At 42.3% G+C, this 60,948-nt stretch overlaps 1 protein-coding gene across 1 annotated transcript; it reads left to right on the plus strand.

Annotated features, from left to right (window-relative positions):
• The first annotated feature begins 28,497 nt into the window (after positions 1 to 28,497).
• LOC121555926 (integrin alpha-4-like) lies at positions 28,498 to 60,723 on the plus strand. Its single transcript, XM_045213637.1, has 28 exons — positions 28,498 to 28,809; positions 28,955 to 29,070; positions 30,376 to 30,479; positions 30,553 to 30,682; positions 30,888 to 30,955; positions 31,071 to 31,197; positions 32,048 to 32,133; positions 32,678 to 32,740; positions 33,211 to 33,348; positions 33,590 to 33,698; positions 33,849 to 33,943; positions 34,481 to 34,571; positions 35,023 to 35,068; positions 35,285 to 35,439; positions 35,528 to 35,688; positions 36,771 to 36,923; positions 37,675 to 37,751; positions 39,795 to 39,945; positions 40,223 to 40,321; positions 41,391 to 41,467; positions 45,509 to 45,598; positions 45,711 to 45,792; positions 45,976 to 46,083; positions 57,619 to 57,951; positions 58,198 to 58,323; positions 58,415 to 58,510; positions 59,665 to 59,784; positions 60,148 to 60,723. The coding sequence occupies exons 1-22, from the start codon at positions 28,634 to 28,636 to the stop codon at positions 45,721 to 45,723; spliced, it is 2,325 nt and encodes a 774-aa protein (XP_045069572.1). The 5' UTR covers positions 28,498 to 28,633; the 3' UTR covers positions 45,724 to 45,792; positions 45,976 to 46,083; positions 57,619 to 57,951; positions 58,198 to 58,323; positions 58,415 to 58,510; positions 59,665 to 59,784; positions 60,148 to 60,723.
• Positions 60,724 to 60,948: the final 225 nt, after the last annotated feature.

Below are 60,948 nucleotides of genomic sequence, written 5' to 3' on the forward strand. Positions count from 1 at the left end.
AGAAATTAAAATTGAAGGAAAATAAAAAGTGATTGCTATCTTAGAAAGAAAACAATGAGAGAATTGGCTTAGAGAGGATTTGTTGAAAACTAGACCTAAACATCCCTCTTCAAATCAGACTGGATAATCACGCATACAGTGAAGAATTATGTGAGTTTCCAGTGGATTACCGCAATTTGATGTTATTTAATTTGTGTTGAGGAAATATCTGAAATGTTTGGTTTTAATCTGTTTGCCAAAGAGCCGCCGGAAAACAAGTGGCGAGACAGCATTTGCAGCAGCACCGAACCTGTTTACCAGACATATTTATTAGTTCACATCATAGAAAAATGTTTTGTAAGGAAAATAAAGCAGATGTTTCTTATTGGACAAGTTGACATTACATTTACATTTTAGTCATTTAGCAGACGCTCTTATCCAGAGCGACTTACAGGAGCAATTAGGGTTAGGTGCCTTGCTCAAGGGCACATTTACGTCATTTAGCAGACGCTCTTATCCAGAGCGACTACAAATTGGTGCATTCACCCTATAGCCAGTGGGATAACCACTTTACAATTATACTATTATAAAAAAAAAATTGTGGGGGGGTGGGGGTAGAAGGATTACTTTATCCTATCCCAGGTGTTCCTTAAAGAGGTGGGGTTTCAAATGTCTCCGGAAGGTGGTGAGTGACTCCGCTGTCCTGGCGTCGTGAGGGAGCTTGTTCCACCATTGGGGTGCCAGAGCAGCGAACAGCTTTGACTGGGCTGAGCGGGAACTATGCTTCCGCAGAGGAAGGGGAGCCAGCAGGCCAGAGGTGGATGAACGCAATGCCCTCGCCTGGGTGTAGGGACTGATCAGAGCCTGAAGGTACGGAGGTGCCGTTCCCCTCACTGCTCCATAGGCAAGCACCATGGTCTTGTAACGGATGCGAGCTTCAACTGGAAGCCAGTGGAGTGTGCGGAGGAGGGGGGTGACGTGAGAGAACTTGGGAAGGTTGAACACCAGACGGGCTGCGGCATTCTGGATGAGTTGTAGGGGTTTAATGGCACAGGCAGGGAGCCCAGCCAACAGCGAGTTGCAGTAATCCAGACGGGAGATGACAAGTGCCTGGATTAGGACCTGTGCCGCTTCCTGTGTAAGGCAGGGTCGTACTCTCCGAATGTTGTAGAGCATGAACCTGCAGGATCGGGTCACCGCCTTGATGTTAGCGGAGAACGACAGGGTGTTGTCCAGGGTCACGCCAAGGCTCTTCGCACTCTGGGAGGAGGACACAACGGAGTTGTCAACCGTGATGGCGAGATCATGGAACGGGCAGTCCTTCCCCGGGAGGAAGAGCAGCTCCGTCTGGCCAGGGTTCAGCTTGAGGTGGTGATCCGTCATCCATACTGATATGTCGGCCAGACATGCAGAGATGCGATTCGCCACCTGGTTATCAGAAGGGGGAAAGGAGAAGATTAGTTGTGTATCGTCAGCGTAGCAATGATAGGAGAGGCCATGTGAGGATATGACAGAGCCAAGTGACTTGGTGTATAGGGAGAAAAGGAGAGGGCCTAGAACTGAGCCCTGGGGGACACCAGTGGTGAGAGCACGTGGTGCGGAGACAGCTTCTCGCCACGCCACTTGGTAGGAGCAACCTGTCAGGTAGGACGCAATCCAGGAGTGAGCCGCGCCAGAGATGCCCAGCTCGGAGAGGGTGGAGAGGAGGATCTGATGGTTCACTGTATCAAAGGCAGCAGACAGGTCTAGAAGGACAAGAGCAGAGGAGAGAGAGTTAGCTTTAGCAGTGCGGAGAGCCTCCGTGACACAGAGAAGAGCAGTCTCAGTTGAATGACCAGTCCTGAAACCTGACTGGTTTGGATCAAGAAGGTCATTCTGAGAGAGATAGCAAGAGAGTTGGCTAAAGACGGCACGCTCAATAGTTTTGGAAAGAAAAGAAAGAAGGGATACTGGTCTGTAGTTGTTGACATCATTGGGATCGAGTGTTGGTTTTTTGAGAAGGGGTGCAACTCTCGCTCTCTTGAAGACGGAAGGGACATGGCCAGCGGTCAAGGATGAGTTGATCAGCGAGGTGAGGTAGGGAGAAGGTCACCGGAGATGGTCTGGAGAAGAGAGGAGGGGATGTGGTCAAGCGGGCAGGTTGTTGTGCGGCCTGCAGTCACTAGTCGCAATATTTTATCTGGAGAGAGAGGGGAGAAAGAAGTCAAATTATAGGGTAGGGCAGTGTGAGCAGGACCAGCAGTGTCATTAGACTTAACAAACGAGGATCGGATGTCGTCAACCTTCTTTTCAAAGTGGTTGACAAAGTCATCCACAGAGAGGGAGGAGGGGGGATTCAGCAGTGAGGAGAATGTGGCAAAGAGCTTCCTAGGGTTAGAGGCAGATGCTTGGAATTTAGAGTGGTAGAAAGTGGCCTTAGCAGCAGAAACAGATGAAGAAAATGTAGAGAGGAGGGAGTGAAAAGATGCCAGGTCGGCAGGGAGTTTAGTTTTCTTCCATTTCTGCTCGGCTGCCCGGAGCTCTGTTCTGTGAGCTCGCAATGAGTCATCAAGCCACAGAGCTGGAGGGGAGGACCGAGCCGGCCGGGAGGATAGGGGACACAGGGAGTCAAAGGATGCAGAAAGGGAGGAGAGGAGGGTTGAGGAGGCAGAATCAGGAGATTGGAGGGAGAAGGGTTGAGCAGAGGGAAGAGATGATAGGATGGAAGAGGAGAGAGTAGTGGGAGAGAGAGAGCGAAGGTTGCGGCGGCGCGTTACCATCTGTGTAGGGGCAGAGTGAGTAGTGTTGGAGGAGAGCGAGAGAGAAAAGGATACAAAGTAGTGGTCGGAGACATGGAGGGGAGTTGCAGTGAGATTAGTAGAAGAGCAACATCTAGTAAAGATGAAGTCAAGCGTATTGCCTGCCTTGTGAGTGGGGGGGGATGGTGAGAGGGTGAGGTCAAAAGAGGAGAGGAGTGGAAAGAAGGAGGCAGAGAGAAATGAGTCAAATGTAGACGTGGGGAGGTTGAAATCCCCCAAAACTGTGAAGGGTGAGCCATCCTCAGGAAAGGAACTTATCAAGGCGTCAAGCTCATTGATGAACTCTCCAAGGGAACCTGGAGGGCGATAGATGACAAGGATATTAAGCTTAAATGGGCTAGTGACTGTGACAGCGTGGAATTCAAATGAGGAGATAGACAGATAGGTTAGGGGAAAAATTGAGAATGACCACTTGGGAGAGATGAGGATTCCTGTGCCACCACCCCTCTGACCAGATGCTCTCGGGGTATGCGAGAACACATGGTCAGACGAGGAGAGAGCAGTAAGAGTAGCAGTGTTTTCAGTGGTAATCCATGTTTCCGTCAGCGCCAGGAAGTCGAGGGACTGGAGGGTAGCATAGGCTGGGATGAAGTCAGCCTTGTTGGCGGCAGAACGGCAGTTCCAGAGGCTGCCTGAGACCTGGAACTCCAGGTGTGTGGTGCGTGCAGGGACCACCAGGTTAGAGAGGCAGCAGCCACGCGGTGTGAGGCGTTTGTGTAGCCTGTGCGGAGAGGAGAGAACAGGGATAGGCAGAGGCATAGTTGACAGGCTGCAGCAGATGGCTACAATAATGCAGAGGAGATCGGAATGAAATGAACTAAACATCAGGGAAAGGAGAGAGCAGGCCTCCCTCACCAAAAAAAAAGAAATATATATATAACTCTCCCAACTTCCACCTCAGAAACTATAATTGTTTCACTGAACCACCCGAGTAAAACTCTCCCAACTTCCACTTTAGAAATTAGAATTGTTGTAAACTACAGCAGACTGTTATCAGTAGCTGTAATTAAGTACAGCAGCTACCAACCACCTAACGTTAATGCCTCGGATGAGGTTAGAAAAACAGCTGAATGGTAGCAGCTAGCTGGCTCAATCACAGGTACTCTTAAGCATGAAATAACATTGGAAACAATTAACCACAGTTGCAAAAAGTTACCAGTAGCTACCCGCTAGCTAGCTAGCTAGCTTTGTTGGTCCAAGTAGTGGGTAAGCTAGCCTCGTGCTTCGCCGGGGTCCGCCGAATACAGTCCTTACCTACAATAATTACCTACAATAACCTTCAATAACTACCTGAGTAAGCTACCTATAATACCAAACTACAATACCTACCTACAATCTAAATACATGGTTTAAGCTTAACTCAACACCATATAAGAAGCCAAGCTTACCTTTCATAACGCAGCAATGATTAAACGTTGGGTAGCTAGCACAAATATATTGTATTTAGCTACCACAGTACAGCCAGCTGGTAGTGTTGGCTGGCTAGCAATGGCTACTGTGTTGACTTTGTTTGAAAAACGGCGTCGCTGCGAACGAATGTAGCTGGCTAAAAGGATATTGTTTTTAGTTGCAACCGTTGCTAATAGCAACTCGCCAGCTAATCCAGGAGGTGAGTTAGCTAGCTAGCTTCGTGCTACACCCGGCACCGCCGAATACAAAAGTAACCTACAATAACTACACAACAGCTACCCACAACAGCCCACGATGCCTACCTATACTACTTAATAATATACAGCCCACGATGCCTACCTATAGTACCTAACTACAATCTAAATACATAGTTTAAGCCTTACTCGACAAAGCCCAAGCTATGTATAAAGCCAAACTGGCAGACTGCAGTCAGTAGCCGAAATTAAGTACAGCAGCTACCAACCACCTAACGTTAATGATAATGAGGTTAGAAAAACAGCTGAAGGTGGCAGCTAGCTGGCTCAATTACAGGTACTCTTAAGCGTGAAATAACATTGGAAACAGCTAACCACAGTTGCTAAAAGTTACCGGTAGCTACCCGCTAGCTAGCTAGCTTTGTTGGTCCAAGTAGTGGGTAAGCTAGCCTCGTGCTTCGCCGGGGTCCGCCGAATACAGTCCTTACCTACAATAATTACCTACAATAACCTACAATAACTACCTGAGTAAACTACTACCTATAATACCTAACTACAATACCTACCTACAATCTAAATACATGGTTTAAGCTTTACTCAACACCATATAAGAAGCCAAGCTTACCTCCTGCTAGAACTTGATCCTTAGTAAGAAGTTGGCACTCTACGACATAGTACCTCCCCCAATTTCAGCCTGTTTGCCTCTGTTTAGTCTAGTGAATACAACCCTGGCTGCGTTCAGTACGTTTTTACGTTCTGGAACGTTCAACTGAACGGAAACAGTGCTAAACTGAACGACCAGTTGAAAAATGGGGAGGGGTTGGGTTGTGGGTTGGGGAACCCTGTCAGCATGGCCACTGCCCTTTTAAATACTGTAGGTAAATCATTACTTTAAGCCACACCTACCATACGGGAGAAAACGTATCTGTCTGTTCAAGAACGTGTAGTTCAGTACAAAGCGTTCCGCAATGTAGCAAATGTCCGAGCCAACTAAATGCACCCCCGTCCCTGGGATTTCACGTGGTAACCCCCACGCTCGCTGTGAAAGGTGGATTCACTTGACAGTCACAGTGGTCTCCTTGCTACAACCTACAGAGCCTCATCAACCACACCTCTACACAACTAGGTTTGGTTGCACCAGCACGTCGTTGTTTGACTCTGCACTTGGTTTATTTCTTCGCTCACGCTCCTCTCCTGCCTGCCTGCCTGGTTCACCTACAGAGCCTCATCAACCACACCTCTCAACAACTAGGTGTGGTTGCACCAGCACGTCGTTGTTTGACTCTGCACTTAGTTTATTTTTTCGCTCTCACTCCTTTCCTGCCTGCCTGGTTGAGAGAGTGAACACAAATTTCCATGGAAAACAAGGTATGTGTTAATTAAAGCAGTTAATAAAAGCAGTTTAGTGGTCCTCTAAAACTAGCTAGAATGATACAATCTATAGCTAGCAAACAGAACTACTAATGTTAGCATTAGTAGCCTAGCTAGATAGCTATCTAGGTTGATGCAATCATGCAGCCAGCAGCTAATGTTAATAAGTTAGACTCACTGAATAAATGTGTTTGGCACAAGATAAAGATGATGAAACGATCTGCTGCTGCTATTCTAGGCCAAGGGATACTGAAGTTCACTGCTGGTGATTATTCACAAATGTTTGTGGTGCAACTTTCACTGTCTTAAAAGTAAAAACCTACAAATTTCACCACAGAGCAGTCTACACATACAATATGAACACATCTGTCCAACCATGGAGACTAATTCAGAAAGAGAGAATTTATGGATTCTAGCACTATCATAAATTTCACAAATACAGAGACAGGCAGCCATCATGGCGTCAATCTTTTTAGACTAGCTAGTGCATAGTGACACCTACTGATATTAACTGGCAATGCAGGTTTGGTTAGAATGGAGTACAATAGAATGAGTGACTGTTAATAAAATCTACTTCATGAAAAGGGGGATGTTATTTTAAAATAAAATGTTGAAAGAAGTTGATTTACTGATTTGAATATATGGATTTTACAGGCAATCAGTTTCTACAGTGAGCGCCAGGGAACCAACCTCTGGTGGGTCAGATGGAGACCAGGATAACAACACAAGGTTAGTGGTTTTATTTAAAAATAACTTGTTACAAAGTTTACTGTGTGTAGTGTTAAATTCAACCCTGCCTTGTTAGAAAGTATACTGTGTATAGTGGTACATGTAACACTGCCTTACATAAAGGTTACAGAATGAATAATTGCAAGAGAGCACTGTTATCAGATGAACAAATAATAGGTTTTATGACATAAAATTAAGACTTTTCTACATTGAAACCTGTCTCAATTTTGTATTTTTCAAAGTCCACAGCTTAACATTGTGTGAGTATAGAGTGAAATTAACTTAACACTTTATTTGGATAGTTCATCTGTAGATGCTCTACAGACTCGGTAACATTTCAACTAACTATCTACCAACCCTAGCCCTAACCTTAACCCTTACCCTAACGCTTATTCTAAACCTAACCCTAACGGTAATCTTAGCAAGCAGTTGCTTATCAACAGTTGGTTTGTTGATAGTAAGACCATCTGTAGAGCATCTACAGATGGACTATCCGGACTATCCAAATAAAGTGTGACCAGAATGAATATTTAAAGACATTGTAACCATTCTTTGCACAACCATTCTTAGCCATGCTATAGTAGTTCACTAAGTTTATTAGGTACACACATATAGTACTGGGTTGGAACCCCCTTTGCGTCCAGAACAACCTGAATTCTTCAGGGCATGGAAACATTGCTCAATTGGTATCAAGGGACCTAACGTTTGCCAGGAAAACATTCCCCACACCAGTACACCACTGCCACCAGCCTGTACCGTTGACACCAGGCAGGATGGGGCCATGGACTCATGCTGCTTATGCCAAATCCTGACTCTGCTATCAGCATGACGCAGCAGGAACCGGGACTGGTTGGACCAGGCAATGGTTTTTCACTCATCAAGTGTCCAGTGTTGGTGATCGCTTGCCCACTGGAGCCGCTTCTTCTTGTTTTTAGCTGATATGACGAAGATCGATGAGTGGTGCGTTCTAAGATGCTGTTCTGCACAGCACTGTTGTACTGCGCCGTTATTTGCCTGTTTGTGGCCCGCCTGTTAGCTTGCACGATACTTGCCATTCTCCTTCGACCACTCATCAACAAACTGTTTTCGCTCACAGGACTGCCGCTGACTGTATGTTTTTTGTTTGTCGCACCATTCTCTGTAAACCCTAGACATTGTCGTGCATGAAAAGCCCAGGATGCTGGCCTGACACCGACGATCATAACACGCTCAGTCACTTAGGTTACTCATTTTGCCCATTCTCACGCTCAATTGAACAGTATCTGAATGCCTCGATGCCTGTCTGCCTGCTTTATATAGCAAGCCACGGCCACGTGACTCACTGTCTGTAGGAGCGAACTATTTTCGTGAACGGGGTTGTGTACCTAATAAACTAGTCACTGAGTGTATGTTGTCCATTGAAGTTGTTGTCTCTGGCTCTTTTTATCAAATTCTGAATGAATAATAACAATGTTTGTGGTAGTTTGAAAGGGTTTGATCCACCTTAGGCCAGGAGTGTTTCCAATTCACATGACCCAACAAGAAAAACCCCAGCCCTATAGTCATAGCACAGATGAAAAGGTAAGCTTTCTATTATAATAATAATATTTTGTTATAGCCTACGAATAAGAACCAGAGATTTACCTGACCAGGTCATGAGATCAGGAAAAACTCCAGGCCCCAGAGTTTAATTTTTGCCCACTACGTTTTTCCCCAAATCAAATTGTATTTATCACATACTTACTTACGGGCCCTTCCCAACAATACAGAGAGAACGAAAATAGAGAAATAATAAAACAGTAAAACTCGTAATAATAAATACACAATGAGTAACAATAACTTGGCTATATACCAGTACTGAGTCGATGTGCTTCTGTTTGGGATATGCCCCTGTGGTCACTGTGGGGATGATGTCGTCGATGCACTTATTTATGAAGCCGGTGACTGATGTGGTAAACTCCACAATGCAATCAGATGAATCCCAGATAATATTCCAGTCTGCGTTAGTGAAACAGTCCTGTAGCTTAGCATCCGCTTCATTGGACCACTTCCGTATTGAGCGCGTCACTGGTACTTCCTGTTTTAGTTTTTGCTGGTAAGCAGGAATCAGCAGGATAGAGTTATGGACAGATTTGTGAAATGGAGGGCGAGGGAGAGCATTTCTCTGTGTGGAGTAAAGGTGATCTAGAGTTTTTTCACCTCTAGTTGCACAGGTGACATGCTGGTAAAAATGAGGTAAGACGGATGCAGACAGAAATAAAATAGAGAAATAATAGAAAAGTAAAACATATAATAAATACACAATGAGTAATGATAACTTGGCTATATACACAGGGTGTGTGTTTATGTGTGTGGAATAAAGGTGATCTAGAGTTTTTTTCTCCTCTAGTTGCACAGGTGACATGCTGGTAGAAATGAGGTAAAACAGATTTTCAGTTTTCCTGCATTAAAATCACCGGCCACTAGGAGCAGTGCTTCTGGATGAGCATTGAGTGTTGTTTTAGTGCCAGCATTGGTTTGTGGTGGTAAATAGACAGCTACGAAAATAGTATGGCCTTGGTAAATAGTATGGTCTAAAGCAGGGGTGTCAAACTCATTTTAGCTCAGGGGCCACATGGAGGAAAATCTATTCCCAAGTGGGCCGGACCGGTAAAATCATGGTATATATAACTTAAAAACAACAACTTCAGATTGTTTTCTTTGTTTTAATACGATCAACATAAAACATAAAGCTGGAGCCTGAGGACAGTGTGTCCAAAATAGTACAAGCACAATATCACTATTAATCATAAAACACCTCAAGTTTATTTGAAAATTCTAAAGAAAAAGAACACACAAACACACAATGCTTCAGTGATTCACAGAAGTATATCACAGATCTCACAAAGATATGTGGTTCCAAACATGCACAACAGTTTTGCAGCGAGGGCTGTCAAGTTGGGGTAACCTGGCAAGAGATTCTGATAATGTGTCCAAGCCAGCTGCGGCAAATTTGCCCTTCAAATCCGGGTCACACTGCAAGTCTATTATTTCAAGTTGGATGCTGACGGGCAGATCAGAGGAATTCACGGTGAATGGCGAGCAAAAAACGTTGAAGTCTTTCTCCAGTTCACCAAGAATCTGAAAGCGTTGCTAAAACTCCCGTAACAGTCCCGTTATTTTATCTTTGAACCGCTTCATGTCTGCCACATGTTGGGTCGCGCACACATTTTTCAGACAGGAGAAGTGAGCTGCATCACCACCGTCTCCCACAATGACAGCTTCAACTTGAAAGAACGTATGCTGTCATAATAATGCGTGACAACTTTGTTGCGCCCTTGCAGCTGTTTGTTCAAGTTATTCAGGTGCTCTGTAACATCCACCATAAATGCAAGGTCCTGCATCCATTCTACGGAATAAAATTCTAACACTGGTTTGCCCTTTTCTTCCATGAACTGTTCAATTTCTTCTCGTAAATCAAAGAAACGCCTCAGCACAGCACCTCGGCTTAACCATCTTACCTCAGTGTGGTATGGCAGGCCATAGATGTAATCTTTCTCTCTGAGAAGGCTGTCAAACTGACAGTGATTCAGGCTTCTGGATCGGATGAAATTAACAGTTTGGATGACCACCTTCATGACGTTATCCATCTTTAATGACTTGCAACACAATGCCTCCTGGTGCAAAATACAGTGAAAAGTCCAAAAATCACGTCCGCCATTTGCAGATTGCACTCTCTCTCTGAACTTTGTCACAACGCCTGCTTTTTTCCCGATCATCATCTGTAGCCAGGCTGACAGCACGGGACCAGTCCACTCCGACCCTGTCCAGCGCACCAACGAGTGCGGTGAAAATATCAGCTGCTGTCGTTGTATCTGTCATCGGCACCAACTCCACAAACTCCTCGGTGACGGTCAATGTGTCATCAACTCCGCGGATGAAAATGGCCAGTTGTGCAACATCTGTAATGTCCGTGCTTTCATCAATTGCAACCGAAAATGCAATAAATGACTTTACTTTTTGCTTCAACTGGCTGTCCAAATCCACTGAAAGATCGGAAATCCTGTCTGCAACTGTGTTTCTTGTCAGGCTGATATTTGCAAAAGCCTGGCGCTTTTCAGGGCACACAATCTCCGCTACCTTCATCATGCATGTATTTACAAATTCACCCTCACTAAATGGCTTTGAAGCCACTGCGATTTCATTAGCAATGAGGTAGCTAGCTTTCACTGCAGCGTCACTGATGTCTTGGCTGTGAGTAAACAGACTGCTGTTTCTTCAGACCCGCCAACAGTTCATTCACCTTCTCTCTTCTCCGCTGTCCTTGAAAGTTGTCATATTTGTCAGCATGAAGACTCACATAGTGGCGACGAAGGTTATATTCTTTCAGCACTGCAACACGCTGTGAACACACCAAACATACAGCTTTCCCATTCAATTCCGTGAATAAATAGGAGGATGACCATTTTTCTTGGAACACTCTGCACTCTGCGTCCACTTTTCTCTATTTTGACAGAGACATATTGGGGCAATGAGGGTGCCAAAGCACATTATGTTAAAAGTAGAAGCCGTAATAAATATTGCGGCCAAAACAAAGTAGCTCATCCGGACTGGCTGCACTTGCTTGACCTACTTGCTCTGCCCCGGTATAAACAGTTTGCTTGATTAACACAATTGATATTGCGCCATCCAGTGGACGCAATTGGAACAACAGTTTATTTTATTGAAAAAGTGCAGCTCATTTTTATACTTTACAAAATCATTTCGCGGGCCGGATTAAACCCGTTTGCGTTTGACACCCCTGGTCTAAAGCTTATCTTGAGGTATTGTAACTTCCTTAATATTACAGATCACGCACCAGCTGTTGTTAACAAAGAGACACACACCCCCCCTCTTGAGCTTAATCGACGCTGCCATTCTGTCCTGCCAATACATAGAAAAACCAGCAAAGCTACTTTAGTAGGATTGTGCATCTTTCCCTTTGAAGACGATTAGATCTAGATACATGAGCTCCAATACTGTGACGAGGTGTGACTGAAGGAGTCAGGCGCAGGAGGTAAAATATTGAAGTCCAGAGTTTAATCCGTTTACATAAATCCAACACCCCAAGCGTCAAACGAAACTATTACAAGGGAAAACATCCACCTTGGCATAAACACAGTGAATAGTAGCTCAACCAAGCTACACACTCTCACAACAAACAATCACTCACATACTAATTAGGGGAATGAGCACCAGGTGTGTGTGTGATTGACAAGACAAGACATGACAAGTGGAGTGATGAGAATGGGATCGGCAGTAGCTAGTACTCCGGTGACGACGAACGCCGAAGCCTGCCCGAACCAGGACGGGGTGGCAGCCTCGGCGGAAGTCGTGACAGATACGATACAGGAACGGTACGTTTTAGTTTGAAGCTAATCGGTTTGATTAGATGAACAAATGGATTTGGTTCGATGTGATTCGATAAACACATTCATTTTCCATTGAAAATGTTAATCTGCTGCTGATGGAGCTCATAAACTGGGCCTCCGAGCTGGTCCCACTAATTAATTTGTCCTTTTTGCAGATTAAAAGTGTTAAAGCTGGTAATGTATCAATATTTATCTTAGAAAATTAGCTATGACATAGCCAATGAATACAGTGAGGGAAAAAAGTATTTGATCCCCTGCTGATTTTGTACGTTTGCCCACTGACAAAGACATGATCAGTCTATAATTTTAATGGTAGGTTTATTTGAACAGTGAGAGACAGAATAACAACAAAAACGCATGTCAAAAACTCCAAGTCATTAAGGTTTCGAGGCTGACGTTTGGCATCTCGAACCTTCAGCTCCCTCCACAGATTTTCTATGGGATTAAGGTCTGGAGACTGGCTAGGCCACTCCAGGACCTTAATGTGCTTCTTCTTGAGCCACTCCTTTGTTGCCTTGGCCGTGTGTTTTGGGTCATTGTCATGCTGGAATACCCACCCACAACCCATTTTCAATGCCCTGGCTGAGGGAGGGAGGTTCTCACCCAAGATTTAACAATACATGGCCCCGTCCATCGGCCCTTTGATGCAGTGAAGTTGTCCTGTCCCCTTAGCAGAAAAACACCCCCAAAGCATAATGTTTCCACCTCCATGTTTGACGGTGGGGATGGTGTTCTTGGGGTCATAGGCAGCATTCTTCATCCTCCAAACACGGCGAGTTGAGTTGATGGCAAAGAGCTCGATTTTGGTCTCATCTGACCACAATACTTTCACCCAGTTCTCCTCTGAATCATTCAGATGTTCATTGGCAAACTTCAGACGGCCCTGTATATGTGCTTTCTTGAGCAGGTGGACCTTGCGGGCGCTGCAGGATTTCAGTCCTTCACGGCGTAGTGTGTTACCAATTGTTTTCTTGGTGACTATGGTCCCAGCTGCTTTGAGATCATTGACAAGATCCTAGTTCTGGGCTGATTCATCACCATTCTCATGATCATTGCCACTCCACGAGGTGAGATCTTGCATGGAGTCCCAGGCCGAGGGAGATTGACAGTTCTTTTGTGTTTCTTCCATTTGCGAATAATCGCACCAACTGTTGTCACCTTCTCACCAAGCTGCTTGGCGATGGTCTTGTAGCCCATTCCAGCCTTGTGTAGGTCTACAATCTTGTCCCTGACATCCTTGGAGAGCTCTTTGGTCTTAGCCATGGTGGAGAGTTTGGAATCTGATTGATGGATTGCTTCTGTGGACAGGTGTCTTTTATACAGGTAACAAACTAAGATTAGGAGCACTCCCTTTAAGAGTGTACTCCTAATCTCGTTACCTGTATAAAAGACACCTGGGAGCCAGAAATCTTTCTGATTGAGAGGGGGTCAAATACTTATTTCCCTCATTAAAATGCAAATCAATTTATAACATTTTTGACATGCGTTTTTCTGGATTTTTTTGTTCTTATTCTGTCTCCCACTGTTCAAATAAACTACCATTGAAATTATATACTGATCATGTCTTTGTCAGTGGGCAAACGTACAAAATCAGCAGGGGATCAAATACTTTTTTCCCTCACTGTTTATTGGTGAACCCCATTTTCTTGGTGACATGTAATGCAGTAATTACTTAAAACGATGCAAAACGTTTAGATTTGCAATTATAGTAGTAAGTAAATAATTGTGCCTTGTTTTCCTGGATGTTTTAAGCTGATGTTATACTGTATGTTTTGCTGTATTATATACCGGAAGTGGTTTCTACCCTTTTGTGGTGTTCAAAATAGCCACTAATACTGTGTCATGAAGAAAGTATGAAATACTTTGATAACAACACAACTGTAAAAACGTTGACAGGGAAATACAATCATCATCCTATTAGAATATGATATTGAATCATGGGATCTTACTTGGTCAAATATTGAATTTGGACTAACTCAGGTGGAGTTGCATACAGCTCCAACAAATACTGTAGATCCTACTGTGCTACTGAGCTGTGAAACCAAACAGCCAAGGGCTATCCCCAGAGGAGGGTAATCAGGAGAAATGGGACATGGTCTCCAGAGAAAGATGCAATGGACAATGAAGATTCCAAATGGTTTATTTATGCTGCAATTACAGCCTGTCACATAATATCTCAATCACACTTTGTCTTTCTCAACTTTTACCCCCAAAGCATCCATGTCATAAAGAAGGTTTGCTGTAGTTTTGTCACGGAAATGTAGGCTTACTGTATCACTATACCTGCATAGAGGGTGGGATAGGATTTTGTATCTAATTTAATATAAGTATTTATTCTGTATAATATCTGGTAAATATGACCAATAGGAGTTTTGGATTATATTATATGGATGGATCATTCTGAACGTCATATCCTCCTTGCATCTGCAAAAAACCCAGACTTACTTATGATTCAGTACTACAGAAATTGGTTTAATTATTTATTTACTAGCTAACTAAATGTTAACACAGGATAACATACACACTTAATACAAGAACAACATGTCCCTAGCTGACTGATGACAACATGACCGCTTATTACAAAAGATGGAGAGGTAGAGAGCGGTAGAGAGAGAGAGAGAGGCACAACACTTTGATACATTTGGAAACTACCCTCACAGTAATCATATATTTTGCACACGAACTGCCGCCCGTTTGGAGTAAGAAATCATTCATGTATTTACGTGATATGCCTTGGTTCTTTGTTTATTTCTGTCAGAACCAAGCCTTCTTGGAAAGGGGTTTGGTTGGGCCTTTCCGTGGCATGCTTGTAAGGCTCTGATTGTCCACAAGCGGTCACAATGTACAGTACCAATCAAAAGTTTGGACACACCTACTCATTCAAGGTTTTTTCTTTATTTTGACTAATTTTAGTGAAGACATCAAAATGAAATAACACATATGGAATCATGTAGTAACCAAAAAAGTGTTAAACAAATCAAAATATATTTTATATATGAGATTCTTCAAATAGCCACCCTTTGCCTTGACGACAGCTTTGCACACTCTTGGCATTCTCTCAACCAGCTTCACCTGGAATGCTTTTCCAACAGTCTTGAAGGAGTTCCCACATATGCTAAGCACTTCTTGGCTGTTTTTCCTTCACTCTGCCATCCGACTCATCCCAATCCATCTCAATTGGGTTGATGTCGAGGGATTGTGGAGGCCAGGTCATCTGATGCAGCACTCCATCACTCTCCTTCTTGGTCAAATAGCCCTTACACAGCCTGGAGGTGTGTTGGGTCATTGTCCTGTTGAAAAACCAATGATAGTCCCACTAAGCCCAAACCAGATGTGATGGCGTATCGCTGCAGAATGCTGTGGTAGCCATGCTGGTTAAGTGTGCCTTGCATTCTAAATAAATCACAGACAGTGTCACCAGCAAAGCACCCTCACACCATAACACCTCCTCTTCCATGCTCTACGATGGGAACTACACATGCGGAGATCATCCGTTCACCCACACCGCGTCTCACAAAGATACGGCGGTTGGAACCAAAAATGTCCAATTTGTACTCCAGACCAAAGGACACATTTCCACCGGTCTAGTGTCCATTGCTCGTGTTTCTTGGCCCAAGCAGGTCTCTTCTTATTGGTGTCCTTTAGTAGTGGTTTCTTTGCAGCAATTCGACCATGAAGGCCTGATTCACACAGTCCCCTCTGAACAGTTGATGTTGAGATGTGTCTGTTACTTGAACTCTGTGAAGCATTTAATTGGGCTGCAATTTCTGCGGCTGGTAACTCTAATGAACTTATCCTCTGCAGCAGAGGTAACTCTGGGTCTTCCATTCCTGTGGCGGTCCTCATGAGAGCTAGTTTCATCTTAGCGCTTGATAGGTTTTGCGACTGCACTTGAAGAAACTTTGCCTCCTGAGCCCATTGGGGAGTTGCAGCGATGAGACAAGATAGAAATTGGGGAGAAAAAATGGGTAAAATAATGAATAAATAAATCATAAGAAACAAGGTTTTGAAGAAACTTGAAATTTTCCGTATTGACTGATCTTCATGTCTTAAAGTAATGATGGACTGTCGTTTCTCTTTGCTTATTTGAGCTGTTCTTGCCATAATATGGACTTGATATTTTACCAAATAGGGCTGTCTTCTGTAAACCCCCCCTACCTTGTCACAACACAACTGATTGGCTCAAACGCATTAAGAAGGAAAGAAATTCCACAAATTAACTTTTAACAAGGCACACCTGTTAATTGAAATGCATTCCAGGTGACTACCTCATGAAGCTGGTTGAGAGAATGCCAAGAGTGTGCAAAGCTGTCATCAAGGCAAAGGGTGGCTGCTTTGAAGAATCTAAAATATATATTTTTAATACACTTTTTTGGTTACTACATGATTCCATATGTGTTATTTCATAGTTTTGATGTCTTCACTATTATTCTACCATGTAGAAAATAGTAAAAATAAAGAAAAACCCTTGAATGAGTAGGTGTGTCCAAACTTTTGACTGGTACTGGATATATTCTACACATACTGTATTTAACCTCTTTTTTGGGGTAGGCACAAAACTACCTTCATACTTCCATTCAATTTTTGGAGAAAACCATCGTGTTCTTGAGAATCTCCCCTTTCCACAGTGGGGTCTTATTAGTTTGTAGCCCAAACGGTTCGGACGCTACCAAACAGAAGTTGGCACGTCGACGGTACCACCTTCAGTAAAACGGAGAACAACATCGTGTTTGTGAGAGTCTCCCCTTTCCATAGAGCAGGCATAATAGTTTGTAGATTGAACCGTGCGGATGCTGCACACGTTTTCGTGAGAAGACCGATTTTCAGGATGTCTCATAGTCTGACAAACACCGCTCTAGCTCTGCCACCTTTCACCGCAGACACTGGCGGATGCAGTGGATTGAAACGCATCCAATGCAAAATATCCCAGATATCTCTACCATTAACTGGGAAATTTTCATGGGCATTTTTTTGTTATGTAACTTAGATTAGGTGTGTTAATCGACTAACTCTAGGGGGATAAAACACAGTCCACTGTACAAAATAAGAAATTCTCAAGTGAGGGACATCTCAAGGAGATTAACATTCATAAGCTTGTTCAGTACATGAGGGCAAATTTAGTCAAAGTTTTTTTTATACCTAGGAGAGGCGTTGATAGGTTTTTGTTCCAGCCCTTCTCTAACACCGAATTCAACTAATTGTGGTTTAAATTGAAGACTTGAACACAGTGCAATCCCCTGGAACTGAAATCACATCTACAGTGGGGAAAAAAAGTATTTAGTCAGCCACCAATTGTGCAAGTTCTCCCACTTAAAAAGATGAGAGAGGCCTGTCATTTTCATCATAGGTACACGTCAACTATGACAGACAAATTGAGAAAAAAAAATCCAGAAAATCACATTGTAGGATTGGTAATGAATTTATTTGCAAATTATGGTGGAAAATAAGTATTTGGTCACCTACAAACAATTAAGATTTCTGGCTCTCACAGACCTGTAACTTCTTCTTTAAGAGGCTCCTCTGTCCTCCACTCGTTACCTGTATTAATGGCACCTGTTTGAACTTGTTATCAGTATAAAAGACACCTGTCCACAACCTCAAACAGTCACACTCCAAACTCCACTATGGCCAAGACCAAAGAGCTGTCAAAGGACACCAGAAACAAAATTGTAGACCTGCACCAGGCTGGGAAGACTGAATCTGCAATAGGTAAGCAGCTTGGTTTGAAGAAATCAACAGTGGGAGCAATTATTAGGAAATGGAAGACATACAAGACCACTGATAATCTCCCTCGATCTGGGGCTCCACGCAAGATCTCACCCCGTGGGGTCAAAATGATCACAAGTGAACGGTGAGCAAAAATCCCAGAACCACACGGGGGGACCTAGTGAATGACCTGCAGAGAGCTGGGACCAAAGTAACAAAGCCTACCATCAGTAACACACTACGCCGCCAGGGACTCAAATCCTGCAGTGCAGACGTGTCCCCCTGCTTAAGCCAGTACATGTCCAGGCCTGTCTGAAGTTTGCTATAGTGCATTTGGATGATCCAGAAGAGGATTGGGAGAATGTCATATGGTCAGATGAAACCAAAATATAACTTTTTGGTAAAAACTCAACTCGTCGTGTTTGGAGGACAAAGAATGCTGAGTTGCATCCAAAGAACACCATACTAACTGTGAAGCATGGGGGTGGAAACATCATGCTTTGGGGCTATTTTTCTGCAAAGGGACCAGGACGACTGATCCGTGTAAAGGAAAGAATGAATGGGGCCATGTATCGTGAGATTTTGAGTGAAAACCTCCTTCCATCAGCAAGGGCATTGAAGATGAAACGTGGCTGGGTCTTTCAGCATGACAATGATCCCAAACACACCGCCCGGGCAACGAAGGAGTGGCTTCGTAAGAAGCATTTCAAGGTCCTGGAGTGGCCTAGCCAGTCTCCAGATCTCAACCCCATAGAAAATCTTTGGAGGGAGTTGAAAGTCTGTGTTGCCCAGCGCCAGCCCCAAAACATCACTGCTCTAGAGGAGATCTGCATGGAGGTATGGGCCAAGATACCAGCAACAGTGTGTGAAAACCTTGTGAAGACTTACAGAAAACGTTTGACCTGTGTCATTGCCAACAAAGGGTATATAACAAAGTATTGAGAAACTTTTGTTATTGACCAAATACTTATTTTCCACTATAATTTGCAAATAAATTCATTAAAAATCCTACAATGTGATTTTCTGGATTCTTTTTTCTCATTTTGTCTGTCATAGTTGACGTGTACCTATGATGAAAATTACAGGCCTCTCTCATCTTTGTAAGTGGGAGAACTTGCACAATTGGTGGCTGACTAAATACTTTTTTTCCCCACTGTATATTTTAGAATGAGCTTCATAAGTTACAATGTCCTGGCAAATCTTCATGATAAACAATAACATAGGTTAATCTATTTCTGTATAACATTGTGATGTTGCACACACTCCTGAGTAATATCCTGGGATATGAGGATTATCCTGGTGGCTGGGAGGTTCTTTACATCTGCAAGGTGTCAGGGTGGGATGTCCTTCAACCGGGAACAAGCAGAGAAATTAACCTCACAACTCAAATTGCATTGCTGGTTCAAGTTGCTGAAGCCACAACTACCTTTATTAATGTGCAATTATGTTGTTAATAACAGTTTTGCATACTTTTAGACTTGGTCAAGTTGTGTACAATAATCAAATCAATAGTGTGGTTAGTATTATTGTTGCATTTTTTTATTAACCCATCCACCATACATACAATATATACATACATTAGATTTTACTCTGGTATACATTATATTATATGTAGTGTTTTCTATAATACCATTACTGATCATGAGCTCTTTAATCCCACCCCTCAGCTACTCTCAGCTCATCCCACCTATCACCCTTGACCACCCTGTGCCACATTTTTCAACTGTTCTGTGATGTTTTACATGAATTTTGTACCTTTCTAATCGCATAGTATCCAGAGATTGTGAGCTAAAGATGAAAACCTTTCCTACAAGAATTATTATATTGTTGATTGATTGACTATGGCTTTCCAAATCACCCAACACTGCTATTTGTAGGGTTAATTTTATATGAATGTTATGATTTTTTTTGCCATTCCTGAACCTGTGACCAGAAACAAGCTACATATGGGCAATACCAGAAAAATGATCTAATGATTCTGTCTCTTCGCAGGCAAAATCTGCAGAGCTGAGATTGATGTATGCCCCATGTATATAGCATTCTGTTGGTGGCAGAATTAAGTGTTGTTTTTTTGTATCAGTTCATATACCATGTGCCGTGGAATTAGTACATCTACGATTGGTTAGTTTAGTTGTTCATCTCTAAACAGGCGATAAGCAGGATGAGATCGCCTCCTAGCTAGCTATCGCATCTGATGTGTTATCTAGCTGGCTAGCTAGCTTAGCAACAGGCTGATAAACACCAGTTAGTTACTCAACATTTGAATTCACAATTCATATGAAAGTCATTTGTCATTTTAACATAATTTGGTGAATAAATTAACTTTATGCTTACATTTCGTGAAGTTATTCGTTATTCTTCTGGAAAATGTTATCCCAAGCGGGGACTTCTGTCTGCCATTAATTCAGAAATTGTTAGTTTTCACTGCGCTGCAAGGTGTGATAGCCTCCCCGGTGAAGGATACATGGGATTGTAACATGCCAATTTTGACAACCTGCCTAGAAATTCTGCCTCAAAAGGCAGTATCCTTATTATCGTCAGCTGATGTGTCGTTAAACCACCAATACGAGCTAAATTCACCCGCACAGCTGATCTCAATTGTAACCATTATTGGTCACCTCATTACTGCTCCCTAAAAGATGCTTGCAACCAAAGTATTTCAAGATATGATAGTCATTTTTTAACAGACGAAAGGCGATTTATCTAATTGACAAGTATTCCGTACAATATAAATAAAGTATTTCCTTGTTTACCACGGCAAACCTACTATGGCAATTTACCCGACACTTTGTATGAATGGAAACTAATGTTGGTGTAGCCCAGTGCTTCTCAATTATTTTCTGTTACGCCTCCCTAGGAAGAAGTAAACATTTCGCGCCCCCCAACTCTCCGCCGCGACTGTAAATAGTATAATTTGTCTATAAAATTGTTATAAGTACACCTCTGCATAACATTGTATCCTTATTAACATTAAAGAAAACAAAAAAAGAAAAAAGAAAGTAATATAGATCAACTTACAACAAAGATTAACTTTATTAACATTGTTTTTAGTCTGTAACAGAAAATACTTAAAGTTCATCAATTTGCCTGAAATAAAATAAAAAATTCAAACCTTATTTAAACTGTAAACATTTTTTGACCATTTGATACTGTATAATAAAGTATAATAAATAAATAATAATACATTCAAATTGATCAGCCACATTAACTCAGGAGCACAATATATGAAACACTTTGACCTATAAAACAAAAATGAATAATACAATTTGTGCAGATTTTTTTATAAAAATGAGGAAGTCAGGATTAATGGCTACAATGAGCACGTTTTGCAGTGCACAGCTTTTCGAAGCGGGGTTTGAAGCATGATACTGCAACTCTCAGCTCCTGCTCAATGTTTAGCTGGGACTTGTACTTGGTCTTCAGTGCAGCAACAGCAGAGAAGCCAGTCTCACAAAGATAAGATGTTGCAAAAGGAAGAAGAATGCCCTTGGCCCTCTGCCCTAAGAGTGGATACTGCCTCTCTACACCCAGAATTCACTCAGTGTCTTTGATGTGAACCTCAGTCTCAATGTGGAGTCAGACGTCATATCAATGAACTGGTCCTCCTCTGCAGAGCTGAAACCAGTTGGAGCTGGTGCATTGAAAGGATCTCTGACCCAGTCATATTGGGAACTGTTTTCAGGGAAGTACTTTTTAAAGAATCCCATCAGTGATGAAATATGCTCCTTAATATATGGAATCACTGAGGTGGCATCATAGTCAGTAGTGTCAACAAATTCATGCAGGTTCTTGAATGAATCAGTATTTCCTTCATCAAGTCGCCTGTCCCACATTGCAAGTGTTCGAGTGAAAGAGCTGATCTTGTCTGCGACCTGAGGTGTTTATCTTTCCCTTGAAGCTGTAGATTTAGTTCATTTAGCTTTCCAAATATGTCACTCAGGGAGGCCAGTTTTGCCAGGAAGTTCTCATCACTAAATTTTTCTGCGAGGTCATACTTGTGCTCCTGCTCCGAAAACATTCTTATCTGCTCTCTGAGCTCAAAAACTTGGGACAAGACTTTTCCTTGTGACAGCCACCTTGCTTCACTGTGAAACAGCACAGCTTGATGTTCAGCTCCCATCTCCTCACAGATAGCAGAGAAGACTCTTGTTTTTAGTGGTCTGGTGATTGGGGTGTAATGTCTTTAAGTGACGCCTTAATTTATTTGGCTTCATGCTGTCCGCTGCCAACATTTTTAGACACAGTAAACATACCTGTCTTTCCTCGTCTCCCACCGTAGTTGCAGTGAAGCCAAGCGCTACATACGCTTCGTCATATTTCCTTGTCTTAGCTTTCGGGAGACTTACGTTTGTCTCATCTCTGTCTCTCTCCGCCTTTCATCCCTGTTAAATATTTTTCCATGGTGTCTCTTAAGGGTTTGTTATCTGCACTTCATATCTCCTGCTCTGTGCTGTGTGCTCTTGTTCGGTGCAAAAAAATCCTACTCCCTGCGGCAAAAAAAGCGCCCCCCTGGCATCGCTCTGAGCCCCCCCAGGGGGGCGCGCCCCACTATTTGAGAAGGACTGGTGTAGCCTAATGACTGTTATTTTATTTGTTTCCGATTTATTTGTTTCTTATTTATTTGTTTCCTATTTATTTCCTAAGATCGGAATAAAATAATAAACCTGGACTGTCCATATTTGAAATGTGTAACTACATCAAGTCAATTGGGGTTTTGAGTTATTCGTGCCAGAATCGAACCCACACCAACAAGATAGGCATATGTGCGGGCTGAAGGCAGCAGCACTAACCGCTAGACCACCCCAGGCCACGAATATATATATATATATTTTTTTACCTATCTTGTGTTATTAAGCTATTTAAAATGACAGTTGTTGATGTGTACGGCTGCATTTCAGGCCTAGCGTTTGAGCAAGCGAGAGAGAATATCATTTTGATAGCAAGCCCTGATCCCAATGACTCGACTGCCCCCTCATGGCGAGAAAGAGAACTGCTCATTTTCAGCCATTCACAAGGCTCATTTGAATTACCTGATGCATAAGGAAAATTCTCCACGACAAAAGTGTGATCAAGTTAAGATCTGACATACAGTGGGGAGAACAAGTATTTGATACACTGCCGATTTTGCAGGTTTTCCTACTTACAAAGCATGTAGAGGTCTGTAATTTTTTATCATAGGTACACATGAACTGTGAGAGATGGAATCTAAAACAAAAATCCAGAAAATCACATTGTATGATTTTTAAGTAATTCATTTGCATTTTATCGCATGACATAAGTATTTGATACATCAGAAAAGCAGAACTTAATATTTTGTACAGAAACCTTTGTTTGCAATTACAGAGATCATACGTTTCCTGTAGGTCTTGACCAGGTTTGCACACACTGCAGCAGGGATTTTGGCCCACTCCTCCATACAGACCTTCTCCAGATCCTTCAGATTTCGGGGCTGTCGCTGGGCAATACGGACTTTCAGCTCCCTCCAAAGAGTTTCTATTGGGTTCAGGTCTGGAGACTGGCTAGGCCACTCCAGGACCTTGAGATGCTTCTTACGGAGCCACTCTTTAGTTGCCCTGGCTGTGTGTTTCGGGTCGTTGTCATGCTGGAAGACCCAGCCACGACCCATCATCAATGCTCTTACTGAGGGAAGGAGGTTGTTGGCCAAGATCTCGCGATACATGGCCCCATCCATCCTCCCCTCAATACGGTGCAGTCGTCCTGTCCCCTTTGCAGAAAAGCATCCCCAAAGAATGATGTTTACACCTCCATGCTTCACGGTTGGGATGGTGTTCTTGGGGTTGTACTCATCCTTCTTCTTCCTCCAAACACGGCGAGTGGAGTTTAGACCAAAAAGCTCTATTTTTGTCTCATCAGACCACATGACCTTCTCCCATTCCTCCTCTGGATCATCCAGATGGTCATTGGCAAACTTCAGATGGGCCTGGACATGCGCTGGCTTGAGCAGGGGGACCTTGCGTGCGCTGCAGGATTTTAATCCATGACGGCGTAGTGTGTTACTAATGGTTTTCTTTGAGACTGTGGTCCCAGCTCTCTTCAGGTCATTGACCAGGTCCTGCCGTGTAGTTCTGGGCTGATCCCTCACCTTCCTCATGATCATTGGTGCCCCACGAGGTGAGATCTTGCATGGAGCCCCAGACGGAGGGTGATTGACCGTCATCTTGAACTTCTTCCATTTTCTAATAATTGCACCAACAGTTGTTGCCTTCTCACCAAGCTGCTTGCCTATTGTCCTGTAGCCCATCCCACCCTTGTGCAGGTCTACAATTTTATCCCTGATGTCCTTACACAGCTCTCTGGTCTTGCCATTGTGGAGAGGCTGGAGTATGTTTGAGTGTGTGGACAGGTCTTTTATACAGGTAACGAGTTCAAACAGGTGCAGTTAATACAGGTAATGAGTGGAGAACAGGAGGGCTTCTTAAAGAAAAACTAACAGGTCTGTGAGAGCCGGAATTCTTACTGGTTGGTAGATGATCAAATACTTATGTCATGCAATAAAATGCAAATGAATTACTTAAAAGTCATACAATGTGATTTTCTGGATTTTTGTTTTAGATTCCGTCTCTCACAGTTGAAGTGTACCTATGATACAAATTACAGACCTCTACATGCTTTGTAAGTAGGAAAACCTGCAAAATCGGCAGTGTATCAAATACTTGTTCTCCCCACTGTATGTATTGTGGACAATACAGTGGCTTGCGAAAGTATTCACCCCCTTTGGCATTTTACCTATTTTGTTGCCTTACAACCTGGAATTAAAATGGATTTTGGGGGGGGTTGTTCATTTCATTTACACAACACTTTGAAGATGCAAAATATTTTTTTGTGTGAAACAAACAAGAAATAAGACAAAAAAACAGAACTTGAGTGTGCATAACTATTCACCCCCCCCCCAAAGTCAATACTTTGTAGAGCCACCTTTTGCAGCAATTACATCTAAACGTTTCTTGGGGTATGTCTCTATAAGCTTGGCACATCTAGCCACTGGTATTTTTGCCCATTCTTCAAGGCAAAACTGCTCCAGCTCCTTCAAGTTGGATGGATTCCGCTGGTATACAGCAATCTTTAAGTCATACCACAGATTCTCAATTGGATTGAGGTCTGGGCTTTGACTAGGCCATTACAAGACATTTAAATGTTTCCCCTTAAACCACTCGAGTGTTGCTTTAGCAGTATGCTTAGGGTCATTGTCCTGCTGGAAGGTGAACTTCCGTCCCAGTCGCAAATCTCTGGAAGACTGAAACAGGTTTCCCTCAAGAATTTTCCTGCATTTAGCGCCATCCATCATTCCTTCAATTCTGACCAGTTTCCCAGTCCCTGACGATGAAAAACATCCCCATAGCATGATGCTGCCACCACCATGCTTCACTGTGGGGACGGTGTTCTCCGGGTGATGAGAGGTGTTGGGTTTGCGCCAGAAATAGCGTTTTCCTTGATGGCCAAAAAAATCTATTTTACTCTCATCTGAACAGAGTACCTTCTTCCATATGTTTGGGGAGTCTCCCACGTGGCTTCTGGTGAACACCAAATGTGTTTGCTTATTTTTTTCTTTAAGCAATGGCTTTTTTCTGGCCACTCTTCCGTAAAGCCCAGCTCTGTGTAGTGTACGGCTTAAAGTGGTCCTATGGACAGATACTCCAATCTCCGCTGTGGAGCTTTGCAGCACCTTCAAGGTTATCGTTGGTCTCTTTGTTGCCTATCTGATGAATGCCCTCCTTGCCTGGTCCGTGAGTTTTGGTGGGCGGCCCTCTCTTGGCAGGTTTGTTGTGGTGCCATATTCTTTCAATTTTTTAATAATGGATTTAATGGTGCTCCGTGGGATGTTCAAATTTCTGATTTTTGTTTAAAACCCAACCCTGATCTGTACTTCTCCACAACTTTGTCCCTGACCTGTTTGGAGAGCTCCTTGGTCTTCATGGTGCCGCTTGCTTGGTGGTGCCCCTTGCTTGGTGGTGTTGCAGTGTCTGGGGCCTTTCAGAACAGGTGTGTATATATATACTGAGATCATGTTGAGTTGAGTTTGAGTTTATTTTTACAGGGACAGTGCACATTAATCAACGTTTCAGTAAAAGTGCCGGTTTTAGCCAGCCGGCTAATTTTCAACCGCAGTCCCTGGGCAGGTTATTAAAAACAATTACAATATAGACAATAACAACATAGAACAAGACATAGCATACAGACATAGCAACATAGGACAAGCAAGACGTAGCATACAGACAGAGCAACATAGAACAAAAAGCAGCAAGACAAAATTCATAAAAGCAACAAAGTGTTTCCACACCTCACAAGTTACAGACAACAGACATGGAAAGCGGCAACACACAGCTAGGGACCATGTTCACAAATCTGATTGACCTTTAGCCATGTCTTCAAGCATTTTGTGAAAGTGTGATATGTGGTGCAGTTGTGTGTGTCTGATGGCAGTGTATTCCAGACATGGGAAGCTCTCACAGAAAAAGCAGATTTACTAAAGGTGCTTTTCCTTAGGGGAACTACACAGTCACCTCTCATGGCAGACCTTGTGGATCTGCTGCCATATGTTTGGGTTTTCTGTTTAACAAAAATACTGAGTGGAGGGGGGAGCCAAGCCATTTAGGATCTTGAATACAAGACATGCATCGGTGTATTGCACAAGATTTTCCCAACTCAGGAGCTCATGCTTTCTAAGGATGTGACAGTGATGATGGCTATTGGGCTTCCTATCAAGCACTTTGAGAGCCTGTTTGTAGACAGACTGAATAGGTCTTACTGTTGTACAGCAAGCTTGAGCCCAACTAGTCAAGCAGTATGTTAAGTGGGGGAGTATCATAGATTTGAAGTACAGTTTTGCTACCTCTGTAGTCAAACAATTTCGTATAAATCGGAAATTAGCTAGGTTGAATTTGGTTATTTGAATTACCTTTTTCACATGCTTTTTAAAAGAGAGGTTGGAATCAAGTATGATGCCAAGGTACTTAAAATCAGATACCCCCTGGAGCTTCTCCCCTGACACATAGACTTCTGGCTCAGTAGCATCTGTTGCCCTCTTTGTGAAGAACATGCAAACAGTTTTTTTCACATTGAGATGCAAACACGAGTCACTGAGCCACTTTGTAACCTGGACCATTACAGTAGTGAGTTCTTGTGCAGCTTGTTGTTTGCTCTTTGCATGCACATATATCACTGTATCATCTGCATACATTTGAACTTCAGACCCAGTACAGACAGAAGGCAGATCATTAATGTACAGGCTGAACAGGAGGGGCCCCAGTATTGACCCTTGGGGCACACCCACATCATAGCTAAGAGTGGGTGACAGCTCATTGCTCACTCTGACACACTGAGTTCTGCCTTCAAGGTATAATTTCATCCATCTCAAGGCATCGGGGGAAAAGTTGAACTTGGACAATTTTGTGATGAGAATCTCATGGTTAACAGTATCAAAAGCCTTCCTTAGGTCCAGAAACACAGCCCCAACAACGCCCCCTTTGTCCATCTTGGACTTCACATTTTCCAGAAAAAAGCAGTTGGCCATTTCTGTGGAGTGTTTCGCTCTGAAGCCAAACTGCATGGAATGTAATGTGAAGGGGCTGTTGTTGAGGTGGGCAATCAGTTGTTCTGCTACACACTTTTCAACAACCTTTGACACCACAGGTAGTATACTAATGGGCCTGTAGTTACTCACGTCAGCAGGGTCGCCTGATTTAAAGATGGCCGTTATTATGGCCGACTTCCATACCCTTGGAAACACCCCGAGACCAATAGATGTGTTGGTGACCTTAGTAATGGGGCCAATGAGTGACTCTTTGTAGTTTTTAAGAAAGGTAGAGTCACTTTCTGTGACACTTAGATTGCACACAGGTGGACTTTATTTAACTAATTATGTGACTTCTGAGGGTAATTGGTTGCACCAGATCTTATTTAGGGTCTTCATAGCAAAGGAGGTGAATACATATGCACGCACCACTTTTCCGTTATTTGTTTTTTTCACTCCACCAATTTTGACTATTTTGTGTATGTCCGTTACATGAAATCCAAATAAAAATCATTTAAATTACAGGTTGTAATGCAACAAAATTGGAAAAACGCCAATGGGGATGAATACTTTTGCAAGGCACTGTATCTTTGTTTTTGCCTTTGACCTTTTATAAATAAGGATTTATGTGAGAATAGGCCTGTCCAGACTCCTGATCCTGATGTCATCAAAATTAAATGAATAGCAATTAAATAGGATGCTGGTGTGACAAGTACTGAGTATACGAAGAGGCAGGACGCAGACGCAGGAATTAACAAGGTCAAGGTTTACTTAACAATGAGCAAGATAAATAACAAAGATAGAGTAAACGACACGAAGCTAAACAATCACACACAACATCATCCAAAACAGTCCTCGGCTAAATAGGGGTGGTGATGAGATGAGGAAGTGATTAGGGTGCGGTGGGTTTCGGTGGGTTTCCATTCCGGTGTAGCCGAGGTGGTGCGCTCAGACCGGTGGCTCAGTAGACCGGCGAATCAGAGCAACTGGAGGAGAAATGACAGCTGGTTTCTCAAACATTCAATTGTTTTAGTCACTTTCATAAAATTAATTTTATTAGAGGGAGGTAGAAAGGGAGAAATGACAGAGACATTACAATTCCCAGATTTTAAATGTACCTTCTCATTTCCAAACAAACTCATAAACTCAAACAAAACATACTCATTTCAGTGATAGTATAATTTTGCCTTGTTTCAGGCTAAGCCACAACATGAATTAACATTTTTTACAATTGTTTTGTTTGAAATAAAAAGCAGTGCGTTAATGGAGACTTATAAATCATAGAAGCGCATAGACAGGCTATCATTTTAATGCTCCAGTGCGTCAAGTTAGGGAAATGAGGGTTGCCTCTGTGTTGTAGTGACTCCACCTTACTTTCTGTCAAACACTCTGCCTACTACATTTTGTCAGGACATCCTCCTCATACTGCACTATTACCATGTATCCGAAGATGGAGCAGCAAGCGAGAAAAGCCCCCATGGATGTTTGAGCAAGCTAACATTCAGTTCATCTTTGATCTTTGGAACTCCGCTACACTTATTAAAAATGACTACACACGGGCTAGGTTTATACAGCATAGGGCTATACATGTTGTTTTGCTTTCTCTTACGTCATGCCGATTTGTACAATTTAGACATACCGCACGCTATTCCACTCAGGGGTCCGAATGGATCATTTTTTGGATATTCTGTGTTGCTCCACAAGCATCAGCAACAGACATGGTGCGTGTTGACATTTTAATGCGATTAAAATGTAAATGATTGAGTGTGCAACAGAATGGAATGTTTATTTTAGTTTGGTGAACTTGTTTTTAATCTTCCCATTATGTTCTCCACATTTATGACTGTCAAATTCTGTCTGTTATAGGGTAATAGTTGGTGCACCAGTTGCAAATTCAAAGTTCAACCAGGCTGTCAGGAATCCTGGAGTAATCTACAAGTGCAAAATTACAGACAAGAAGGACTGTGAACAGATTCAACTCGGTTAGTATATTAATCAATGATTAACTGTCGCCATACTTAATCCCATGTTATTGTAGATTTACCGCACCAACAATCTTTAGATACTTTAAGTATAGCTTTTTCATCATTCATCTCACATTTTTGGGACAGCCTGATTGGGATTCAAACCCGGGGACCTTCTTCTGTCAGTCAACCTCTTTATGCGGTCGTTATTGTAGGTGTTGTATTAAGATCTCCACAATATCAATAGTGCTTCAGTGTCCCCCCAGTGTCCTTTTACACCAGGGGTGGGAAACTCATTTAGCCCTGCAGCCTGATTGGGATTCAAACCCGGGGACCTTCTTCTGTCAGTCAACCTCTTTATGCGGTCGTTATTGTAGGTGTTGTATTAAGATCTCCACAATATCAATAGTGCTTCAGTGTCCCCCCAGTGTCCTTTTACACCAGGGGTGTGAAACTCATTTAGCCCTGCATTTCCTCTGTCAAAATTTGCAAAAAATAGTCCTCTATCCATTGTTTTTTTATATTTTCAATGCTCCCTGATTGTCTTGCTTTCGTTTCGGTGATTGTTAGCAAGCTGGACAGAGTGAAGAAACTATATAAATGTAGGTCCATTTAAATTTCTACCCTATTTTTTTATTTGGTTTTAGTCAAATTTGATTTCAATGTAGATTGAGGAAAATAGATTCAGCAAAAATATTGTAGCGACCGTGACCCCACACCTAGCGACCTCATCAAGATGTTCAGACCTCTTGGCGTAAGGTTAAGGTGGTGGCTTGACAGTTGCTGGACCCAGGTTTGAGTCCCAGTCAGGGCTAAGATTGGTGTCAGAAGTGGGATGGCGCCCGTGATGCCATTGGAGAGTTATGTACACGTGAGCATGAGGACATGCTCTCTGGAAGGAAGGGGGTAATGTAGTGACCTTAACCCAACACCTAGTGACCTTGTCAATAGGTTTGGACCTCTTAGCGTAAAGGTTAAGGTGATGATCACAGTTAAGTCTTAGATATAGCCCAACATATTGTAATAAACTACATTTGTAAACTAAATAGCATTTGTTTGTGTTTGTTTTGCTTTTTTCATGCTTTGAGATTCTTTCTGTAATGAAAAGGCTAAGCAAATTAAATGCATTATTATTTATTAGTAACACCCAGACTGCACTAGAAGCAGTCTTCAGATACTTAAATACCCAGGGTTTCCCCTCTAACTACCTCATCTACAGTTGCCAGGAGCTAGTTTGGTGCTGGGTTGATTTCCTGATAAACTCATGCTTGTCCTGGGTTGATGACAAATGTGTTGCTGTTGTTGTTTAATTTCTCCATGTAGGTGTGATGAGTGACATGCCCTGTGGCAGACACTGCTCTGCTGAGGTTGATAACCAGTGGCTTGGTGTGAGCCTCTCCAGGCGGCAGCGGGATGGACTTGTGTTGGTATGTGTAGTGTGGAATGAAATTTAAACCAACATTATTTGTTTATTTGAATGTATTTCATTTCACATTTCAGGCCTGTGGACATCGTTGGAAAAATGTCTTCTTCACCAAAAAAGACCATTCAAATAAGTTGCCACATGGTGTATGCTACAAATTGGAGGCGGACTTGATTCAATCAAGTCCTTTAATTCCATGCTACAGAGGTATGGAAATATTGCATCACTCAACATGACTGTCCAGGAATATTGTCTTGCTGTATGAATGAATGAATGAATGGATGAATGAATTAAAGAACATGTAGGTTTGGTTGATGAGCTGATATACCATCTCTAGTGTTTTTTATCCCCCACTATGAATAGTTTGTATCAACCATTGTTGTCCTTCCACATTTGTTTTGTTTTTTAATAGATCACCAAAAACAGTTTGGCAATGACTACGCATCATGTCAAGCAGGGATTTCAAATGTCCTTATCGGGGTATGCTTGAAATATTTCTGCTCTCAGAGAATTCTAACTTATTGCAAATTCTCATTGTAATATTGCACATTAAATTGAGATTAGTTATATTGGTGTGTACTGTTATGCTTAACAGGACCTCATAGTAATGGGAGCCCCTGGAACCTTGTATTGGACTGGGTCTGTTTTTGCCCACAACATATCCAGCCAGGTCACTGCTGCCTACTTGGATGATAACGTCGTCCTCTATGGAAGTTATTTGGGTAAGTTAATTAGGGAAGTGAACTGACATTACCTTTACACTAGTTATATTCATATCTTGTCTTTCTATCATCTCAAAGTGACTGACATTCAATACATGTACAGTAGGGTGACCATACTGTCCTTTCCCTCTCTCTCTCTCTCTCTCAGTTGTTGTTGAGAAAAAATCATTTGAATGATCAGACACTGAACTATAACAAATCACCCTCATAAATTGAAGAACTCAGAAATCACACATGGCCCTGTTTGAAAACTCTTATAAGGCATTTTACACTTCTCTATTCCTTGAATTAATCACTGATCTGACAACATGTGGTGTATCACATATAGTATGTTCAGGGTGTTAAAAGGTTGATTCAAAACGAGACTAAAACAGGTTCTCCTAAAAGAGGCTTCTGGAGGTCAGTGTGCATGGGAGAGATCATGATACCCAGGTCTTGAACATTCCACAGCTTCCTTCTTGAAAACCAAAACTTAAAAAAGAAACCAGCACAGTGAAACCATGTACATTGAACTTTCACCTGTAGTATGCACATGTCAAATAATATCAATACCATTTCAAATAGAAGGGAAGGCATATTATGCGATGCAAGTTCCAAATACTATGACTCCAGTTTGTATTGTATGCATCTATCTCTCTCTCTCTCTCTCTCTCTCTCTCTCTCTCTCTCTCTCTCTCTCTCTCTCTCTCTCTCTCTCTCTCTCTCTCTCTCTCTCTCCTAGTCCTAACCCTAAACTCCCCTGCACTTTTCTATCACACGATTATCACACTTATCTCCTGACAGGTTAGATGAATCCATTGTGTATGTATGTAAGCAGTGAAACTGATGCAGTGTCTCTCTCTTGATTTAGGTTACTCAGTCAGCGCTGGCCACTTCCTGCACCCAGACTCCACTGAGGTAGTGGGAGGAGCCCCCCAGTATGGGCAGACTGGTAGAGTAAGAGTTAACACTGCATCCCTTTCCAACCCACTGTCATCTACAGGAAAACAGAGATACACTCAGGTCCTGTTCAAATATTGTTTAAATGCATTCTTCCTTCCTCCCTTCCTTGAAGTAATCACTGACCAGAGATTACTGTATCGGTGTGAGCAAATGTTCTATTTTATTCCTTCTTTAAATTTGTCATGTCAGATCAGTGATTAATTCAAGGAATAGAGAAGTGTAAAATGCCTTATAAGAGTTTTCAAACAGGGCCATGTGTGATTTCTGAGTTCTTCAATTTATGAGGGTGTTTTGTTATAGTTCAGTGTCTGATCATTCAAATGCTTTTTTCTCAATAACTTTTCCGCAGGACATCCTCACAAATCATAAATGGGCCTTTTGGCCAAACATTATTGAACCCTGATCTTGAGGGCCACATAACCATTGCTATAAGAATGGACAAAAAACCAATCCCTTTCTTACACATGAGTTTATGCCTCAGCATCAGACAGTGCAGTCTCCAAATGTAAGTGTCCGACCCACTCTGTATCTTCCCCAGGCCTACATCTTTAGCATGGAGTCCAGCACACTGAGCATCATCTCTGAGGTCAAAGGTCAAAAGGTGAGGAAGGGTCATTACCATGTTATGTCTACATAGGGAGATTAGGTTTTGTCATGTTATGGCTACGCTGGATAATGTTTTGTCTATATTTTGGTGATGTTATGTCTTCGTTGAAATGGTACTTCTCAAAGCGTATGATAATTTTCTGAAAGGGAATATGTGCCGTCAATAACAACGCTGACATTATCCAATGGATGCTCTCTGATGTGCAGATCGTATTGAACTACCATTGGGTTACCTTATCCAATCATAAGGCTTTAAATACTTCATATCTCCCATCATTTAAAGGTCTTTGGGTTTGTTACACAAGGGTGCGGTTTCCCAGACACAGATTAGGTCTAGTGCTGGACTAAAAAGCACTGTCAATGGAGTCTTCATTGAGAATGCTTTTTAGTCCAATACAGGCTTCATCTCTTTCTGGGAAACCGACCCAAGTTGTGTTTTTTTTCTCTTTTGCATCCTGTTCACAGCTGGGTTCCTATTTTGGGGCCACTGTGTGTGCAGTGGACCTGAACGCTGATGGCCTGTCTGACCTGCTGGTGGGAGCTCCAATGTTCAGCACCGTGAGGGAGGAGGGCCGTGTGCACATCTACATGAACCAGGGACAGGTGAGCAAATAGTCGTCCCCCAGACAAGTTACTGTATGGTGGAGGGCTGGTCGATCTAGAGGCCTAATTTACATATTTGTACTTTGTTACAGCAGTAGGGTTTCAAAATTCTGGTAACTTTCCCAGGTTTTCCAGATATCCTGGTTGGAGGATTGTGGATTTCCTCCAATTTCCAATTGGTCTCTAGACACAATGCTGTTGAACTTCTATTTAATAAAAGCTATTTTTTCCCCTTCCTCAGGCTAACATGAAGGAGATGGAATTTACATTAGCAGGGAGAGATTCATATGCATCCCGGTTTGGGGAAAGTATCACAAGTCTTGGAGATATCGACGATGATGGCTATCCAGGTAAATGTATATTTGCCATTTGGGTCCAAAATTGATTAACAGCTGCAGAGTGAAACACAAAAGTCCCTTTCTTAAGCTAGTTTGGCCAGTGACAGAATCTCAAAATGTGAGAATAGATTGAAATGAATAGACTGCCTAACTGCTTTGCAGATGTTGCAGTTGGGGCACCACAAGAGGATGACCTACATGGTGCTATTTATATCTACAATGGGAGGAAGACGGGACTTGAACAATACTTTTCTCAAGTATGTCCCCAGCCAGTGTTTGTGTTTGTGCATGGGAATGAGTGTGTGTGCGTTTGTGCATGTGTCTGTCCCCACACTCTTAGAAAAAACTGTGCTATCTGGAACCTAAAACGGTTCTTCGGCTGTCCTCACAGGAGAACCCTTTGAAGAAACCTTTAGGTTCCAGGTAGAACCCTTTTGGGTTCAATGTAAAACCCTTTTCACAGAGGGTTCTACATGGAACCCAAAATACTTCTACCTAAAACCAAAAAGGGTTCTCCTATGGAGACAGCCGAAGAACCCTTTTGGAACCCTTTTTTCTAAGAGTGAGTTTAACTGCTGGAAATATTAGTTCTGACTGAATTCCCTAAAACAGTTTTTTACTCAGCTTGTGTGTTACAGTACTACTGTAAAGCTTGTTGGTTTGTTCAATCACACATCCAGTATGAGTACATCACTATCGGTGACGAGACAATGTATAATGGAAGAAACAATGATAATGGTGCTTCGATCTTTCCAACTCACAAGAAATGTTATTAATTCTCTCCATTTAAACAGAGGATTGCTGGGTCTGCTTTGGGTAGTGCCTTCAAGATGTTTGGCCAGTCTGTTTCTGGGGGCATTGATGTTGATGAAAACGGTTACCCAGGTAAGACACTCCCATCCCCCAACAACCCTTTCCTTCCTTCCTTCCTTCCTTCCTTCCTTCCTTCCTTCCTTCCTTCCTTCCTTCCTTCCTTCCTTCCTTCCTTCCTTCCTTCCTTCCTTCCTTCCTTCCTTCCTTCCTTCCTTCCTTCCTTCCTTCCTTCCTTCCTTCCTTCCTCTATCTATCTCTCTTTCTCTCTCTTTCTCTCTCTTTCTCTCTCTTTCTCTCTCTTTCTCTCTCTTTCTCTCTCTATCTCTCTCTACCTATCATTCAATCTATTTCTCAGTTAACCTATTCATTCATATTGATATAGCCTACATTTTCCTTCTGTCAAACAAACCACATTACTTTTTAATTCATATTTAATATTCATATACTGTTAAAGATTACAGTGTAACCTTGTAAGACAAACTGGTAGTAAGGTAACATTTCCTCTCCCAATATCTGTCCACAGATGTGGCCGTGGGAGCCTTTCTGTCCGACTCTGCCGTTGTTCTGAGGTACAGTAAGAGCGCACCTGCATTCACGACAGAAGACACAGCTTAACAATCTGGACTTGAGAGTCTGAAGAATATAATATTTTTTTGAGATTCCCCTTCATTTTGTGTGTGTGTATGTGTGTGTGTATGTTTTGTGGGTGTATGTATTGTCTGTGTGTGCGTGTGTGTGTGCGTGTGTGTGTTTGTGTTACGCGTGTTTCCGTCTCTGGGTGGTAGGACGCGGGCGGTTGTTGTGGTGGAGGCGACGGTACTTCTTCCTCGTAGTGTGAACCGCACCTATGCCCTGTGTACAGAGAACAGCCAGCCTGCCGTTTGCCTCAACACCACTGTGTGCTTCCAGTTGCACGCACGAAATGTCTCTGGGCTCATCGGTGAGACACCACACCCCACTCCACCCTAACACACCACACCACACCACATCACACATATGATTATCCCATAACTGTGTCCCACATGCAGAAATGCTATACAACCTGACGGCTGACGTCAAGCACAAAGAGGGGCTCCAGTCCAGATTCTTCTTCACCACCAACGGCACAGCGTTATCAAATGCCACAGCAGGCAGGATCAAGACCAGGCATGGCCATATGACCTGTGTTACCCACCTGGCCTTTCTGAGGGTGAGTGGACTGGGGGCTGGAGGTGACAAGGGCAGGGAATGGGGGGACAGAGTTTGATGGAGAGGTGTAGTAGTGTGATCTCTGCCCCAGAGAGGTTCTGCTTCAGTAGATGTGTTTGTGTCAAATCAATCAAATATTTCTGATATTGCTATTAATATCAAGAATGTGGATTTTTTTTAAAAGTAGGCCTACATCTGCTAGTCAGAATGTGTGTGCATGTGTGTGTGTGGTGTGTCCGTAGAAGTGGAGGTGATGTTGACAACATGTGGTGTATCACATATAGTATGTTCAGGGTGTTAAAAGGTTGATTCAAAACGAGACTAAAACAGGTTCTCCTAAAAGAGGCTTCTGGAGGTCAGTGTGCATGGGAGAGATCATGATACCCAGGTCTTGAACATACCACAGCTTCCTTCTTGAAAACCAAAACTTGAAAAAGGAACCAGCACAGTGAAACCATGTACATTGAACTTTCACCTGTAGTATGCACATGTCAAATAATATCAATACCATTTCAAATAGAAGGGAAGGCATATTATTCGATGCAAGTTCCAAATACTATGACTCCAGTTTTGTATTGTATGCATCCGTGCATGTCACATTATTACAATGTTAAATTGACTCCCGAGTGGCGCAGTGGTCTAAGGCACTGCATCGCAGTGCTAGCTGTGCCACTAGAGGTCTTGGTTCGAGTCCAGGCTCTGTCGCAGCCGGCCGCGACCGGGAGACCCATGGGCGGCGCACAATTGGTCCAAGGTAGGGGAGGGTTTGGCCGGCAGGGATGTGGGTTCGTTTCCCACAGGGGGCCAGTATAAAAAAAAAAACATGTATGCATTCACTAACTGTAAGTCGCTCTGGATAAGAGCGTCTGCTAAATGACAAAAAAAAAAAAAAAATGTTTCAAGTTTGTGTTTTTTAGGTATCTGTGCTGTTTTACATGACAAAAATGTTGCTCATAGTATGCCAAAGAGAAGAAACAGCTTACCCATTACTTAATTGCAATCCACCTGAAAACAGTGGTGAATATAGCTACAGTACAGTAGCTTTGACTAAGTCTTGTTCCTTCCCCTTCCTCCCCTTTCCAGAGAGATGTTCGGGACATCTTCACCCCCATCCACTTTGAGCTACGGTATGAGCTGGGGGAGCACAATGTGGTGAGGGGCAACTCCAGGAGCTTTCCCCCTCTCAGGCCTGTGCTCAAGAGGGGAGGGGAGTACAGCAACTTACTGACCAACAAGGTAGGTTAAGGTGGAGTTCAAAGACTAGGGGCCCTGTTCAAATACTTTGAAATAAACCATTCCTTTATTCTATGTTTCCTTAAGATAATCAAAGATCATACGTGATTGGACAGGGGAAAGCAGGATTGTCACCCAATTAACCCATTGTCAAAGATTGTGGTGCATTGAGTGGTTTTCTCCATTGGTTTGAATGGGAGATTGGTCTTCCTGGGAAAATGTTGTCCTGGTTACAACAGTAGCTAAGGAGAGCAGGACTTGACAATGGGTCAATTCAGATATGGACTGTACTTGAAGGATGGGATTTATTTTCAAAATATTCAAACAGGGCCAACCAGTGGTGTGCTATATTATTGTACTGTGTAGTATGTAGTTAATGCATGATTCATCGTTTAGTATCCTGGTTGTTCCAAGTTGGGCATGATATGGCACTGGTATGTGTATAGTATATGTGTCATTTTGTGCGAGGGTGGGTGGGTTTTCAGCCTTCTCTACTGGAAATTTCACACAAGATTAACAAATTCCATTGGCAATTCTAACATGTTCCATGGTATGTGAAATTAGTTTCAAATACATTTTAAATGTATATAGGAACAAAAAATGCACTCCTCACAAAAATGGTGTGATTATTTTATTTTCACCACATTTCTAACATGTACATTTCCGGCACTATTTAGTAGTGATTCTTGCATTGTGCTTTGCACCTGAAGAGGAAGTAGTAAATTAACTCACTAAAGGTAACAGCGTCCCACAGACTGTATTCACCAGGTACTGTGCCTGGGCCAACTGTTCCACCAATCTGCAAGTGTCTGCACAGCTGCTGCTACCGAGGTGAGCTCCTCCTCCCTCAGATCATCTATCTTAATCTTTACTCTTGAATTTACTTGTTTCATTTCACTCTGTGAATTTAATCTGGCGAGCACGGTTAGGAATCATTTCATGCTGTGAATACAGGGAAAATAGGGGCTATCTATTGATAATGAGTGCATGAAAATGGTAGTAGGTTATATATTATATTATGTACAGTGAGGGGGAAAAAGTATTTGATCCCCTGCTGATTTTGTACGTTTACCCACTGACAAAGAAATTATCAGTCTATAATTTTAATGGTAGGTTTATTTGAACAGTGAGAGACAGAATAACAACAAAAAAATCCAGAAAAACGCATGTCAAAATTTTATAAATTGATTTGCATTTTAATGAGGGAAATAAGTATTTGACCCCTCTCAATCAGAAAGATTTCTGGCTCCCAGGTGTCTTTTATACAGGTAACGAGCTGAGATTAGGAGCACACTCTTAAAGGGAGTGCTCCTAATCTCAGCTTGTTACCTGTATAAAAGACACTTGTACACAGAAGCAATCAATCAATCAGATTCCAAACTCTCCACCATGGCCAAGACCAAAGAGCTCTCCAAGGATGTCAGGGACAAGATTGTAGACCTACACAAGGCTGGAATGGGCTACAAGACCATCGCCAAGCAGCTTGGTGAGAAGGTGACAACAGTTGGTGCGATTATTCGCAAATGGAAGAAACACAAAAGAACTGTCAATCTCCCTCAGCCTGGGGCTTCATGCAAGATCTCACCTCGTGGAGTTGCAATGATCATGAGAACGGTGAGGAATCAGCCCAGAACTACACGGGTGGATCTTGTCAATGATCTCAAGGCAGCTGGGACCATAGTCACCAAGAAAACAATTGGTAACACACTACGCCGTGAAGGACTGAAATCCTGCAGTGCCCGCAAGGTCCCCCTGCTCAAGAAAGCACATATACAGGCCCGTCTGAAGTATGCCAATGAACATCTGAATGATTCAGAGGAGAACTGGGTGAAAGTGTGGTCAGATGAGACCAAAATCGAGGTCTTTGGCATCAACTCAACTCGCCGTGTTTGGAGGAGGAGGAATGCTGCCTATGACCCCAAGAACAGCATCCCCACCATCAAACATGGAGGTGGAAACATTATGCTTTGGGAGTGTTTTTCTGCTAAGGGGACAGGACAACTTCACAGCATCAAAGGGACGATGGACGGGGCCATGTACCATCAAATCTTGGGTGAGAACCTCCTTCCCTCAGCCAGGGCATTGAAAAAGGGTCGTGGATGGGTATTCCAGCATGACAATGACCCAAAACACACGGCCAAGGCAACAAAGGAGTGGCTCAAGAAGAAGCACATTAAGGTCCTGGAGTGGCCTAGCCAGTCTCCAGACCATAATCCCATAGAAAATATGTGGAGGGAGCTGAAGGTTTGAGTTGCCAAACGTCAGCCTCGAAACCTTAATGACTTGGAGAAGATCTGCAAAGAGGAGTGGGACAAAATCCCTCCTGAGATTGTGCAAACCTGGTGGCCAACTACAAGAAACATCTGACCTCTGTGATTGCCAACAAGGGTTTTGCCACCAAGTACTAAGTCATGTTTTGCAGAGGAGTCAAATACTTATTTCCCTCATTAAAATGCATATCAATTTATAACATTTTTGACATGCGTTTTTCTGGATTTTTGTTGTTGTTTTCTGTCTCTCACTGTTCAAATAAACCTACCACTAAAATTATAGACTGATCATGTCTTTGTCAGTGGGAAAACGTACAAAATCAGCAGGGGATCAAATACTTTTTTCCCTCACTGTATATGTGGGTGCGTGCATGTGTATCTCTTTCCTTCCCTCCTCTCTCATCTCTGCCCTGCATCTTTCGGTCAGAGCCATGAGGTTTGTCACCCTCTACATGTCTTGATTGCTCTTTACTGTATGTGCTAGTAACTGTTACTCAGTCAGACAAAACCACAGCTGGACTCTGAGGTCTAATTGTAAGAACTTTGATTATCTTTCTCTCTTTATCTCACTTTATAACTCTCTCTCTCTCTCACTCCTTCTCAGGACACACAGAGACATGCCATACGTTGCTCTGGGGGAGGGGAAGACCATTCTACTGAACGTTACACTGTCCAATGCTGGCGACGCTGCCTTCCTCCCCATGCTTCACCTGAGATACCCCAGCAATCTCTACTTCATCAAAGTGTTGGACGCTGTAGGAGCACTGCTAGCTGCTAACACAACCTTACACCTACCACCGATGTCTTATCTACTGTCAAACTGAAATGTTGTTTATTAGTCCACTATTGATACAAACCCTAAAATTGTGTATGTCAGCAGTCAAGTTTTTAAGATCCCTTTCAGTACAGAGCAAAACTGTGATCATGATGCGTTTTGAACTATCCCTTTGATACAGAGGGCTCTTGGCTCATGCACATGGGGCATATTGCAAACTGAATGGGTCTAACTGAATGTGGCACATGTCATTGCAGGAGGAGAAATATGTGAGCTGTAAAATCGCAGAGGAAGAGAAGACAAGTGTCGGGCTGGATTGCAGCGTGGGAAATTTGTTTCTCAACGCCTTGGCCAAAGTATGTACTTAAAGGGCAACTCCACCGCTTTTCAACTTCATTTTCATTATCTGTGTCAACATATGTGAAAACGGCACACTTCTATGTTTTGTAGAAACAACTGTAAAGTTAAAAAGGTTCTACCCGATGACATCATCAAAAGTAAAACATTCTAAAAACTGTGATTTTCAAACATGACATTCGCGGTGATGTGGGGAGCAAGAAAATATCCTCTGTTGTGCTAAAAACTCATTGCAGGTTTTGGAAGTTAGTGTTTTTTACTTTTAATCCTACCCTGCGATGTCACACAGCATTTTTTTTAGGACATTTACATTTATATTTCAGTCATTTAGCAGACGCTCTTATCAAGAGCGACTTACAGTTAGTGAATGAATACATTTTCATACTGGCCCCCCGTGGGAAACGAACCCACAACCCTGGCGTTGCAAGCGCCATGCTCTACCAACTGAGCTACAGGGGACCTTTCGTCTTATCTTTTTAACCACAAATCATAGAAGCGTGCTGTTTTCACATATGTAGAGACTGGTTTGGTGCTAGAGATAATGAATATGAGGTTGAAAAGTGGCGGAATTGCCCTTTAAAAGGTCCCACCAAAACAGGTTGAAATGTCATGCAGCCTTTTCAAACAGCTCATACACTAAAAGGACATTATCATCATTTTCACAATTTCACATTGTTATTCCAACCTCATAGTGTGGAAATATATATAAAACACAGAAAAATCACGTTTTTGACAGCACTGGGCTTGCACAGAAAGTACAAAAAGAGTTAAGCCCTCTTCTGCAAGGTTTTTCAGTCCATTTACTTTTAATTCCCTTGTGCGTGTTTTGTTATCAAAATACACTTCCTGGGTCACCAAATGTGGTTCTGGGTCGTGTTCATTAGAGAATACTATAGCAAAACATCTTGCAATGGAAAAGGACTAGTATCTCCTCATTTCACTCCGTTTTCTTCTGTTCTATGCCTACTAAACACTACCCTGATGTATTTTTGTGAAACAATGTCATGATCTGACAGAACATATTTAGAATTTCTCATGATATTATGTCTCTATCTCTTGCCCTCAAAGGTTAATATCAGCTTTCTGCTGGATGTCAGTCCTGACAGTGAACCTGGTGACCTGAACATTATAATCAATGCAACCCGGTAAACATTTACTGTCTCTTATATTTTTTAACACTGTCCTGTTTTCACTTGCTTTCCCTCTTGATAACGAAAAAATCTACGAAGGTAGCTGTTTGGAATCTTAAACTGTTTTTTTTGTGTTATGTGGTGGATCTGGGCATTTGTACTGAGTGTACAAAACATTAAGAACACCTTCCCAATATTGAGTTGCAATCCCCCCTCCCCCCTTTGCCCTCAGAACAGCCTAAATTCGTCGGGGCATGGACTCTACAAGGTGTCGAAAGCATTCCACGGGGATGCTGGCCCACAGTTGTCTTTTCACCTTTGGTTGGATTGGCTGGGTGTCCTTTGGGTGGTGGACCATTCTTGATACACATGGGAAACTGTTGAGCGTGAAAAACCCAGCAGCATTGCAGTTCTTGACAAAAACCGGTGCGCCTAGCACCTACTACCATACCCCATTCAAAGGCACGTAAATATTTTGCCTTGCCCATTCACCCTCTGAATGACACACATACACAATCAATGTCTCAATTGTCTCAAGGCTTAAAAATCCTTCTCAACATGTCTCCTCCTCTTCATCTACACTGATTGAAGTCGATTTAACAGGTGACATCAATAAGGGATCGTAGCTTTCACCTGGATTCACCTGCTCAGTCTATGTCAAAGAAAGAGCAGGTGTTCTTAATGTTTTGTTCACCCATTGTATGTATGTAATATATATATATATATATATATATATATATATATATATATATATATATATATATATATATATATATATACAGTACCAGTCAAAAGTTTGGACACAGCTACATATTCAAGGCTTTTTCTTTATTTTTACTATTTTCTACATTGTGGCATAATAGTGAAGACATCAAAACTATGAAATAACACATATGGAATCATGTAGTAACCCAAAAAGTGTTTGATTTTATATTCTTCAAATAGCCACCCTTTGCCTTGATGACAGCTTTGCACACTCTTGGCATTATCTCAACTAGCTTTACCTGGAATGCTGTTACAACAGTCTTGAAGGAGTTTCCACATACGCTGAGCACTTGTTATCTGCTTTTCCTTCACTCTGCCGTCCAACTCATCCCAAACCATCTCAATTGGGTTGATGTCTGAGAATTGTAGAGGCCAGGTCATCTGATGCAGCACTCCATCACTCTCCTTCTTGGTAAAATAGCCCTTACACAGCCTGGAGGTGTGTTGGGTCATTGTCCTGTTAAAAAACAAATGATAGTCCCACTAAGCCCAAAACAAATGGGATGGCGTATCGCTGTAGAATGCTGTGGTACCCATGCTGGTTAAGTGTGCCTTGAATTCGAAATAAATCACGGACAGTGTCACCAGCAAAGCATCCCCACACCATAACACCTCCTCCTCCATGCTTTACGGTGGGAAATAGACATGCGGAGATCATCCGTTCACCCACATCGCGTCTCACAAAGACACGGCGGTTGGAACCAAAAATCTCAAATTTGGACTCCAGACCAAAGGACACATTTCCACCGGTCTAATGTCCATTGCTCGTGTTTCTTGGCCCAAGCAGGTCTCTTCTTCTTATTGGTGTCCTTTAGTAGTGGTTTCTTTGCAGCAATTTGACCATGAAGGCCTGATTCACACAGTCTCCTCTGAACAGTTGATGTTGAGATGTGTGTGTGACTTGAACTCTGTGAAGCATTTATTTGGGCTGCAATTTCTGAGGCTGGTTACTCTAATGAACTTATCCTCTGCAGCAGAAGTAATTCTGGGTCTTCCATTCCTGTGGCGGTCCTCATGAGAGCCAGTTTCATCATAGCGCTTGATGGTTTTTGCGACTGCACTTTCAAAGTTCTTGAAATGTTCCGTATTGACTGACCTTTATGTCTTAAAGTAATGATGGACTGTCGTTTCTCTTTGCTTATTTGAGCTGTTCTTGCCATAATATGGACTTGGTCTTTTACCAAATAGGGCTGTCTTCTGTATACCCCCCCTACATTGTCACAACACAACTGATTGGCTCAAACGCATTAAGAAGGAAAGAAATTCCACAAAACAACTTTTAACAAGGCACACCTGTTAATTTGCATTCCAGGTGACTACCTCATGAAGCTGGTTGAGAGAATGCCAAGAGTGTGAAAAGCTGTCATCAAGGCAAAGGGTGGCTATTTGAATAATCTTTTGATACGTGCAAAGCTGTCATCAAGGCAAAGGGTGGCTATTTGAAGAATCGTTTAATGTCTTCACTATTATTCTAAAATGTAAAAAATTGTAAAAATAAAGAAAAACCCTTGAATGAGTAGGTGTGTCCAAACTTTTGACTGGTAGTGTGTGTGTATATATATATACAGTGGGGAAAAAAAGTATTTAGTCAGCCACCAATTGTGCAAGTTCTCCCACTTAAAAAGATGAGAGAGGCCTGTCATTTTCATCATAGGTACACGTCAACTATGACAGACAAATTGAGGAAAAAAAATCCAGAAATTCACATTGTAGGATTTTTAATGATTTTATTTGCAAATGATGGTGGAAAATAAGTATTTGGTCACCTACAAACAAGCAAGATGTCTGGCTCTCACAGACCTGTAACTTCTTCTTTAAGAGGCTCCTCTGTCCTCCACTCGTTACCTGTATTAATGGCACCTGTTTGAACTTGTTATCAGTATAAAAGACACCTGTCCACAACCTCAAACAGTCACACTCCAAACTCCACTATGGCCAAGACCAAAGAGCTGTCAAAGGACACCAGAAACAAAATTGTAGACCTGCACCAGGCTGGGAAGACTGAATCTGCAATAGGTAAGCAGCTTGGTTTGAAGAAATCAACAGTGGGAGCAATTATTAGGAAATGGAAGACATACAAGACCACTGATAATCTCCCTCGATCTGGGGCTCCACGCAAGATCTCACCCCGTGGGGTCAAAATGATCACAAGAACAGTGAGCAAAAATCCCAGAACCACACGGGGGGACCTAGTGAATGACCTGCAGAGAGCTGGGACCAAAGTAACAAAGCCTACCATCAGTAACACACTACGCCGCCAGGGACTCAAATCATGCAGTGCAAGATGTGTCCCCCTGCTTAAGCCAGTACATGTCCAGGCCCGTCTGAAGTTTGCTAGAGTGCATTTGGATGATCCAGAAGAGGATTGGGAGAATGTCATATGGTCAGATGAAACCAAAATATAACTTTTTGGTAAAAACTCTACTCATCGTGTTTGGAGGACAAAGAATGCTGAGTTGCATCCAAAGAACACCATACCTACTGTGAAGCATGGGGGTGGAAACTTCATGCTTTGGTGCTGTTTTTCTGCAAAGGGACCAGGACGACTGATCCGTTTAAAGGAAAGAATGAATGGGGCCATGTTTCATGAGATTTTGAGTGAAAACCTCCTTCCATCAGCAAGGGCATTGAAGATGAAACGTGGCTGGGTCTTTCAGCATGACAATGATCCCAAACACACCGCCCGGGCAACGAAGGAGTGGCTTCGTAATAAGCATTTCAAGGTCCTGGAGTGGCCTAGCCAGTTTCCAGATCTCAACCCCATAGAAAATCTTTGGAGGGGAGTTGAAAGTCCGTGTTGCCCAGCGACAGCCCCAAAACATCACTGCTCTAGAGGAGATCTGCATGGAGGAATGGGCCAAAATACCAGCAACAGTGTGTGAAAACCTTGTGAACGCTTACAGAAAACGTTTGACCTGTGTCATTGCCAACAAAGGGTATATAACAAAGTATTGAGAAACTTTTGTTATTGACCAAATACTTTTTTTCCACCATCATTTGCAAATAAATTCATAAAAAATCCTACAATGTGATTTTCTGGATTTTTTTTCTCATTTTGTCTGTCATAGTTGACGTGTACCTATGATGAAAATTACAGGCCTCTCTCATCTTTTTAAGTGGGAGAACTTGCACAATTGGTGGCTGACTAAATACTTTTTTTCCCCACTGTATATATATATATATATATATATATATATATATATATATATATATATATATATATATATATATATTGAATAAATCAGTCCCTCCTAAAACATTACACCTGAACATATCTCTTTCTCTACACAGGGAGAATTTTGAAAATGAAAATCTTCTCCATGACAATATTGTTAATCTTACTCTGCTATTGAGATATGGAGTGAATCTAAGCATCCACGGGTAAGACATGGTATTACTGTATTGTGTGCAATATTCTAGCATACTACTTTATAAACACTTATAAAATGTTGATTTATCAATGTATTTGTAATTCTGTATTCTGTGGCTGTAGTTTTGTATCCTGAACAGAGTTTGTGTTTGGGGACTTTGAGGATCCACGCTGCTCCGCTGAGAGGTTCAATTACACTTTCAAGGTATTGTTGTTATATGATTTTCTATAATAACAGCACGGCCAGGCGAGATAATTGCATTCTTTAACAGGATTATTAGAAAAATGTAATTGTCATGAATTCTGGCTAGGTCTCTAATGTAAAGTTACGGCGCTTTATGGTATTATTGTTCATATCTAGACATGTATCTTTTAATATCATACTCAGGTTGTCAATGTTGGTCCAAGCATATCTCACGGCACAAGAGTGGAAATTGATATCCCCAAAGCTTTAGCACCGTATCCATACAGACTGCTCAACATTTTGGACATAAAGGTATGTGCTTGCGTTGCTCAATTAATGTTATGCAACACTGAATCAGAACATAATTGTACAGATAAAGACAGTCATATGGCAGAACTGGCGCCAGGATAAAGTGACTAAGGGGGTAGTTGAAATCGCAGAGGGGGCAACATTTTTGGGGGTTCTTGCATTGGAATTATATTGAATTCTGCTTATATAATCACGTTATACCATAATAAACATAAAGTTAAAATGCAGAGACTCCGAGATCATTGACTGCTTTTGAAATCTGTAGCCTATCTCTGCTTCTCTGGATCAGCACAATGGTCAGACCCTACAGCAATGCTGTCTAGACGAGCGATTACCCTATTACAAACAGCCTATGTGAATGTAGCCATACACACAGCTGTCTTACCAAAATAATGCAAACTACAGTACCAGTCAAAAGTTTGGACACACCTACTCATTCAAGGGTTTTTCTTAATTTTTTCCTATTTTCTACATTGTAGAATAATAGTGAAGACATCACAACTAAGAAATAACACATACGGAATCATGTAGTAACCAAAATAGTGTTCAACAAATCAAAATATGTTTTCTATTTAAGATTCTTCAAATAGCCACCCTTTGCCTTGATGACAGCTTTGCACACTCTTGGCATTCTCTCAACCAGCTTCACCTGGAATGCTTTTCCAACAGTTTCGAAGGAGTTCCCATATATACTGAGCACTTGTTGGCTGCTTTTCCTTCACTCTGCGGTCCGACTCATCCCAAACCATCTCAATTGGGTTGAGGGCTGGGGATTGTGGAGGCCAGGTCATATATATTAGGATATGTTGTTTGTTAACATGTCAGCACATTTATTATTCGATTGGGCGCTTTTTAGGTTAGGCTATTTCGGAAAAAACCTGCATGATGTGAAAAGTTTCCATCTCATTACATTGTCATACATTTTATATCCAGCATATAGGCTACTTTCTATCATATATACAGTATCTGCTACATGATTTATGTTCGATGTTTTTTTGACGGAATGCTGGTGGAGTGCTGATGTCAGGGGGCCACTTTGGGTTTAGAAGTGGGGAGGAACATTACCTGGCAGGGGTCTAGGGGTCCTCCCCCAGAATTTGTTTGGTCATCTAAAGCTAATTTCCTGCATTTTTACACAATACAATATACCGTCTCTATTTAGAACAAAAAGAAAGCAAAAATGCCCACAGTCATCAAGCTAGGTAAGAGATCATTAATAAATATTTAAGTGATTAATAAGACTGAACTAGATCAAAGGTAATTCAATAATTAATATTGTGTTGCACCTTTAACCAATAGCCTAACAAATGAACAACTCTAGAAAAAATTAAAACTTTGATTGTCTTTATTAAGACATCCTTTACATCAAATTTCAGCCAGACCGACCAGCCAGCCCAAGCCGCCTGCACGCCCAACCCCCACCAATCTAGTCAATAACTCAACTCTCTCCCATCACGTTCCTTCCCAGTTCCCACTTTCTTTTTCATCGCATAGGCCTAATAGTACTGTAGAGCTCTTTTTACTTGCACACAATATAGCTGGGTCACCCCGTTCTGTCCCTAGGGGTCCACAACCACGCAGCGCCCCAACCCAACACACCCCACTCAGGTTTAGGATCTTAGTTAAACATGAATTATTGGTCAAGGCCAAGGACAGGGTGACAACGCACAGGACTGAGCAGCCCAGCAGCTAGGGATTGCCTAAATACAGTTGAAGTCGGAAGTATACATACACTTAGGTTGGAGTCATTAAAACTAGTTTTTCAACCACTCCACAAATTTCTTGTTAACAAAATATAGTTTTGGTAAGTCGGTTAGGACATGTACTTTGTACATGACACAAGTATTTTTTCCGACAATTGTTTACAGACAGATTATTTCACTTATCATTCACTGTATCACAATTCCAGTGGGTGTGAAGTTTACATACACTAAGTTGACTGTGCCTTTAAACAGCTTGGGAAATTTCATAAAATGATGTCATGGCTTTAGAAGCTTCTGATAGGCTAATTGACATCATTTGAGTCATTTGGAGGTGTACCTGTGGACAGTGGCGGCTCCTGAAAAAATTCTCAGGGGGGGCAATTTTTCTGATGATTTAGGTGACCTACACACATTTAAAAAAAGATATGTCCAGCAACAACATGAAGACAGGGGCAGCATATAAGTCAATACTGATATACACATTACTTGCTTCAAAAAGGCCTCATGGTTGAATTGGAAATATGTGCACCTGAGCATAATTCACAACAAGCAAGCAGGAGCTTTTGATAGAGGCTACTGAAAACATTGATGCAAGTTATTGGTAATAGGAAATTTTTATAGACTTCCATATTCTGCCCTCTTGTATAGATTTGTGAAAATGAACAGTGATAGACATTTTGCCTGAAAACAGAATTTGAAAATAATTTCTAGAAAAGGTAAACACAGCTATCTGTATGGCTTTGTAAAAATGAACAACCATATTCTGGCCAATTGTATAGATTTGTAAATATGAACAACCATATTCTGGCCAATTGTATAGATTTGTAAAAAAAAAAGTTTTACTTTTTTAAAAATGAAAAATAACTATTTTAAACAACATCAACTGTGAACTGATTTGGGCATGTGTGTGTTAAAGAGACAGACAGGGAGGGACAAAGAGAGAGAGAGGCTACATTACTTGTACTGAAACTGTTCTCTTCTCTCTTTCAATGCAGCAAAGCGGTCAATGACTTTCTCATTGAAATCAGCCATGCTGAGGACTAGTTTACTAGTTACTTTTTTGATGCGAGAAGTAGCTTGCTGCATGATAAAATTCAACTGATGCACATAGCAATGCACGTAATGGGCATTCTTGAAATGCTCACGTACCTTTTGCTGCACACCAGCCTTCTCTCGCCTCATCACACTGGCTCCATCGTAAGCTTGCGCAATGAGTTTGACTTTCTCGTTGTCGGCAAAAAGACCGTTCAGTCTCTCCAAAAGCACACTGGCGATTGAGACTGAGGTTGATTCCGAGATGGGAAGGAACTCAAAAAAGCGCTCCTGCACTTTGTGGTTGTACCTCAGCACCAGCTGTGTCTGTGTAGAAACGTCTGTGGTCTCGTCAGCTTGGATAGCTACGAAGTTCGCCGACTTCACCTCCTCCACAATATGTTCCCTCATGACCGCTAGCATACACTCCAGTAGCTCGTTTTGAATGGTCTTTGATGTGAACTTCTTTCAAAGAGACAATCGAGTTGCACTGAACGCTAGCCATCTTGATAGTAGTACGTGAATTGATTGACGCTGCTACCCGCTCTTTTCTTAGTTACGTTCATGGTTATGTTACGTATGACGAAAGCGCGTAAGTGCAAGCCCTCAGAAACCCATAGAGATTGTATTGAAAGCTCTGATATTTGAAAAAAAAAGATTTTACATGAGAGGCTATGAGAGACTTCTGGGCGATTTTCAACCTGACTGAAATCGCCCCAAAACGGGCGGGGCCATTTGAAGCACGACTTTAGCCTGATTGGACATTTAGTGGCAGATCAGACGTCTAGATTAGAACACTGATAACTACTGTTGCCGTGATATAATTGATTAGAAAAAAAATCCCTTGCTTTTCCCGTTTGGCAGTGCGTCGCCCATATCGCCCTAATGAACACACCGCCCCTGCCTGTGGATGTATTTCAAGGCATACCTTCAAACTCAGTGCCTCTTTGCTTGACATTATGTGAAAATCAAAAGAAATCAGCCAAGACCTCAGAAAAAAAATTGTGGACCTCCACAAGTCTGGTTTATCCTTGGGAGCAATTTCCAAACACCTGAAGGTACCACGTTTATCTGTACAAACAATAGTACGCAAGTATAAACACCATGGGACCATGCAGCCGTCATACCGCTCAGGAAGGAAATGCTTTCTGTCTCCTAGAGATGAACGTGCTTGGGTGCGAAAAGTGCAAATCAATCCCAGAACAAGGACCTTATGAAGATGCTAGAGGAAACCAGTACAAAAGTATCTATATCCACAGTAAAACGAGTCCTATATCGACATAACCTGAAAGGCCGCTAAGCAAGGAAGAAGCCACTACTCCAAAACCCCCATAAAAAAGCCAGACTACGGTTTGCAACTGCACATGGGGACAAAGATCGTACTTTTTGGAGAAATGTCCTCTGGTCTGATGAAACAAAAATAGAACTGATTGGCCATAATGACCATCGTTATGTTTGGAGGAAAAAGGGGGACGCTTGCAAGCCCAAGAACACCATACCAACTGTGAAGCACGTGGGTGGCAGCATCATGCTGTGGGGGTGTTTTACTGCAGGAGGGACTGGTGCACTTCACAAAATAGATTGCATCATGAGGAAGAAAAATTATGTGGATATATTGAAGCAACATCTCAAGACATCAGTCAGGAAGTTAAAGCTTGGTCGCAAATGGGTCTTCCAAATGGACAATGACCCCAAGCATACTTCCAAAGTTGTGGCAAAATGGCTTGAGGACAACAAAGTCAAGGTATTGGAGTGGCCATCACAAAGTCCTGAACTCAATCCTATAGAAGATTTGTGGGCAGAACTGAAAAACCGTGTGCGAGCGAGGAGGCCTACAAACCTGACTCAGTTACACCAGCTCTTTCAGCAGGAATGGGCCAAAATTCACCCAACTTATTGTGGGAAGCTTATGGAAGGCTTTTTACTAGGATTAAATGTCAGGAATTGTGAAAAACTGAGTTTAAATGTATTTGGCTAAGGTGTATGTAAACTTCCGACTTCAACTGTAGGTATCTACCCTGACGTGGGTGTAATGAATACTCAGGGAGAAAAAGTTGTAGATTCACGCGCAGAGCACGGCAGGTGTTTATTACGCCTTCACAGAAGGCAGAGATCGTGGTCATAGGCAGGCAATGGTCATATACAGGTAGGCAAACAGGCAGGTGATACAAAACTAGGACTGAAGGATAAAACTGGTTCTCACAAACGAGCTAGGAAAAGGGTTAGTAGAGTCAAAACAAACAATACCTCACAAGGCACAAACAGAAAGAAATGAACTAAATAAGGAGCTGATGAGACCAGGTGAGTAACTAACACAGGTGAAATCAATGAACAAAAATGAAATACAGGGCTACGTTCAAGAACACAAAGAAACAGGGCTACGTACAAGAACACAAGGTGAACTAAGAAAACAAATACAGAACCTTACAGTGGGCATGTTTTCAATACAGACTCCTTTAGTCATACTGTATTCCATATAAGGCATCCAGACCTTATGAAAGTTGCCCAGTATACCCTTAATCTTGTAATAAATCAAAGCCAGTGATACATAACTTGACATTGTGGGAGGATAACCAACCTTCCTATTAATGACAATGCATTTCTTAGCTGATATAAATGCTTGGTTACATAGTTTCTTCAGATAACAGTCTCCAGTATCAACATTTCCAAGCAAAGAAGAACAGGGAGAAGGGAGAATCTGTAGACATACTGAGATAAAAGAACATACTCTTTGCCAGAATTCAGCAAGCCTACGCAAATATGTCCCTTTTTGTGTTTTACACCTCCAGCAGAGGAATAACATTTCTGAGTATATAGTATGTTCTATGGATGGTCTTAAACTGCAGTAATTTATGTCTGATATATACATGGCATTCAAACATATCTGTATCCATTCATCATCAATAGCTTCTACCAGGTCTTCCTCACATTTTAGTTTTACAGCCTCTATCTACCCTTGATAGAGTTTGTAAATCAACATTGGAGATTTGTCAGATTGCCTTAAAATAGCATCCGACTTGTCCAGTGTTTGCTGCACAGAGAGAATGAAGTGTTGTATCTGCAAAAATTCACCTCAGCTCCGTCACTTACTGGTCTTCCCTGGCTGCTTGACCCCTTTCACCATCTGATCCTCCTATGATGAGTCATGACTAAGAATTACCTTGGTGTACATTTATACATAATTTTATCCAAGAATATAATCAATTGAAATGACAATTATTCCTAGATCCCAGACTAGCTTTAAGCTTAAGTTGCTGTCCTGTAGCTACTGTAGGTCTACCCATCAATTCAAGATGGAACTTTGTATCATTCACTGATATTGACAGAGCAGCGAACAGTTTTGACAGGGCTGAGCGGGAACTATGCTTCCGCAGAGGAAGGGGAGCCAGCAGGCCAGAGGTGGATGAACGCAATGCCCTCGTTTGGGTGTAGGGACTGATCAGAGCCTGAAGGTATGGAGGTGCCATTCCCCTCACAGCTCCATAGGCAAGCACCATGGTCTTGTAACAGATGCGAGCTTCAACTGGAAACCAGTGGAGTGTGCGGAGGAGCGGGGTGACGTGAGAGAACTTGGGAAGGTTGAACACCAGACGGGCTGCGGCATTCTGGATGAGTTGTAGGGGTTTAATGGCACAGGCAGGGAGCCCAGCCAACAGCGAGTTGCAGTAATCCAGACGGGAGATGACAAGTGCCTGGATTAGGACCTGTGCCGCTTCCTGTGTAAGGCAGGGTCGTACTCTCCGAATGTTGTAGAGCATGAACCTACAGGATCGGGTCACCGCCTTGATGTTAGCGGAGAACGACAGGGTGTTGTCCAGGGTCACGCCAAGGCTCTTCGCACTCTGGGAGGAGGACACAACGGAGTTGTCAACCGTGATGGCGAGATCATGGAATGGGCAGTCCTTCCCCGGGAGGAAGAGCAGCTCCGTCTTGCCAAGGTTCAGCTTGAGGTGGTGATCCGTCATCCATACTGATATGTCTGCCAGATATGCAGAGATGCGATTCGCCACCTGGTTATCAGAAGGGGGAAAGGAGAAGATTAGTTGTGTATCGTCAGCGTAGCAATGATAGGAGAGGCCATGTGAGGATATGACAGAGCCAAGTGACTTGGTGTATAGCGAGAATAGGAGAGGGCCTAGAACTGAGCCCTGGGGCACACCAGTGGTGAGAGCACGTGGTGCGGAGACAGCTTCTCACCACGCGGTAGGAGCGACCGGTCAGGTAGGACGCAATCCAAGAGTGAGCCGCGCCGGAGATGAGGATCTGATGGTTCACAGTATCAAAGGCAGCAGACAGGTCTAGAAGGACAAGAGCAGAGGACATGATGAGCATAGTGTTATGTATTGACTGTGCACTACATTTACATTTTAGTCATTTAGCAGACGCTCTTATCCAGAGCGACTTACAGTTAGTGAATACATATATATTTTTTTTATACTGGCCCCCCGTGGGAATCGAACCCACAACCCTGGCGTTGCAAACACCATGCTCTATCAACTGAGCTACAACCCTGCCGGCCATTCCCTCCCCTACCCTGGACCAATTGTGCGCCGCCCATGAGTCTCCCAGTCGCGGCCGGCTGCGACAGAGCCTGGATTCGAACCAGGATCTCTAGTGGCACAGTTAGCACTGCGATGCAGTGCCTTAGACCACTGCGCCACTCAGGAGTACTAGAGGTCTGCATTCCCATGGGATGCCTGCGGGACCTGCGGGTCCAAATAGAGATCATTGAGGCACTGTCTGTGGGCGGGAGCGGGCGGTCAGACAGATGACTTTGGGATGGAAATATACTGAACAAAAAGATAAACGCACATGCAACAATTTCAACTATTTTACTGAGTTACAGTTCATATAAGGATATCAGTCAATTGACATAAATTCATTAGGCCCTGATCTATGGATTTCAAACGACTGGGCAGGGGTGCAGGCATGGGTGGGCCTTGGAGGGCACTGGGGAGTCAGGCCCAGCCAATCAGAATTAGTTTTCCCCCACAAAAAGGCTTTATTCCAGACAGAAATACTCCTCAGTGTAATGTTTAATCAGCTTCTTGATATGCCACAACTGTCCGGTGGATGGATTATCTTGGAAAAGGATAAATGCTCACTAACAGGGATGTAAACACATTTGTGCACAACATTTGAGAGAAATAAGCTTTTTGTGCATATGAAACATTTATTTTTTATTTCAGCCCATGAAACATGGGACCAAAACTTTACATGTTGTGTTCATATTTTAGTTCAGTGTATTTTTGTTGTCCCACATATTATTTGGAAACAGTCCTCTTTCTGCTTTGTATGCGTTATCCTACCTATTGTATTAAAAGCAAATCTTTTTCGCATTATTCACACACAGCATTAGCCGCTTCAACTTCAGTAGCCTACCTCTCCTAGTTGGGCATGAGCGTTCAAGTGTGCCTAGTATGTGTGGTCTCATTGAAATAGAGTAGGCTGCCTACAGTACATGGGTGGAGAATCACGTGGCAGTTAACTTTCAATACAAATTCTGTATCATCATTGAAAAGGAAAAAGGCACAATGCGCACATCATTTAGGCTACAATGGTGAGCGGCCTTTTCATTTTCAATAAGTATTTATTACCCATTTATTTGTCTCTGCCTGCAAATCGTCCTGCTAAAAGGTAGGCTATATCCTATAGGCCTATGCAAAACGTAGCAAGTGTTGCTGTCATCATTCTTGTTGCTTCAAGTTAAGTAGCCAGGTAGGCTATAGCCTATGCGTGGGCGGAGAAACACGGGGCAGTTATCGTTCCAAGGAAATGTACTTCCTAAATAGGCCTATGATTAGGCTATAGTTTACTACATTGCCTAGAAAGTCCTAAATATTGATCACCCATATTTCTCTGAAAATCTTCCCACTCCTAAAAGGTAGGCTATAAAAATAGATCAAGAAAATGTGAAAGTCTCTCAAACTCTGCTCTCTTCAAACTACATCTACCATATTGGCTGATCTAGCACAGTAATAAAGATATAAGGGCCATGTGAGAATCTCAGGTAATGTTATTTTTGTGCGTTTCATATTGCCTATAGGGCGCAAAATTGCTGGGACCATGACTGGCAAGTGAGCTGTGTCACATAAGCCTAAAATAACATTACGGAACTGCGGTTGGGTTTGGAACCAGTTCTTGCGGAAGCGGGTGGGAGTCGGACAGGAAGCCAGCTGGTGCAGAAAGGGTGTGGTATGAAAAGCTGCCGGTGCAGGAAGGAGCAGGATGAAGAAATTGGTCTTGCGCAGACCTCAACTGTGCACCAAGACAGTGAAGCCTGTAACATTAGAGCTGTTTATTACTGTGTCAGTGTGAAAAGTAGGGTATTAGCTAGGGAAACTGACAGATCAATAACATTACATTGCCATACTGACAAAAACAAACTCACATTGCACTGTAAAAAGTTAAACAGCTGTTGTCTTGCCAGCTACATCAGTCAACTAAAGAGTAGCCAGTTTCTGCTCTGCTTGCTTTTACAACTCGGTGAAAGAGCGCAACACATACACACTGAACTAGGCTCAACTCTCCCGTGCTTGTCCAGCCAGCCTTCCAGAAGCCTTTCCTTCACATGAGCCTGTCAGCCCGCTCTGTGGCGTCCATGTGGTCCTAAATCCAGCCATCTGAACACTCCAAACAGGGGGGAGATAAACATCCCGTCCGACTCTCCAACAGCACCCTGGAGAGGCGTACTGGGAATGGACAAGATAAATATTTGGAGTCCCTGCTTATCACAGTGGGCACTGCTTATCACAGGGCGGCATCAGCGCTCGCCTAAAAAGCCTGTATGCCACTAGTTGAGATAAATAGGATTTGGACAGAAATATGTGAGGTTTTATTCATTGTTGGAGGTGCATCTTGGCCAGTTTAGCTCAGAAAATGTCGCCCTAGTCAATCTGCCACCATAGGCAGCAGCCTAATTCTGCCTTAATGAGCGGACGGCCCTGTATGGGGAATTCATAATAATGAAAAACTATCTACCAAATCGATGAATATTAAAATGTTGATTACTTCTCCTTGCCATTATCATTCACCTGATGATAAGAAAAGACATGAGGTTTATTTTTTGCTAACATATCATGGGGGTCGCTGTGTTGCCAATTTGCCTAGGCGGGGGTCCCTGGGCAAAAAAAGGTTAAAGACTCCTGGTTTATCCTAATGAACATGATCCATGTCTCTGTTACAGTGAGGGAAAAAAGTATTTGATCCCCTGCTGATTTTGTACGTTTTCCCACTGACAAAGAAATGATCAGTCTATAATTTTAATGGTAGGTTTTTTTGAACAGTTACAGATAGAATAACAACAACAAAATCTAGAAAAACGCATGTCAAAAATGTTATAAATTGATTTGCATTTTAATGAGGGAAATAAGTATTTGACCCCTCTGCAAAACATGACTTAGTACTTGGTGGCAAAACCCTTGTTGGCAATCACAGAGGTCAGACGTTTCTTGTAGTTGGCCACCAGGTTTGCACACATCTCAGGAGGGATTTTGTTCCACTCCTCTTTGCAGATGTTCTCCAAGTCATTAAGGTTTCGAGGCTGACGTTTGGCAACTCGAACCTACAGCTCCCTCCACAGATTTTCTATGGGATTAAGGTCTGGAGACTGGCTAGGCCACTCCAGGACCTTAATGTGCTTCTTCTTGAGCCACTCCATTGTTGCCTTGGCTGTGTGTTTTGGGTCATTGTCATGCTGGAATACCCATCCACGACCCATTTTCAATGCCCTGGCTAAGGGAAGGAGGTTCTCACCCAAGATTTGACGGTACATGGCCCCGTCCATCGTCCCTTTGATGCTGTGAAGTTGTCCAGTCCCCTTAGCAGAAAAACACCCCCAAAGCATAATGTTTCCACCTCCATTCCTCCTCCTCCAAACACGGCGAGTTGAGTTGATGCCAAAGAGCTACATTTTGGTCTCATCTGACCACAGCACTTACACCCAGTTCTCCTCTGAATCATTCAGATATTCATTGGCAAACTTCAGACGGCCCTGTATATGTGCTTTCTTGAGCAGGGGGACCTTGCGGGCGCTGCAGGATTTCAGTCCTTCACGGCATAGTGTGTTACCAATTGTTTTCTTGGTGACTATGGTCCCAGCTGCCTTGAGATCATTGACAAGATCCTCCCGTGTAGTTCTGGGCTGATTCCTCACCGTTCTCATGATCGTTGCAACTCCACGAGGTGAGATCTTGCATGGAACCTCAGGCCGAGGGAGATTGACAGTTCTTTTGTGTTTCTTCCATTTGCGAATAATCGCACCAACTGTTGTCACCTTTTCACCAAGCTGCTTGGCGATGGTCTACACAAGCCCATTCCAGCCTTGTGTAGGTCTACAATCTTGTCCCTGACATCCTTGGAGAGCTCTTTGGTCTTGGCCATGGTGGAGAGTTTGGAATCTGATTGATTGATTGCTTCTGTGGACAGGTGTCTTTTATACAGGTAACAAGCTGAGATTAGGAGCACTCCCTTTAAGAGTGTGCTCCTAATCTCAGCTCGTTACCTGTATAAAAGACCTGGGAGCCAGAAATCTTTCTGATTGAGAGTGGGTCAAATACTTATTTCCCTCATTAAGATGCAAATCAATTTATAACATTTTTGACATGTATCTTTCTGGATTTTTTTGTTATTATTCTGTCTCTCACTGTTCAAATAAACCTACCATTAAAATTATAGACTGATCATTTCTTTTGTCAGTGGGCAAACGTACAAAATCAACAGGGGATCAAATACTTTTTTCCCTCACTGTATGTATAGAACTGACTTATCCTGGTGTTCACATTACTTTGTCTCTCACACACAGTCATCTTCTGGGTGGTGTTACGTTCGAAACTCCACTGATGGGACCAGCAGTACACATGGCAACATGTATGGAAGCCAGAGAGCCAGTACCATTGACAGTGTTTGGTTGAATGTGACAACTACCACTGACAGCTATTGGACGAATAGATCCAGCACCACTCACCATTATTCGGCTAATACTTCCAGTACCACTGACAACAATTGGACTAGCACACCCTATCGGGCCAATGTGAGCAACTGGACTAGTGTTATTGAGGATGAGTGTGATCTGCCCTACTCCAATCCCTTGAATGAACTTTTCTTCTTCTTCACGAAAAGAAGTAGAAGACATATGGTAAGTAAGTTTGTTACAATGTTTTGCTTGGAAGCCACTTTGTGACCAGAACACAGTACACCATTGGACAAATCCTAACTTGTAGATACTGTATGTTTGAGTTTCAGAAAAGTATGTTGAAATCATGCATTCATGTCAATGGGAGAAATGTGGATTTAACTGTGTACATATTTCAAATCAGTACTGGGCGTTGATGAGTAAAACTATGAACAATTGTATGATGGAGGACGTTGTCTTTTTGTCCAGTACTGTATGAAAGAGGATGCTCTGTGTCTGTACGCGGTGTGTGAGCTTGGAGACATGGACATTGGGAAAGATGCCACAATTGAAATGGAGGTCGAAATGAATTCGGGAGTTTTAAACATCTCACCGGTGAGGACTGTGCAGTGTATACTAATTGTATAGGTTTTTACGTAAATTAATAAGTATTTAGGTGACATTTACCCCCATCTCTCTCTCTAAGGGAAGACATGGTGTCATGCTGTTAGAGACCACTGCTGTCATATCGCCCAAGAAGGACCCATTTATTTGGTTCTTACAAGAAGACCCCATTACAGTGGTAAGTCAAACACTTCATATTTTCATGAGAATCCCCAAATCTACTGAGTAAATGGCAACTGTGGGTCCCTTGTGGGTATCAAACCCAGGTCTCTCAGAGCATAGGCAAACTTGCTAACCACTGCTCCTATAGGGTAAACCCACTTGTGGGAGATTGTAAGCTTCTCTAGGCTAGGGTTGCTACAAACCTGTACATAGCCTGTTATCTTCAATGTATTTGGGTCATTCTACCAATTTGGTGCCTTTTGAAATGTGTAACTTGACTTCACCTAATTTTAACATCCTATCATAAAGAGCACATGTTCAACTTAATAAAAAAACATGTTTTCCCATCTCAAGATGTTAAATAACAAAATGACTATAGTAAGTGCCTATTAAGTGCCAAATAAAGTAACAGGGTTGACCGTAACAAACAGGGTTGATGTTTTCATCTTAAATCAGCCATGAATCCCCTTGTGACAGGGGAAATGGATGCTTGTGTTCCACATTTAATATATTTTTACATTTCTAGCCTGTCTATCTATGGGTAACAGGGTGTACGTGTTATGCTCAGTTTTCCACCACAAAACAACAGAAAATGGCCCAAAACAATAGAAAAAGCTCAGCTCACTATGATTTCCTTTGAAAAAAAATATTATAAAAGGAATAGTTTCACCATGTTAAAACGAGAGTTCAGTTCACGTAACAGGGTTGACCTAGAAATTTGGGACAGGTTGTTTGTTTGTTTTTTACCTTAAAATGAATCACTAATCACATTAAATTAATAATAATCTTCAGAAATGACTTTGTTAAAGCAACAAAATAACTAAGGCTTTACAATGATGGTGACAATTTGGAGAAATGTTGGGGTTAAGTGGGTTACAATCTGCCTGGAAGTCACAGAGGGTGCTCGGAGGGACATTTCAGAATGCTTAATTTTGCCACTTTAGCAAGTCTTTCCTCATAAAAAAATCTGATTTATTGAATTCTCCATGTGGTCTATATTAAAGGGCACTTATTGAATATAAGTATTTTTTATTCAATATCAATTTAAATTCAACATTGGTGCATAATTCCTACTTAAAATATCAAAAGGCACTCATTTTGTGGAACAATAGGAATAACATCCACAGCATTGTTGTTTATCACTTACATAATTGGATCTATGTTCTCCAGATTGTCCTGGAGGCCCATCAAAGCCACAAACTGAAGCCAGTCATTGAGCTGTCCATCATCATGGCCAGTCTCTTACTAGGCCTCCTCATCCTTACCTTGCTGGTCATCTGCATGTGGAAGGTACATTTCCTAGTTCATAATAACTAGTTGATTTCCTTGTTCTTATTGGTTAATTTCCTGGTTCTTACTGGTTAATTGATTGCGTCTTACTGGTTCATTCCTGGTTCTTACTGGTACATTTCCTGGTTCTTACTGGTTCATTTTCTGGTTCTTATTGGTTCTTTATGTAATTGTTATGCATCATGTGAATGTGTATTATGCCAGACTAAGCTACTGCTGCATTTCATCTACAGTCTTTAAGACCATACATCATCACTATAATTATATTTTAACAAAGTAACAATTAACAATTGTTAATTGTTAACAATTAGAACTGTGCGTATCTGTTTTCATGGTGTACTAAATCAAGGACTTTGTTCACAGAGTGGATTCTTTAAGAGTAAGTATGAGCAAAAGATGGAGAATATCCGAAGTCACAGCTGGGACTACTGAGGACGGACAGTGATTCAAAACAAATATATGATACAATATCATAGTTAAAGTAGAAATTCAGTACAACATAATGTTAGATGGTTACTCAACCTGAAAGTAGTCTAATCATCTAACATGAATTATATTTGCTGACACCCTGCAGTCAAATTTTGTCACCAGTAGACTAACTAGCTAGCTAGCTAGCTATGTAAACCACACCCTTCTGCGAACGCACCTTCTGCGATGATGGCTTCAAGGCGATACTTATTTGAATTAGGTAAGAGAATAAGATATTACCATTGGTGTATTAAAATGACCGGCTTCATATGGTGTCACACAAAGCCTTAGTAATCCCGCCTCCTGAATTCAGAGGAGGAAGCCAGTAACTTTATAGTCAAACGTTATCGATATACCAGCAACAGTCATTTTTCATTCTTTTGTCATCCTACTATGATCTGGTTTCATCCAAATATCATCCAATCTGATTAAATCAAATTGTATTTGTCACATGCAAATAGTCTGCTGTAGCCATTTGATTAGATGTTCAGGAGTCTTATGACTTGGGGGTAGAAGCTGTTTAGAAGCCTCTTGGACCTAGACTTGGCGCTCCGGTACCGCTTGCCGTGCGGTAGCAGAGAGAACAGTCAATGACTAGGGTGGTTCGAGTCTTTAACAATTTTTAGGGCCTTCCTCTGACACCGCCTGGTATAGAGGTCCTGGATGGCAGGAAGCTTGGCCCCAGTGATGTACTAG

The sequence above is a fragment of the Coregonus clupeaformis genome, unplaced genomic scaffold (genome assembly GCF_020615455.1).
Source record: "Coregonus clupeaformis isolate EN_2021a unplaced genomic scaffold, ASM2061545v1 scaf0133, whole genome shotgun sequence".
Classification (NCBI taxonomy): domain Eukaryota; kingdom Metazoa; phylum Chordata; class Actinopteri; order Salmoniformes; family Salmonidae; genus Coregonus; species Coregonus clupeaformis.

Excerpts from the sequence above, each read along its gene's own strand:
- LOC121555926 (XM_045213637.1), top strand. The coding sequence starts at position 28,634 with ATGACTACACACGGGCTAGGTTTATACAGCATAGGGCTATACATGTTG. Across the intron at positions 35,069-35,284 it reads GACTCTGCCGTTGTTCTGAG|GACGCGGGCGGTTGTTGTGG; the intron begins GTACAGTAAGAG and ends TCTGGGTGGTAG. Across the intron at positions 36,924-37,674 it reads GCAACTTACTGACCAACAAG|ACTGTATTCACCAGGTACTG; the intron begins GTAGGTTAAGGT and ends AGCGTCCCACAG.